General features: G+C 49.6%; 2 protein-coding genes across 2 annotated transcripts in view; one reads left to right on the plus strand and one right to left on the minus strand.

The window, feature by feature from the left end:
• Positions 1-16,075: 16,075 nt before the first annotated feature.
• On the plus strand, positions 16,076-28,303 carry prkaa2 (protein kinase, AMP-activated, alpha 2 catalytic subunit; the record flags this gene model as incomplete). Its single annotated transcript, XM_084443967.1, has 10 exons — positions 16,076-16,172; positions 17,539-17,680; positions 19,171-19,264; positions 20,526-20,670; positions 23,452-23,539; positions 23,734-23,958; positions 24,129-24,291; positions 24,965-25,303; positions 25,450-25,576; positions 28,053-28,303. 10 exons carry the CDS (start codon positions 16,076-16,078, stop codon positions 28,301-28,303), a joined length of 1,671 nt encoding a protein of 556 aa, XP_084300093.1.
• A 21,856-nt stretch (positions 28,304-50,159) lies between these two features.
• The window catches only part of dab1a (DAB adaptor protein 1a), a gene marked incomplete at both ends in the record, with an annotated part of 52,770 nt that continues 50,947 nt past the window's right edge, over positions 50,160-51,982 (minus strand). Inside the window, 2 exons of the mRNA XM_084444476.1 lie at positions 50,160-50,237; positions 51,300-51,433. Of these exons, the coding sequence (XP_084300602.1) occupies positions 50,160-50,237; positions 51,300-51,433 (212 nt within the window). The remainder of the gene's footprint in view (positions 50,238-51,299; positions 51,434-51,982) is intronic.

Here is a 51,982-nt window from a genome sequence, read left to right on the forward strand (position 1 = left end):
CACACACACACACACAGTGTATCTCAAGCATGGGTAAAGTGAGGACCTTACATAACAGACAATCTTTTTCAGGCAACTCCCATTTCCCACAGCTCAGCTAAAAGCAACCTGACCCCTAACCCTAACCCTTCACCCCCTCTTGCCCCGCTCCTCTGGGACACACTCAGGTGACAGAGCTGTGTGTGTGTGTGTCAGTTATACAGGTCCATCTGAGTCCAGGGGAGTAGGGGGCTGCTGGTTTGCTCTGATAAGCTGTGTGTGTGTGTGTGTGTGTGTGTGTGTGTGTGTGTGTGTGTGTGTGTGTGTGTGATAAGCTGGGTCTTGGAGAATGGGTGGCCGGGCGCCAGGTCCCACTTGTCTGAGGACATTGCTCTTCCCTGCCAGCGGGGATGAGAGTGTGAGTGTGTGTGTGTGTGTGTGCGCGCGGTAGGTGGATGGGTGGGCGGGGAACAGGCTTTTGGGCAAGTGGACGATAATTAGTGGTGGTTTCCACGGTGCTGTACTCTACTGTAACAGAGGCGGCATGCTGCCAAGATGGCCGACGCATTTCAGTACAGAGAACTCGCGTGTGAACTCGTGTGTGACAACACTGCTTCAGGAAGACATAGAATGGGACAAGCTCTAGCCTGAAGCTGTGGTCAGAAATCTCTGAATTTCTGAAGAAACACCTCCAGATGTCAAACGCATTCCGAATTTTCCACACAGTGTATTCTCAACCTCTGGGGTTGGGGGAGTTAAAGTGGGAAATACCACTGCATTACATCCATTCCCTGCCAGTCACAGAACACACACACACACACACCCGTGCGGGTCATTCTACAAGAATGTGAGGTGAACACCGGGCACGGCTGTGACTATGTGCACTTGCTCTCTAGTATGTGATTGAAGTGTATTGGCTGCCTGGGATGTCAGAGAAACATTTAAAACTGGCCAGGCATTTCCTCACTCACACACCACACACACACACCACACACAAACACACACACACACACGCTGTACGGTTTAGTAGGGTTGTCTTGGCTATGTGTGGACCTTTAGGAAATTTGTGGGAGTGTGGGTTGGTTTGTGTAAGAGGGTGAGTCAGCGAGTGTGAGTGAGTGTGTGTGTGTGTGTGTGTGTTATGAGGTTATTCTGGCTACTCTTGAGCAGCACATCCCAAACATTTTGAATTGCGAACCACAGAAAGACCAGGAAATGTTCTTGCAACCCATATAAACATGATCCCTCCCTAACCGCGACCCAGGACTTACCCTTGACCCTGAGAGAGACTGACCGTGGCAGGCTGTCATGGGAACACACACTCACACACACACACACACACACACACATACCCGCTCTGCCGTGGACATCCCCTGCCCACGCTTCAGACCGCTTTGTCTGTTCAAGCTGCTGATGTCACGCATACACACACACACACACACACTGTACACGGGTACACACACGCACACACAAAACACCTACAAACACACACACGCACACCAAAACACAAACACACACACACACATACACATACACACAAATCACATACACACACGGAAGCTGCTGATGTCAGCAGTGCGCTGTACAGAGTGAATCCCTCTCCTTTCTCCCCCCCTGAATGCCCTAGTGGCCGGGGGCCACGGGCCAAAGCATGTGCTTACTCAGAGAGATTTTATTCACAGGAATAAACACCGCAGGCCTCTAACGCACGGGCACCTGCAGGGACAGACTCAGGGGCGCTTTTACAGACGGGCACCCGCTGGGGAAGCCTCCGAGGGGGCTTCCTGCAGTAGCCCCACACAGGCTGGCAGGCTCTGGTTCTTTGGTGCTGGCAGATAGAGAGGAGCCCATCGTGGAGGGGGCAGGCGGGGCGGGGGCGGGGGGGGTGGGGTACTGCTGCCTGCGTTGGAGGGAAACCTGAGAAGGCCGACAGACTGGTTGACTGGCTGGCTGGTTGACTGACTGGCAGGTTGACTGGGCGTTCCTCTATTGTTGCCATAATGGCACTGTTACCCCCCGGGGGTCAACGCCGGGGTCTGGAGAGGGGTGGTTAGGTGTCCCTTTGAAACCCGACCTCTTCTTCTCCTCTCCTCCTCTCGTCTGTCACTGCATTCCTCCCCTCCTCCACCACTCCCGCTCATTCACTGTGTGTCTGCATGTCTGTGTGTGTTGTGTGTGTGTGTGTGTGTGTGTGTTGTGTGTGTATGCGCTTGCAATGTTTGTTTATGCATGTGTCCAAATCAAGACAATGGGCGTTAAATCACAGCTTGGGTGTAAATGTTCTCAGCATTGTCTACTGCCTCTCCTCCACAGGCCTCTCTCTCTCTCTCTATCCCCCCCTCCCGTCCCTCTCTCTCTCTCTCTCTGTGTGTAAACAGGATAGGCCTCGGAGGCCGGGACACAGATAAGGCCCACGGCCAATCGAGATCTGCCGGGCTGATTCCTAAACAGTCCTGGGGGAGATGAGCCGGGCCAACAATGTATGTATGTCCGTATCCTTTTCCTACCCCCCACCCTACCCAAACCCCTGCCTCTATCTGGGCCCAGGCACATTTATGCACACACAGACATACACCAATGTTTTGCCATGTCTCTCCTATGATGTTATTAGCCTCTCTTACTCTGAAAATGTAATTTAATGTTATTTATTGCTCTATAAATGTTCTTAGCCGGTAGACAAACATACTCCAGGAGCTTGCTCGATCGCCTCGTTGAGAGGGGTCAGGGAAGAATTTTTACAGCTCACTTATCTGGCCCTCGGGTGATTACTGTTTTTTTGCTTCCCTCTGGAATATGTAGGGGTGGGATGTCTGCCCACCTCCCTTGTTCTCTGTAAAGCGCATTGTGTTGCCTCTGGGTATGAAATGCGCTATATAAATAAAGCTTTGATTGATTGATTGATTGATGTAACGACGCGGCCGCTAACCATCACAGGCCCTACACGCCATGACAGAGTCCCGCTATCAACGACCATCACGGGCCCTAAACGCCCCGACAATAGGGCTGCTATCAGCGACCATCACAGGCCCTAAATGCCATGACAAGAGCCCCACTATCAGCGACCATCACAGGCCCTAAACGCCATGACAAGAGCCCCACTATCAGCGACCATCACAGGCCCTAAACGCCATGACAAGAGCCCCACTATCAGCGACCATCACGGGCCAGCTGCTTCATCTCACCTTACTACCCGTGCCTTGCCGCCCCTCCCCCCGTGACAGCATTCAACCATTACCCCCCCCCCCCCCTCCTCCCCCCACACCCCTTTCTCTCTTTTGCTGCCTCCCCCGCTTTCTTCCACCGCTCCTCCTCCCTCGCTCTGCTATTGGCCCGTTAGCGCTCGTTAACGAGACAAAGCTGAGACGCATCAAAAGGCAGCATTGTTCCCCTGAACAGCGAGAACCCCCCCCCCCCACACACACACAAACACACACACACACTCCACACACACACACTCCACACACACACACACACACTCCACACACACACACACACACACACACAGAGTGTGTGGGACGGAGAGGCCGGCGTCGGGGACAGTAGTGACAGTGTGAGGTGAGTGCTCTCCAGGGCAGCACCAGCTGGCTGTTATGAACTGCGTCTGAGCATCTGCCGCCGGCGCTGCTGGTCCGAGGGGGCGGAGCCACATTGGCATGCTGCGGCCGAGATGGAGCAAGTTTATGTTTGTTTATGTTTACGTTTATTTTGGATCCCCATTAGTTGTCGCAGAACAACAGCGAATCTCCCTGTGAGATAAAAAATGAAGTCAGTGTCACTAAGGACACGATCAAATCAAACTTTATTTGTATAGCGCATTTCGTACACAGAAGCAACACAATGTGCTTTACAGAGAGCAATGGGTGGGGGGGGGGGGCGTAGGTCCCATCCCTACATATTCCAGAGGGAAGCAAAAAAACAGTTCACCTGGGGGCCAGAAAAGTGAGCTGTAAAAATTCTCGTACACTGGACTAGATCTGTAGTATCCGCCAGAGGGGGAAGGAGGTTGGGAGGAAGACTATGACCAAAACAAAATCTAAATTTGCTGTCAAAACTAAAGCTGAACTAAAGAGGAACAGGGAGAAGGGGATAGAGGGAGAGGAGGAGGAGGGAGAGAGAGAGAGAGAGGTAGATAGGGGTGAGGGAGACATGCAGGAAAAGGGACTGATTGTTACTTTATCTTTTCCTCGGGTGTAATGGCTGTTTATGTGTGATGCCCGTGCCCACACACATGCTGTAATTCCACAAAACACTCATTAGGGGCGCATTGCAAAACAGGGGATAACAATCAAGACTGTTTCGCTTGCGGAGCCTCCCACATGGCATCCCCGCTGCCATTCATCCCAAACACACACGCACACACACACGCATACGCACACACACACACTAACCTAACAATAGTTTATGGTCATAGTTTGATACAGCCCTGTAGACAGAGGTCCTCACCAATTTAGTGGAGTCTAAATAAGCAGATTGTGTTGGTGTTGACCTGACAGAAAAACAGAGGGAGGTAATCAGAGTGGACAGGAAGAGGGGGGTGGGTGGGGGGGGGGGGGCTGGAACAGTAAACTAACTGTCCCCAACCCATTGTCCTTGCTTCGGGATGAAGAACGAGAGACCGTGAGATAAATGAGAGAGAGAGAGAGAGAGAGAGAGAGAGAGAGAGAGAGAACTAAGAGATTGATGATGTCTAGTCTATACTGGCACTATATAAGTAAGTAGACACACAAACACACACACGCACTCACACACACGATCCCTCAACCTGCTGGCTGCAGCATGCCCTAGGGGACCACATATGGCACCCACCAACAGACAGAGACACAGAGAGATGCAGCCGCAGACGGCTCGCACATGTTACCCACACACACACACACACACACACACACACACACACACACACACACACACACACACAACATAGTCCAGTCTGTCACCCCACCTAATGACAGCCTGGAGCACTCCTTCATTGCCCATAAACCCCATTGGACACACACACACAGACACACACACACACCTCTAATGACAGCCCTACACACGCCTCTCTCCCTCAGAAACCCCAGGGGCATGTCATTTAGCCGTCCTGCCAGCAGACCCAGAAACCAGCCGACGCAGTGTGTGTGTGTGTGTGTGTGTGACAGGGCCGGGCCGCGAGAGGGACACACACACACACACCAGCCCGTGCACCATGCCACTACACACTCACAGCTTAGCAGCACAGAACACACACACACACGCACACACACACACACACACACACAGAGTACAGTAGAGTACACAGTGGGTTTAAAAGGCCCAGATACACATTCTTGGAAGTGTGCATGGCCTCTGTGAGGGAGAGCTGCTGTCATCGTCACCACCTGGTCCTCATCTCATTATGTCATCCAGCAGAGCTAATACGGTTACACCTCAGGGAGCTTCGGCCTCCTGGAGAAAAACACCACAGGCCTGCGTCAGCCACACACACACACACAACCACACACACACACACACACACACACACAACCACACACACACACACACACACACACAACCACACACACACACAACCACACACACACACACACACAACCACACACACACACACAACCACACACACACACACACACACACAACCATACACACACACACAGACTCCTCTATAGGTCACCGTCTGCCTGCCGTGTGGTCAGATGTGTACAAGGGGTGTGTGTGTTTGTGTGTGTGTGTGTGTATGTGTACACACTGTAAATGCCAGTGGGACAGTGTTCTATATTCTCCCCAACCGCCTTGGTCCTGAGAGCTGAGGAGCACATTCATGTGAGTGACAGTAGGACAGGGTGAAGACTAGAGCGGTCTGGAGCTTATCTCCTTCTCTGAGACAGGAAGAGACTAGAGCAGTCTGGAGCAGACCTCCACTTCTGTGACAGGAGGAGACTAGAGGGATCTGGAGCTTACCTCCTTCTCTGTGACAGGAGGAGACTACAGCAGTCTGGAGCAGACCTCCACTTCTGTGACAGGAGGAGACTAGAGCAGTCTGGAGCAGACCTCCACTTCTGTGACAGGAGGAGACTAGAGGGATCTGGAGCAGACCTCCACTTCTGTGACAGGAGGAGACTAGAGCAGTCTGGAGCAGACCTCCACTTCTGTGACAGGAGGAGACTAGAGCAGTCTGGAGCTTACCTCCACTTCTGTGACAGGAGGAGACTAGAGGGATCTAGAGCAGACCTCCACTTCTGTGACAGGAGGAGACTAGAGGGATCTGGAGCAGACCTCCACTTCTGTGACAGGAGGAGACTAGAGCAGTCTGGAGCTTACCTCCACTTCTGTGACAGGAGGAGACTAGAGGGATCTAGAGCAGACCTCCACTTCCGTCGAAACCCTGCTCTAAACACTATCCTCTCCACCCACGGACTCACGGACAGTTTGAAGTCTGTATCTGGCTGGAGAGATTACAAAACTGTGAATTTCCGGACCAAAATACTGTTTTGTGTACGAACATTATGCGGTTGTCAACCGCTGTGTGTGTGTGTGTGTTGGTGTGTGTATGCGTGTGCCCTACCATCACTGACAGCTTCAGGGGGCAGTAAACAGCGTTTTGGACTCGACAATTAAGCCCATCCAGGCGGCGTGTTTGGGTCCACCCACACAGGGCTCGCTAGATTACAGTCATCCACCTGGCGCCTGGCGAGCGCTGTCTGTGTGTAGGGCAGGTGGGCATGATTACCAGTACTGGGCTGACACACACATACACACACGCACACACAGTTCTTTTATAACAGGGTTCATTACTACTATTTTACCATGACTATTTTAAGAATCCTATCAGACGTGCTATTCCCTAGTAGCACTAGAGCCCTATGGCCTACCATCCTACTTACAGGCCCCCCCCCTCTCTCTCTCTCTTCCTCCCTCCCTCTCTCTCTCTCTCTCTGTGTAAACCCATGGAACCTGTACATTCCATCTCTAGAGGGTGCCTCCATCCCTCCGCTAATTGAGAGGGGGAGGGAGGAGGGCAGAGTGGAAATGGGCTGGAGGAGGGAAGAAAACGTACAGGATTACATTTCAAACCACACCTATGTCCGACCGGCACTACCTTTCCGCTTCCCACCCTTTCCTTAGCTCTCCTACACACACACACACGCACGCACACACACACTCTCAGATAATTACACCAGATGTCACATCCAAGAGCATTTCCCTCCCTGCGCCGCGCTGGCAGATGAAGAATTTGAGAAATTCTGGAAAAGAAATGTTTATAGAGCGGACCTGACTGGGGAGGCAGGGGTTAAAGCTGGCCGCTCTGAGTCCAGGCCTGGATGTACAGAATCAGGGACAGACTACTACATTACCCAGCAGCATACAGCCTGACAGGGAGCCAGGCTAGAGGCTAATGTTATATAGGGTTAACACTACAGGGGTTGTTATGTTATAAAGGATTAACTCTATATGAGCTGTAATGTTATATAGGGTTAACACTACAGGGGCTGTTATGTTATAAAGGATTAACTCTATATGAGCTGTAATGTTATATAGGGTTAACACTACAGGGGCTGTATTGTTATATAGGGTTAACTCTACAGGGGCTTTTATGTTATATAGGGTTAACTCTATACCCAGATAGCAAGCGGATCTGGGCCATATATGGGCCGGAACTAAACCACAAGCGCCAGATCTGGCCTGTATATGGCCCAGATCCGCTTGCTATCTGGGTAGGGGCTCTTATGTTATATAGGCTTAACTCTATATGAGCTGTATTGTTATATAGGTTTAACTCTATAGGGGCTGTAATGTTATATAGGTTTAACTCTATAGGGGCTGTAATGTTATATAGGGTTAACCCTATATAACAATACAGCCCCTATAGAGTTAACCCTATATAACAATACAGCCCCTATAGAGTTAACCCTATATAACATTACAGCCCCTATAGAGTTAACTCTATATAACAATACAGCCCCTATAGAGTTAACCCTATATAACAATACAACCCCTATAGAGTTAACCCTATATAACAATACAACCCCTATAGAGTTAACCCTATATAACGATACATCTCCTACAGAGTTAACTGAGCTATCTTATGATTCAAAGTAATTTTGTTCTATTTATTTATTCGTTTTTGTTTTCTAATTTTATTCTTCAATTAAGAGAGTAAATGATGACGGAGCTGCTGTATGTATGAGCGTATTGTGAGTATGAATGGTATGGAAGTGTATTTGTCCTGCATGTATGAATGGGCCTACTCAGAAAACACTGTTGACAAATGTGATATGAGGACCCCAGGAAGAGTAGCTACTGCCAATTGCAGTACCTAATGGTGGATCCAGATAAATAAACATAAACCCTTTAAAACATTACAGCCCCTGTAGAGTTAACCCTATATAACTTTACAGCCCCTATAGAGTTAACCCTATATAACAATACAGCCCCTATAGAGTTAACCCTATATAACAATACAACCCCTATAGAGTTAACTCTATAGGAGCTGTATTGTTATATAGGGTTAACTCTATAGGGGCTGTATTGTTATATAGGGTTAACTCTATAGGGGCTGTAATGTTGTATAGGGTTAACTCTATAGGGGTTGTATTGTTATATAGGGTTAACTCTATAGGGGTTGTATTGTTATATAGGGTTAACTCTATAGGGGTTGTATTGTTATATAGGGTTAACTCTATAGGGGTTGTATTGTTATATAGGGTTAACTCTATAGGGGTTGTATTGTTATATAGGGTTAACTCTATAGGGGCTGTATTGTTATATAGGGTTAACTCTATAGGGGTTGTATTGTTATATAGGGTTAACTCTATAGGGGTTGTATTGTTATATAGGGTTAACTCTATAGGGGCTGTATTGTTATATAGGGTTAAAGGAAAATGCTCGTTTTTGACAACCTGGACCTTATTTACGACATATTATAAGAAGTTTGACTCACCCAGATCACTTTTGTGTTGTTCGGAGGCCTGTAGAAGAAATTTAAAATCCAGCGCGAGCCAGTATATCCATGTAATGGCGGCGCACGGGGCAAAGGGAATGCAGTTTCTCAAAATCCATTTTCGGCCGCTAAACGGTTGTTTTCATCAATCAGATTGCATGAATCGACAGTTGATATTCCTCTACGCGAGCCATTCTTTCGGTTTTCAAATACGTGGTCTGTAGCCTCTGTAATATGATCTTTACACTGGCTATGCTCCCTCACATTCTCTGCGCTACGATCGGATTGTTGCTGACGAATGACGACGACAATATTCTCGGCACCAACTACGATCGTAGCGCAGAGAATGTGAGCCGGAGAATAGCAGGCTGCGCGCTGGCCTGTGCGCATGCGTGCTGGAGCAAGTGGGGGAGAGGCTTGTAAAGATCATATTACAGAGGCTACAGACCACGTATTTGAAAACCGAAAGAATGGCTCGCGTAGAGGAATATCAACTGTCGATTCATGCAATGTGATTGATGAAAACAACCGTTTAGCGGCCGAAAATGGATTTTGAGAAACTGCATTCCCTATGCCCCGTGCGCCGCCATTACATGGATATACTGGCTCGCGCTGGATTTTAAATTTCTTCTACAGGCCTCCGAACAACACAAAAGTGATCTGGGTGAGTCAAACTTCTTATAATATGTCGTAAATAAGGTCCAGGTTGTCAAAAACGAGCATTTTCCTTTAACTCTATAGGGGCTGTATTGTTATATAGGGTTAACTCTATAGGGGCTGTATTGTTATATAGGGTTAACTCTATAGGGGTTGTATTGTTATAAAGGGTTTTAACTCTATAAGGGTTGTATTGTTATATAGGGTTAACTCTATAGGGGCTGTATTGTTATATAGGGTTAACTCTATAGGGGCTGTATTGTTATATAGGGTTAACTCTATAGGGGTTGTATTGTTATATAGGGTTAACTCTATAGGGGTTGTATTGTTATATAGGGTTAACTCTATAGGGGTTGTATTGTTATATAGGGTTAACTCTATAGGGGTTGTATTGTTATATATTAACTCTATAGGGCCTCTCACATTGGGCTGACCAGCAGGTAGGGAGACAGGTGAAATGTGTCCGGGTCCTGGGTGAGAGGCCAGCGGAGCAGCGCTGACCAGGGAGGAGAGGCTGGGGAACGTCACGTTTTAGACACAGCTCAACTGTGATAGGCTAACGACATGCAGCTTAACTGCGATAGGCTAACGACATGCAGCAGAAAGAGATTAGTAACTGTAGAAACTGGATTAAAAGCCAAGTCAAAGTGGAATTAGTATGTGTGTGTGTGTGCGCAAGGGAGATTGAGTTTATATTCAGGGACAGAACCCCTCGGCTCTAACCTTGAATGGCTTCCCAGCTCCAGCTCCTATTCTTAACACAAACACACGCACCTACCCACCCACAAATACACACACACACACATTGGTCCCATTGTCCATTTGAAGGTGAGGGCTACTTCAAAAGCGCTGTTTCTAGCAGTGACTTGTTCCATAGCATAATAGCATACCATAGCAAACACCCTTTAATACAGGACTGTGTGTATGTGTGTGTGTGCTGTATGTGTGTCCATGGTGTGTGCCGTGTGTACTGTGTGTGTCAGTGGTGTGTGCTGTATGTCTGTGCTGTGTGTGTGCACATGCTGTGTGTGTGTTAATGATGTCTGTGCATGCTCATGCTCTTTCCAACATTACTCAATCATCTGCGCTGCTCGGGGGACCGCGGTCGGAGCCAAACCCTGGCGAGCAGACGTCTCACAAAGCCGCTCTCTCTCTACCGCCAGCTCTGGAGCAGAGCGGCTGAAACTCACCATGAGGAGACACTCCTCTGGAGGAGGGGGTGGGGGGGGCGGCGCCCGAGGAGGCAGGGGGAGGGGGTCTAGGCTAAGCGGGGACTGGGTGGACCTGCAGATGCCCAGGTCCGGAGTGTGAGCCAGCTAAGTATGTCACCGTGTGCGCTTTGGGAGAACTGGGATGTGGCGATTCTAAATGCTTTGATTCGGGTCAGGGTAATTCCATCATGACCTGGGATGCGTGTGTGTGTATGTTTAATTAAAGATGGCCTCAGATGGTCCCTGTGTCATTAGCTAGGCCCGAGGGCCTGATGACAGTGTCTGGAAGGCAAACGGACAAGCTGTTGAGCACTTCAATAACCGTGTGAGTGTGTGTGTGTGTGTGTGTGTGTGTGGCAGCATCACACTAGCCAGCTGGCAGATGGCCGTGTTCCGCCCCAACAGTCTGTATGGACCTGCTGTAAATTCAAGTCAGTGAACATAGTGAGGGAGCACTGTCATACCACAACACTAATAACCAATCAGCGTCTTGCTTTCTCTCATTCACACACACACACACACACACACACGGAACAAAACCCATTCACAATCACGCATTCTTCAAGTCCTCTGCAAACCCGCATTCCTTTCCCCCCTTCAGTACCCCCTGATAGCGCTCTCTCTCTCTCTCTCCATTAGTCCCCCTCTCCCTCACTTGATCCCCCCCTCCCACAAAACCCCAGTAAAGCAGGCCAGCCAATCAGCTGCGAGCTGCCAAGCTGTGTTTAGCATCACAAAGAGAGTGTTTGTGTGAGTAGACCTATTTGTTTGTGAGAGTGCGCCTGTGTCAGTGCATGACAGTGTGTGTGTGTGTGTGCGCACACGCATGTGTGTGTTCTTCTTTTGACAGGCAAGTGCACCCCAGCCTGCAGCTTTATAACAGTGGAGGAAGTCGCCTTGTGCAGGAAATGTACTCCACATGGATTTAAAGTCCTTCTGCGTTTATATAGGCGCAGATGAAACGGCGGATCTGTGTCTGAGGTTCTTTAATAACCTAACCAATATAAATGCACTGGAACATGGCGTCTGCCGGTCGAATCTGTTTCTACTAGCCGGGGCGCGGAGCTCAGTGCTGAGGCTGATACTGTGAAGCTGCCTGACACCTGTTCCTCCCCTCTCTCTTTCCCTGTCTCCCTCTCTCTCTTTCCCTGTCTCCCTCTCTCTCTTTCCTACTTTCACTCGCTCCCTTCACTGGGCTTACAGTGGAGAGGCATTCCCCCTGTCTCACAACACATGCTTAAGCAATTATTCCAGGGTAGGGGAAAGACGAGCTGATGTGATGTGATGGGGGGCAGCTGGAGAGGGATTTGCAGAGGGGTTCTGGGAGAGAATGTGTAAAGTTGGGCCTGACTCCCCTAATCCTCTTCTCTGGAGAGAGAGAGAGGGGGGGGACAGAGAGAGAGAGAGCGGGGCTCGCTGGCACAGGACTGGGTTACAGTGACAACTGCAAAATACAAAAGCAAACCAGCCATAACCTTACAAGCACACACACACACGCACGCACACACACACACACACACACACACACACACACACACACACACACACACACACACAGGGGTAGAAGGGCACATGAACAGTGCTTGTGGGTCTTGATTAAACAGTGAATAACAAAGCCTGACAAACACACACAATTTGACATAAACAAACTCTCAATAAACGTAAGGACCCCTGTCCAACACATTTCTGTAGGGAGTAGGACTAGCCTCTGTAGCCTATACGAAAAAGATGTACCACGAAGATAGATGTCATTTGTTTTAAAATTCTAATTATTCCCACTCTACAGCTCTAGATAGAAAGGCACCAACAGGGCATACGGTTGTAAGGCCAAGAGAGAGTCACGGGCTATTTAAAGGGCAGAATAACGGGCAGGTTACAGCATTTCAAAACATTTGTTCCACAGGCACGTTGGCGCGCATCGCCATGCGTCGGCCACTCACATGGGACGAGGGGACCTTTGCTATTCGCTGATATCTGATATTCAATTGGCACGAAACGCTTTAAAATAGTTAGAATACTTTGTGTCAGTTAAATGCACGTCTCATATTAGCGCTGCTGTGGCAATTTAAATCATGTGGAGTTTAAAGAGCACATTGTCCGACCAGTAGGCTACCACTTCACAGAATGTCAACATTGTCTAGTGTCTCGTGGTCAATAGCATATTTTCCTCAAAAAAGATACGGCCTGTTTCACAGTATGATCAAATTGTCTATAAGTGTGTTAGAGACATAGCGCCGGTCCTCATGTAAACTATTCCACAACATTCACTCAGTCATGCGCACATACTTTGTGGACAAGGCGCCACAGTTGCCCATTGCGATAAGGCGCTAAGTGTTCTGTTTTCACTGATAATTGTTATCTGGTTTGCCAATGTCTAGAAAGCGCAGTTTTGTTCAATTATTTTCATAATCAAAAAGTGTCAAGTAGCCTTATGTCCTCATACTTTAGTCCTCTTGTCAAATATAGCCTATGCGCTGCATGAGTGAGGTAGTGAATGGTCAATATCCTACATTTAATTTGTAGGTCTACTGTACAAACATATTGTGAACTCACCTAAAAGAAGACAGAAGAGATCTAGCCCTATCAAGAGTTTCCTCTTGCTGTTGTCGATCCCATTATTGTTATTTAATGTAGAGGTTCCTCCGTTCCTTGACTCTTGTGCCATCGCTTTCTTATACATACACTTTTGCATTTGAGAATGCCCTCTCCTTTAGATTAAAATCCCACACACCGCGGTAGGTAGAGAAACACAATCGATTTATCGTTCCGTAGAGATTTCAGCCAAGCCAGCACTAGAAATGTCATTCGGTTCTATGGGAACCTAACTTCTCAACCTAAAAAAGGTCTTGCGAAGTTGTAAATCTGCGGTGCAACGATGCGGTGTCCTGTCTCTCCGCGGTTCACTTGAAGAAACTGAATATATTCAGCTGAAGTCGCCACGCAATAAACTATACGTTCAACCCACAAGAAATTAAAAGTTGTTGCGCTCGAAATGAATGGAAAACCCGCTCCCTTTCAGTCTCGGTTCAAAGGCTTCTAGTGAGAATAGCGTTCTGAGCGCAGAGAGAGCGAATCTTGTTATATCAATTCAACCACTCCTCCTCCCCTTCTCTCTTCAAGTTCCCTCGGCCTCGGCCCTCCTTCCTCTCTCAGCGAAGGGTGATCTCCATCCCTGCCTGGAAAACTTTCTCCAAATCTAAAGTGGACCGGGAGGCACGGACCAATACTGCCCCTAGTGACTCTACCGGGTTACAGCAAGCGCAACACAACCGGAGTTTGAGCGTTTGTTGATGTTCTGCTCTATTTTCATGCCAAAATAGTCGTCATATTTCGACGTTTATTGGCAGTACTCCACAGACACGTTTACTAAACGCCTTTAACTGTAAGGTCCACGGCCTTACTTGCCCTATAGGCTAATTCACAAGCTACATTTTCTAAATGTGCCATTCTAAAATGAAAATATTGATATTCCGTTTGTATTTAGGCTAATCAAAGTAGGGGAAAACAGAAGCAGAGACTGCATCCTGGGCGGATAGGCTGTCCCACACCTAGGCTGCATTATGTAGGCTATATGCTTATGGTAAAAGGCTATTGTCTTCGGGCTTTAATAAGTAGAATGTATTTGTACTCTCGCTCTGTTGACACTATTAATTATAGGCTACGCCACATTATAAAAACGGGACAGAGCAGTGCAGAATTGGCCAGCAAATTACATTGATCTCTGCCTGCCATCTAGTGGTAGTGAGGGTACACAACATCCAGGGCAGGCTAGCCTAATATGTATGCAACTGCCCAAAGTTATCAGTCTGTCAGAGACCTGTACACCGTAGAGAATATTCATGTAACTACGTTGTGTGCAAACTAAGTTATACAACTGCTTACAATCAAGATGTGCGTGTAAGTGTAAAGACAGATTGGTCCTCAGAGGAAAACTCAGGGTCAGCGGGGGATTGGGGGAGGGTCAACAAGGTTAGGGGACTGGTCGTGGAGGGGGGGGGGGGGGGGGGTCAGAGGGGTGGTGGTGGGAGATAATGGGTCGTTGGGGAGGGGGGGGATCTGACCAGGGGTCTTCAGGGTCAGTCTGCTACAGCTGTTGAGCTTGTGGACCCTTGTCAGGAAAGAAGCTGTTGTGGAACCTCTCCTTTGTGGTCCTGATGCTCAGCCATCTTCCGTCTCTCCGACGAGATGGTGCAAACAGGTGGTAGCTGGGGTGGTCGGTGTCTTTTGTGATGGCCTTCCTGCGGCAGCATTGGTTGTAGGGATCTTCGATGGCTCGGAGCTCCACACCGATGTACAACAACTCAACAGAACACCTTCAGGCTGAGTGTCTCTAGCTAATAGGAAAATGGCAAATTGACATATAGCCCAGCGCTTTTATTCAAAGTGCTTCCCAATGGCCTCTCATTCACCCAGTCACACTCACATTCACACACCAATGGCGGCCAGCTGCCATGCAAGGCCTGCTCATTGGGAGCAATTTGGGGTTCAGTGTCTTAGGACACTTTGATGTGTTCAGTCGGAGGGCTTGTTCCGATTTGTCTTGACAAAGTTCAAACTGTCGGAGGACTAAGATGCTCAGACGTGGTGAGTGAAACAGGTGTAGGTGTGTTCCTCCCTTGTGACGCTCTACTCTGCCTAGTCAGAGAGGCATTTTTTCCCCCCTAGCAAGTGTGTTGTCTCTGTATAAATATTTAAAAACTAAACTGGGCCTAGCTAAAAGTGATTATGTAGCCTTATTCTGTTTGTTGATTCCATTAGGACACATTCAGTTTGCAGTGCAAGGTCCAGCCAGGGCAGAGATGGAACCACACACTCTTGTGAGGAGGACTGCTTGAGACTGATTACCAGGGTCCTCCTGTCTTCTTACTTGGGCCCCAGGCCACCCAAACAGGCTATATCTGCAGTAGGGTCTGATCCTGGGGATCAAATGGGTTGATGTCTCTTGTAGAGCAGGCAATATATTTGGCTCATGAGAAAATAAGACAGACAAGCCTCATCGTGTAGGCTTCTACGGTCAAGGCTGAGTAGGTCGTTACACAGGCCGGTCTAAAAGGTTATTGGAACGTTTATCACTGCATAGCCTACATAGACTCTTACTAGCCTAAATGTATGCTGCTGGCTGCACAATGTAATGTATTTGTATGTTTAAATACCCTATCAAATGACGTCGTTGTCGAAGGAACGTTTATGTCTCACAAACCTCCCGAAATCAGGAGTTGTTCGTGATCTGTGGCTGAGGGCTCGGGCCCCGCCTCCCCGTGCCACAGGCAGGCAACACAGCGGAGCTCGAGCCGAGCGTGTCGTAGCGGTGAAGATGGCAGAGCGGCAACAGAAGCACGAAGGCAGGGTGAAGATAGGACATTATATCCTCGGCGACACGCTCGGAGTCGGAACCTTTGGAAAAGTGAAGAGTTAAGTCGCATTCTCTTCTCATGTAGTGTGGGCTCTGAACGTTTCAAAATCGTGAGGAAATTGCTTTAGCCATACCTTTCTGGTACTGTCGAACTTACCGGTGGGTTAACATAGGCTACGCATGATGCGTATTGGGTGATGCAGATCCATTATACTACACTGGCGTTGACACGTAAATACATTCGAGAATTTGTTTAGCTAGCTGAAAGACAAATTCTTTCTGCAAGCCTCTGTCCTATAGCACTTTTGGTTTCATTATTACCTGAGAGTCAGAACCATTTTGTCGTGTGACCTTCTGTCTAACGTTGACTTTGCCTATCGTGGAGATCTTTTAACTGTCAAACTGTAGTGTCTGTAGCCTAACATTAGGGGCATGCTGACAAACAAAAATCTCTCTCTAGGATAATTATGTAATCTGATACAACGGAATTAGGATACAAAAAGCCTATGATGATTAGCCTCGGCTTTGGGTATCATTCTAATGTAATCCTTGAATGCGACCGTTAAATTCTCTCCTTTGAAACCTTCTCGGTCTGTCTGCATGACCTTGTGGAATTTGACAGTCGGAAGCTAGACTACTCGGCACTGCTGCGCAGCACGTGATGTATAGGGCCTATAGGCCCACCTCCACGGTGTGGCCATTGGACAATAAAAACAATGTTGTTGCATGGTCGCAGAAGCAGGTAGCAGATCTGCCTCAGAAGCTCCATCCATGCACATTGTGTTGCGTGATAGGCTGGTCCCTGCAAGCATATTCTTACCAGTAGCCAATGTTATTCTTTACCTAGTTGAGAAGGGGCATTTTTGCATAAAAGGCCGGACACTCAACTGAGTAGCCTTGGGTTATCCCCCTCCTCCCCTCTGCCTTGCACTCAGCAGGAGCTGAACTGACCTTGGATCAGCCAATACAAGGAAGACTAAACAGTATAACTTAGTAGCAGCAACGACAATAACTCTACTCTTGATTCTCAAGACTGCAGGATTTTAACATTGACAGGCGTATCCCCCTTCTTTTATTTTTCCTGCCACATATGATCTATATACCATGAATAAACTCCTGAGGATATTATAAGGAACACTGTACTTCTAGTACAATATGTTAATGCACCACACACACACACACACACACACACACACACACACAGACACACACACACACACACACACACACACACACACACACACACACACACACACACACCCCTCTAACAGTGTTGAATTCCAGTAGGCCCAAGAAAGTAGACTACCAGGTGTCATTATGGCTAATTTGTGTTTATATTCCCTTTGTGTGTGTGCATGCATAGTGTGCATGTGTGTGTGTGTGTGTGAAGCAGGTGGCTCATTCCTGTCCTGTCCTGTTTGCAGTTGGGGAGCACCAGTTGACGGGCCATAAGGTAGCCGTGAAGATCCTCAACAGGCAAAAGATCCGGAGTCTAGATGTGGTGGGCAAGATCAAGAGAGAGATCCAGAACCTCAAACTGTTCAGACATCCACACATCATCAAACTGTGAGCAGATAAGAAACCAATCCACACACATACACACACAGTGTGGGAAACGCTAGATCCGTTAATCTCCTAATCCATTCATCTGTTCATAATTATCTTAGCAAATGGTATACATTGTCCCATGCAATTCAAAATATTCCATAAACAGTTTTTTGTTCTTTTTTCCCCAGCAGTCTTTTTTTTCAAATGATGGATATAGCCGTTTGGAATGAAACACTTAGTTTATAAATGCTGCTGTGTGTGATGTTTGTACCGTGGTGAACATGCTCTGTCAGTGTGGTTTATTTACTGCTGCCTGCTTGGCTAAACTGAGCATGTCGGGCTCCCAGAGGGCAGATTACAGAGACACACACAGGGATTCCAGCTAGCTGGAAGGGTGGGAATTGGTAGTGATCTCACAATTCGATTCGATTTAGATTCTTGGCGCCATGATTTGATTTCAAAACTATTTTTGGTTATTGATGATCATCGATGTGATAGATGATCATTTTCAATGACTTTTCCACCATTTGACTATAGCAACTCATTAAATACACCAGACGCACACAATTATTACACCTCTGCTGGATCAATGGCAAACATACTACATTTTGACAACACAATGTCCAAAAATACATACATGTATGAAAGGAGGAAAAAAAGATTTGGGAATCGATCGATAATCGTAGAGAATAGAATCACGATTCGTACATGAATTAATTTTCCCCACCTGCTCTTATTAGCCATAGCTTCTGTTATCTGTAGCTTCTGCTAGCCTTTGCTTGTTTAACAGAAATCTGCAGTTAAGGAGATCAACAGTCACGTAATTTGTATTTGGCTAAATCCCCTCTTATTCCCAGGTGCCTCCCTCCTTCCCCCTCTCTCTCTCACCCTCTCCACTCTCTCCCTCCTTCCCCCTCTCTCTCTCACCCTCTCTACTCTCTCCCTGCTCTCCCTGCCTCTCCCTCACCCTCTCTGGGAGTTATTTTTAGGCCAGGGTTATAGGGCCACTCTGACAGTGTGAGCTATGGCAGAAATGTGTTTGAGTGTCCACTATCAGAGCAGCGCTGAGAGAGAGAGAGAGAGATTTGAAACCATGGCTAGTATAAACATCTTATACACACACACACACACACACACACAGACACACACATACGCAACTCACTCATACAGTATACTCACACTCACATGTCAGACCTCACATATCAGCGGGCAGCCACCATCTTTACCGTGGCTCTCAGCAGAAGCAGAGCAGACGGTCTCTGACCTCTGACCCCGAGTGGACCTGGTCTGGGTCAGGGGGAGAGGGGTAATGAGAGAGTGAATGGCCTGCCGTTCTCGCAAGTGTTTTGAGCATCTATCTCCTTTGATGAGAAAGGCTTTTTGGTTGTGCGTGTGTGTGTGCGCGCGTGCATGCATGTGTGTGTTTAAGGAGTCAGTGTACAAATTGGCTTTGTCCACCCCTGAAATGACGATTGTGGTGTGTGTGTGTGTGTGTGTGTGTGTCTTAGGTACCAGGTGATCAGTACACCTACAGATTTCTTCATGGTGATGGAATATGTGTCTGGGGGAGAGCTGTTCGACTACATCTGTAAACACGGACGAGTAAGTGACCTCACTGAAAGACTCATGAAGAAGATTGGGGCGGCCATCTTCTGTATCTGTAATATGTTTTTGCTGTATAGGATTGATAGAGGCCTGTGTGCCTAAGAAACTGCTCAAATAAGAGTTGCAGATTGTAGCCGGAGCTACAAACCAGGGGGCCGTAGAATTCTATATTATATCTCTATACTATATATTCATATCTCTATACTATATATTCATATAGTAATTATATTCAATAAAGGCTAAATAAAAAAATAAATCATATCTCTATATACTATATATTCAAGATAACTAAACTAAACTAAATCTAAGGGGATGGCAACCCGGCTGCCCTTCTATAGCCTTCACAATTAGCGTGGGCATTAATAACTAAAGGGACTGGGAAACAATAATAATCAACTTTAATTAACCAAAATAAAAAACACAACAAACAAACAAACAAACAATCATATAACTAAATCCTAATCTAAATCCTATCTAAATTCCTATGCTAAATGTCCTATAACTAAACCTAACTAATTCCTATTCTGCCAGGTGGTCGACTTTGTTGTGGGGGTGATGACAGATTGACTGATTAATGGATGGTCTTGCGAGTGGTCTAGACTTATGCTAAATTTAAAATAGAAGAATAGAATAGAAAGTTTATTTGCCACGTGTAACAAGTACAGGTTCATTGGAATCGCTTCTCATCGCTTTTCCTTCCAGTATGTTATCAGTACTACTCAGTTCCTCATTCTAGTCCTAGTACTCAGCTAGACAACGTTCCCAAACTGGACATTTACTCTCCATGGTCACTATTACTCTAGCGGTCTATTAGTATCATCCTAATCTATTTAATTTAATGTCTCTAAGTCTACCAATTATACTAACTTCTGAGCCTTCATAAACTTTGCTCATGTAAAAAATGTTAATGCAGAGTAACGCAGGTGCACAGATAAGCCCGAATAATGAGGCAACAATGGCAGTACACACCCGGGAATATGTGTGATAAGAGTTGTTTCCAGTATAAAGGGATGCTGTTCTAGATGTTCTTTGTATTTTATTACTCCAGTTCTCTGGGGATTAAGCGCTTGCATAATAATCACTCAAAAGTGTTGGTCTCTGGAAATTTTGATGTTGTATCATTGGGTATATTAGGTATATATATATACCTGTGTGAGTGAGTGAGTGAGTGTGTGTGTGCGTGCGTGCGTGCGTGCGTGCGTGTGTGCGTGTGTGTGTGCGTGTGTGTGTGTGTGTAATAACAGTCTATTCCCTACAGGTGGAGGACACAGAGGCGCGTCGTCTGTTCCAGCAGATCATCTCGGCGGTGGACTACTGCCACAGACACATGGTGGTGCACAGAGACCTCAAACCTGAGAATGTACTCCTGGACGCCAGCAAGAACGCCAAGATCGCAGACTTCGGTACGCTGGGAGGGTCTCTGGAGGAGAGAGAGAGAGAGGGGGAGGGGGGGGCGAGGGACGAAGACTGGGGGAAGGAGGAAGTTGTGGTGGGAATAGAACGCCATTGGCCAGTGGCTGTGTCAGTGCAGACGAGCAACAATCGATACGAAGGCTACAATCTGAACCCGCTGGCTTGGAAATAAAGCCCTGAATATTGCACAGAGGGAGGGGGAGGGGGTCGTCTTAGCAACAGGCAGGTCTGATGTCATCTCTGGCATGAAGCCTTGGACGCCTAGTGTTATATCAGAGGAAGAAGAAAAGAGAAAGAGAAAAAAGAGAGAGAGAGAAAGAGAGTGTTTCCAGAGAGCAAGTAAGATAGCCAGAGAGAGAGAGGTAGAGTTCTTTGTTCTATGAGATATGTGGAGGTCATAAGGAGTGACTGGAAGTCATCCCTTTGGCTGTAGTCAGAGAGAAGCTCATCCAATTAGTGGGTGTGTGTCTTCAGCTTATAGACTTAGTGTGACAGGATGACGTCCTAGCCCTAACCGTCAGAGCTGGTATTCACAAAACATTTTATCTTGTAACTAGGAGCTCCTGAAACGCACTAAAAGTTCCCTCTTAAAATCTATTCACAAAGCTGCTAAGACCAACTAAAGAATTTGGAGAATTCTTAAGCTAAGAGTAAGGGGGTTGACGTTGTTGCTCAGAATGCCGACAGTGATTGGCTGATAGGAAATGAGCCCCTGTCTGGGATTTCAACATGGAAATACAGTATAGATTCCAAAATAAAAATATAGTCTAGGTGTCTCTGATTTAAAAATGAAATCAAGAATAATATACTCACTAGTCAATTATGCTTAGCTGATTGTCTGCCTCTTACATGTGCATCTCCCAAAATTAGGATAGCAGCTTTTCAACGGACTATACGTATTTTCATTTCAAACCTTTATTTATGCGAGCGAACAAAACATAAACAACAACAGCAACAACAACAAAAGGACAGACACACAGGCAGGTATATAAAAACAGTAACTAAAAGGATAAACTCAATATAAAAATAGTAAAAAAAAAAAAAAAGATATACTAAAACAATTACAGACATATGTACAATGGTGCATAATCATGGACTTGAACTTTAAAAATGATGGCATTGAGTCCAGTTTTAATAAGCGTTGGAGGGCATTCCAGGAGTGAGGGGCATTAAAAGAAAAGGCAGATTTTCCAATGTCAGTGTAAGTCCGGGGAACCTTGAGTAAAAGCAGTTCACTTGATCGTGTGGAATAGGTCCCATAGTTCCATGATAAAATCTGTGAGAGGTAAAAAGGGTGTTTTCCAGTGAGGGTTTTAAAAATAAATAAATACCAGTGATAGTTTGATCTCTCTGTGAGAGAAGGCCATCCTACCATGTCATAAAGTGCACAGTGATGAGTGTCATATTTAGCTCCTGTAATAAATCTAATAGCAGAATGGCTGAATCCAGAGGCTTTAAGGTTGAGGCTGCCGCATTCCTATACACAACATCACCCTAATCTAAGACTGATAGGAACACTGCCTCCAGAACCCTTTTCCTACAGCTTAAGGGGAAGCTGGACCTGCTTCTGTACAAGAAACCAATTGTCTGGTGCAGCTTGGAGGTTCTCATCGAGCCACACACCCAGGTACTTGTATTCAATTTAGGAGTTGCTCCTAAATTAGCAGGTTAGGACCAACTTTTAGCCTTAAAATGTTTTGTGAATACCAGCCCAGGTCACCACTGAGAAGACAAGCTGGACCCTCACTGTCTGTATCTATGATGCTATAACAGAGCTCCCCTCGGCCGGCCTGACCGCTGTCCCTCCCTCTGTCCAGACTTTCCTGGGACACCGTCGGCCTGACAGCGTTCATATTTGTCGTATATTAGTCCAGGTCTATGATACTATGCCAGAGTACTACAACGATCCACCCTCTTAAGTACTTATTGTATTATTGCACTTTGCCTTCAGCACTAGATTATGCTCTTAGTCACTTGTTTTAGAAAGGAGATGCACTTTTGAGTTCTGGCAAGTAGTAGTACGTTGGCTTTTCCTACGTTAACTGCAATTATTGTAAGTCGCTTTGGATAAAAGCGTCTGCTAAATGACTAATGTAATGTAATTGGTATCTGTGGCAGGGGTCCCAGACAGACAGTGACAGGGCCAGATTTTAAATTAATTTACATTTTGGCTAATTTCAACATAAAATACTGATCCGAGCCGCCAGCCAATAGAAATACTGCCCTGAATACAACCCCGCCCACAGTGTTCCAGCTGCCTTCATAGGATTATCTTGCCTGCTCATCAGCTGCAAGGAGCTGCAGCTTTTCCCAAAATTAGTGCGTCTGCCCTGATACAAACACTGAACTATTACCTCACACCAGCCTAGAATTATTTTTCCATTGCTCAGTTTTGCCGAACGTTTACGTTCTATTGTCCATCCAATAGTAGTAGCTACAGTAGATAGCTTGCAAACAGTAGCCAAACCAAGCATTCATCATTCAGACGGGACTTGCCAAACACAACATGTCCGCTATGTTCTGGGGGGAGACGGGCATATAATGGACTAAATGGCCAATTACTGATTGCTCCAACGGGTATTAAGACTAGCAGATAAGTTGATTGCATGGCTAAGATGGAGTGATAGCTGGAGTGATAGCAGATCTACAGTATTTAGTTGGTGTCCAGAGTGTATGCGCTCCAACAGGTATCAGAGCTAGTCCTGTCTGAAGGCGGAAGTGGACTAAAGACTCAGAGCTTTACATTTCCTTGCATGTGATTGTCCAACCAGGGTTGTCAAACATGATGTCAGATGGGGAGTTCCTGAGGACGAGCTGTGGATCGCCCAACTACGCTGCTCCCGAGGTCATCTCAGGAAGGTGTGTGTGTGTGTGTTTATATACTGCGTAGGATGTGTATGTATGTGTGTGTGTATGTCTGTGTGTGTGTGTGTATGTGCGTGCGAGTGTATGTCTCTTGTCTGTGTCTCCTGTGCACGTACGTACATGCACGCGTGTGTGTGAGTGTGTGCGTTTCTACGTTTAAGCCCCGCCCCCTCTGTGCTGCACTCCAGGCTGTACGCGGGTCCGGAGGTGGATATCTGGAGCTGTGGCGTGATCCTCTACGCCTTGCTCTGCGGGACGCTGCCGTTCGATGACGAGCACGTGCCCACGCTGTTCAAGAAGATCCGGGGCGGCGTGTTCTACATCCCAGAATACCTGACGCGTTCCGTGGCCTCGCTGCTGATGCTGATGATGCAGGTCGACCCTCTGAAGAGAGCCACCATCAAAGACATCAGGTACCCCTGCCCAGGCTGACGCTGCCCTTTAAAGTCCTGTCATTCACACCAGATCCACTGGATGGGTTACATGGCTACGTGTGTGTGTGTGTGTGTCGTGCGTGTGTGTGTGTGTGTCGTGTGTGTGTGTGTGTGTGTGTGTGTCGTGTGTGTGCGTGTGTGCGCGCCAGAGAGCACGAGTGGTTCAAGCAGGACCTGCCAGGTTACCTGTTCCCCGAGGACCCGTCGTACGACGCCACGGTCCTGGACGAAGAGGCGGTCAGGGAGGTGTGCGAGAAGTTTGAGAGCACCGAGTCCGAGGTCATGTCCAGCCTGTACAGCGGAGACCCCCAGGTACGGAGGACGCCGCCCAGCACGTCTTAGACATCGCGCGCTCCTCATGGGAACGCATACCCACACCCAAGGGCAGTAGTGAGTGGTTTTTGCCTAACTTCTCCTCCGCCTGCTCTCTGTCTCTCTCCCTCCCTCCCACTCCTCCCCTTGCTCTGTCTCTCCCTCCCTCACGCCTTCTCCTTCTCTCCCTCCCTCCCTCTCTCCCCCCTCTCCCTCCGCCCCCCCTTCCTCTCTCTCTCCCTCCCTCTCTCTCTCTCCCTCTGCCCCCCCTTCCTCTCTCTCTCTCTCTCCCTCCCTCCCTCTCTCTCCCACCTCTCCCTCCGCCGCCCCCTTCCTCTCTCTCTCTCCCTCCCTCTCTTTCCCCCCTCTCCCTCCGCCCCCCCTTCCTCTCTCTCTCCCTCCCTCCCTCTCTCTCCCACCTCTCCCTCCGCCCCCCCCTTCCTCTCTCTCTCTCCCTCCCTCCCTCTCTTTCCCCCCTCTCCCTCCGCCCCCCCTTCCTCTCTCCCTCCCTCCCTCCCTCTCTCTCCCACCTCTCCCTCCGCCCCCCCCTTCCTCTCTCTCTCTCCCTCCCTCCCTCTCTTTCCCCCCTCTCCCTCTGCCCCCCCCCTTGCCTTCTCTCCCTCCTTCCCTCACTCCTCCCTCCCTCCCTCCCTCCCTCCCTCCCTCCCTCCAGGACCAGCTAGCAGTGGCCTACCACCTGATCATAGACAACCGGCGCATCATGACCCAGGCCAGCGAGTTCTACCTGGCCTCCAGCCCCCCGCAGGGCTCCTTCATGGAGGAGGGCATGGCCCTGCCCCCCGGGGTCAAGCCCCACCCGGAGAGGATGCCCCCGCTGCTGGCCGACAGCCCCAAGTCCCGCTGCCCGCTGGACGCCCTGAACACCACCAGGCCCAAGCCCCTGGCCGTGAAGAAGGCCAAGTGGCACCTGGGCATCCGGAGCCAGAGCAGACCCTACGACATCATGGCCGAAGTGTACAGGGCTATGAGGCAGCTCAGCTACGACTGGAAGGTACACACACACACACACCAAGGAACCATCCACACAGCTGCTAACTCCCAGAACTGACGGCATGCCGCTAAGGGCTCCGTGTTCCACAGGTGTGTTGATGTGACGCTGAGTATGTCCGTGGGTTCTGCGTGTTCTGTGTTCTGTAGGTGGTGAACCCGTACCACCTGCGCGTGCGGAGGAAGAACCCCGTCACGGGGAACCTGGTGAAGATGAGCCTGCAGCTCTACCAGGTGGACAACAGGTCGTACCTGCTGGACTTCAAGAGCATCGACGGTAAGACACCTGCAACTTCACACATACAGTATACACACTAGTATAGACATATGTTTTTAATGCATCACATACAGTATACACACTACAGTATAGACATATGTTTTTAATGCATCACATACAGTATACACACTACAGTATAGACATATGTTTTTAATGCATCACATACAGTATACACACTACAGTATAGACATATGTTTTTAATGCATCACATATACACACTACAGTATAGACCAGGGGTCTGCAACTTGCAGCACCAGAGCCCCATGCGTCTCTTTAGACCTTCTCAGTGGCTCCCTGGCTTTGACTAAAATACATATATATATATATATATATATATATATATATAATATATATATGGAAATGAGAGGTGATTTTTCATTTTTATCATTGTCCAGCAGAAATTGGTGCATAGATATTCCCCAGAGTGCAGGAAATGCAGTGTTTGATGCTCAAAATGTCCTAGGGGAAGACCTCTACCTCTAATGTGTCCCCTTGGGTGGGTACCAGGCCTGAAAAAAAAATCAAGGGTAAACACTGCCTTCATTATAAGACTAAAATATGTTGTGGCTCCAGAGTTTTTATTTATTTTTGCCCCAAAATGTCTCTTTAGATATTAAAGGAGTAGTAAAGGGAAAATGCATGTTTAGCGCTGTTTTAAGGTTACTTATGATCATATACAATGATTCAGATCAAAATGTTAAGAAACTAGCACTTTTGAGAAAGTCTGATAATTGCTCTACCACCATTTTGGTCATACAATGGATGTGGGTGGGCACCGTGAAAAATCATTCAAAAAACATGTTAAACTCTCAATTTCAAAGACAAGAAACTCACCGAGGTGTTAGTTGGCGTTCTGACATACTGTATAATTCACCATAAAGTAAGATTCTAGTTAATCTGGAAAGGCTTTTTTAAAATATTTAGCATAGAACTATTTAGTCGCAGCACATATGTGTGTAAACTTCCGCAAACTAGGTAGCCTAGCAACATAAACAATAACAATAGCTACCGTAAGTAGTTCCGCTTCCTGAATCCACTCTGTGGATTGATCTACACATCTACAACGGTCGCGTCAATACAAGTTAATGGATTTCATAAAATGATCAATAAAACCCTACAGGATTCATACTTTGCGGCGAATTTGATGTCAGAACACTGACGGACACCAATTACCCCCTCGGTGAGCTTCTTGTCTTTGAAATCGAGAGTTTAACATGTTTTTGAAAGATTTTTCAAGGTGCCCACCCATATCCATTGTATGACCAAAACGGTGGTAGAGCAATTATCAGACTTTCTCAAAAGTACTAGTTTTGTCAACGTTTTGATCTGAACCATTGTATATGATCATAAGTAACCTTAAAACAGGGCTAAACATGCATTTTCCCTTTACTACTCCTTTAAAGGTTGCTGACCCCTGGTATAGACTATCTTTCTAATGCATCACATATACACACTACAGTATAGACTATATTTATAATGGATATACACACTACAGTATAGACTATCTTTCTAATGGACACCATATGAGTTTGTGCTGGCAGACACAAAGTCCTCTTCAGTGTTTCCCAAAGACCTGGTCATGACCCACGACGTGTCGGTCACAGGAGGTTTTATTTGGGTCACCAAATAAATGCACAGATTGTCTCTCATAGTCGCGTGAGGGAGCTTGTTGTTTTTTTCTGCGGCCGGCTCGCGCACTGCAGTGATAGTTCCGGTCTCTGGTCTATTTTCTCTCCTAGCCGCGGGTAAATGTGTGTGAATAAAGTGCAGAGCAGAATCGTTTGCTGACCGCAGCGGAGAAATCCACTGTGAACAGCCAGCCTCCGGCTCATGAGAGGATTGATCGCTTTGCGGCGCTTCCTCCTCCATTGGCAGATGGCAGGGAAAACTTTCAGCAAGAAGCATGTTTTTGATAGTACTGAATGTTCCTTTTGTTGTTATTATAATTGTACACTTAACGTTGAAGCATGAAAGGCTAGCGTAGCGTACGGTACATTCTGTTTTATTGATGAGAGGAAATAAAAACAATGAGAAAGCATGTTAACTCTGCCTGAATGCATTCATTTGGTCTCATTTATAAAGTATTTAACATGTGTAGGCCTACATGTGTAAAACTGTATATTTTTTCAATAACACAAAGGCATAAAACAAGTGATTTATCAAACGTCGGCCTATATCTCTTCGAAATGGCTGGTTTATACATTCAAGATAATATAAGGTGGAGGGGAAATGACAGTAAAAATGGTCAGGAACGTTCATATAGGCACACATTCGCTCTTCTCACTATCGCCTATCATGTCCCGATGGTTTGTCATTTTTAAAAAGTGGGTCCCCAGAAGAAAGAAAAGTTAGGAAAACACTGCTCTTGATCACCTAGGAGCAATGTAGCCCGCTTGACCTGATGAACGACCCCACTCCGAGATACTGACCCCGCCCCCCCATGCCCCCCCCCCCCTTATCCCCCGTCTCTCTCCAGATGACATCATGGAGGCGGCGGCGTTCAAGTCGGGCTCGTCCACGCCCCAGCGCTCCGGCTCCACGGCGGGCCTCCACAGGCCCCGGCTGAGCATGGACTCCTCCTGCCCCGCCGCCGACCTGCCCCAGCTCAGCTCTTCCCTCCCCAGGTCGCTGTCCGGCAGCGCCCCCCTGCTGGCGCCACGCCAGGGCTCTCACACCATGGACTTCTTCGAGATGTGCGCCAGTCTGATCACCACCCTGGCGCGCTGAGGAGGTCGGCTCTATGCTGGCCCCGCCCCCCACGAGGGGGTTCACCTTATAGGTCAAGTTCACTGTAGCTCCTCCCCATATGCTCTCCAATCTCCAATCAGCCGCTGAGATGTCATCATCCACCATAGCAACACATTGTGGGAGCGGTTTGTCCTGCAGTTAGCCCTAGGCACTGATCTGGGGCCAGTTTCTGGCCGGGATGCACCGTAATGTAGGCTCACTTTAGGATCTGGAAGGGGAAGCTGCTACTGGATATGTCTCTTTTAGCGCAACTCATATTAAGAACACATGAACGGTTTTATTTCTGGTTTTATATGGTTTTTGTAACAGATTTTGTTATCCATGTATGATATATTTATATTCCTATCACTTTGAGTAGTTGAACAGCTTTGATTGAAATGGCATACCAAAAACAGAGTTTCTATAAAGAGAGAATTATTATTATTTAGGTAGCAGGTTCTTATTTATCTTTTAGCAGTTGTGTTTTCTAGGCACTGGAGTTACTTTATTTAAGCACTGCATTGACATAGAAGTGTTCTTTATCCCTCAAGTTTGAATTGAGAAGACTGTTGATAATTGGAGGTCTTGGAGAGACAGCAGGATAGTGGATAGCTGGTACTCTGTTATTCTCATTGAGTGGGGGTGCTTGTAGCATTGAGGCTAATGCCACAGAAACACACTGATACACACTAACTCTGTTGCTCTCCAGAGCTCCTAGCTGGCCGACGGTATGTTAGTGAGGGCTTATGGTCAGGGTTGACTGACACTGTAAAGAGAGAGAGAGAGGGGTGGGGAGTCAAACACCACACCGGATGAGGAGGTGCTGGTGGCCGTCAATGAGGAGGTGCTGGTGGAGAGGACGAGGAGGTGTGTATCGGTCACGCTGTGTGATAAATCTGTTGCAGGCCCTAGGCCAGGCTTAGCTACGGAAACCCATTCTCCAGTTGCCTTACGAATGCAAACGTGTGTGTGTGCGTGCTAGTGTGTGTGTTTAGAGGAGTGCAGAGGAAGTGTAGCTGGGTCTACCAACCCTGCGTCTGAAGTCTGTCGTTCAGTGTCACAGCCACCACAGCCCGCCACACACAGACTGGGAAGCAGGGATTGGATAGGAGACAGACATGTTAGAATTGTTGTGCCAGTGAGATCGTTAGTGTGCAGAGAGAGACAGAGAGAGAGAGAGACAGAGAGAGAGAGAGAGACAGAGAGAGAGAGAGAGGGGGGGGGGGGGATGGTGGAGGGAGGATGGTGGTGGTGATGGAGGTCATCATCTCTGTTCCATTGAATTCTATCCCATGGTGTTGGTCTGTTCTGTTCCATGGTGTTGGTCTGTTCTGTTCCATGGTGTTGGTCTGTTCTGTTCCACGGTGTTGGTCTGTTCTGTTCCATGGTGTTGGTCTGTTCTGTTCCATGGTGTTGGTCTGTTCTGTTCCATGGTGTTGGTCTGTTCTGTTCCATGGTGTTGGTCTGTTGTGTTCCATGGTGTTGGTCTGTTCTGTTCCATGGTGTTGGTCTGTTCTGTTCCATGGTGTTGGTCTGTTCTGTTCCATGGTGTTGGTCTGTTCTGTTCCATGGTGTTGGTCTGTTCTGTTCCATGGTGTTGGTCTGTTCTGTTCCATGGTGTTGGTCTGTTCTCTTGCTATGGTCCCGTATTGAAGCAGATGTTTTACTGAATCCTTCATAACTGAATGTAAAACAGACAGAACTAGCCTGGCTGAAGTTGAGTCTCTCTTGAAGCAGACGTTTTACTGGATCCTTCATAACAATATAAAACAGACAGAACTAGCCTGGTTGAAGTTGAGTCTCTCTCTCTCTCATCATTGCCTTCTACTGGTGAAACATGGAGGTGGGAGGAGAAGTGGGGACCTGACAGAGTTTGGCCAACGTCAGGTTTCTGGTTTCAACTGTAGAGGCCTCTGTGCTCTGAGAACTCTGTGGCTCCGCATGAAACCCCTTCCCGAGCCGCTCGTCTGCCCCCTGTCCTGCGTGTGTAGTAGGAGTGCTGGGAAAACACACAGGCTCCACCCACCGTATGCAAAACTCGACCGAGGGGGTTCAGAGAAACTGAGAAACTCTGCCCTCTGCTGCTACACTCATGCAATTACACTCAGCAACACCACTGAACAGTCAGCCTCAACCACTGTAGCGGCTTTTAGAAGTCGTGTCTCAGATGTCACCCTAGTCCTCTGCACAGAGCACTACTACTTCAGACCAAGCTAATTGTAGCTACCTAGCTCTGGTTGGAAGTTGTTCATTATCTGGGGATTATTATGGGGTGAGGTGAGATAATCCCATGTAGAAACAGCAGTGTTGTAATCCAAGTCCTCTGTCACAGCTGTAGTGGATGTGCCTAGCAGCGGCATGCTAGTTAATCACCTATGCTGGCGGCTCCCTATTCCAAGGCAGTAAAAGCATGGGCCTGTGATTAAAGCTGTGTTTTACATGGAAACTTAGTGATTGTGGATCTACTGTGGGTTCCTTGTGTGTCACGCTGCCCCTGATGTGTGTGTGTGTGTGTCTATCTCTCTCTCCATGTCTCTGTATCTGATTGGGGCTTGGATTTCTCATGTTATGCACTGCATGGTGTTACTGTTCTGATTTGCACTTTACTGAATATTTATTGTCAACCTGAAGAAATAAACACATATACAATGGATATCGATGCTTTGGAATTGTAGTTGTGCGTGCAGTCTCTCTGCAAGTCTGGACCACCAGCTTATTCACTCTTTCTCACTCCCTCTCTCTCACTCACACACACGCACGCACACACACACACACACACACACACACACACACACACACACACACAGGAAATTAAACTCTGTATGAGATGTTTAATAACAACCTGTCACACACACAGAAGGCCATGCAGGCATAAGGCTGTTACATGAACATCAGCAAAATACAACTGCATTCAGCTTCCTCTCTAATACTTCATCAGACTTTTTTCACAGGAAATGATACATCTTAACAGCAACAGTCAAACTGGTTCTTGCCAAGCCATAGCCCTTTAAAACATGAACACCACTTAAGATGAGTTATAACCTCAACCAACACACTGTATCCTTGTTCTATTCATATACATGGTTCATGTGAGTGGTTAGAATAAGCCACACCAGTCTGTATTCCATCATCCAACATGGACATATTAAAACAAGGAAAACACAAACCATTTCATAACGGTAACAGGCACAGACTAACAGGACAAAAACTTAGCATTAGAGAGATGTACAGTAGTCAATATGAGTCAGGGGTTGTTTTGAGTGTCGGTCTCTCTAGAATTCAAAGTTCAGTTTCTCTGTCTTCTCTACAGACCTCGAGTCAGCCCGGTGGGAAGTGTGGAGGACGGTCCTGGCTGGCACTTCACTGCCACAGGGTGTGTGTGTGTGTGTGTGTGTGTGTGTGTGTGTGTGTGTGTGTGAGAAGAGGGGGGGTTGGGAACACACTCTCCTCCATGACAGCGAACACAGTGTGGAAGACGAGGTGATCATCATGGACGTATGAGATGATGGGTCACAGTGTTCGGGGTCGAGTGGCGTCCTACCGCAGCGCTGCCGCGGCCGCCGCTAACCTGCTGACATCAGAGACGGAGCACATCCCCGCCAAGTCAGAACACGGCCGTTAACCTGCAGCCACATATCCTCTGACCAGCCGTCCCTGCATGGAGACAGCGCCCTCTGCTGACCAGGTTCTGCACTACAGGTGGATTGAGGGTCGATGGGTGTTTGGGGGGGGGGTGGCGGTGGGTGTGGGGGTGGAATGGGGCTCATGTGATCTAAAGAATGTGATGTCACCCTCACCTGCCTCTGATTGGTCATTCTGCCATCATGATGTCAGCGTAGAGGTCAGGTGGTGGTAGGATGATCATGTCTGTAAGGTCGACGTCTACTTCGTCTGGGGTGCTGCAGGGAAATATTGCAGGGCTATCAGTCTTTAGTTCTCTCTCTCTCTCTCTCTCTCTCTCTCTCTCTCTCTCCCCCACACACACACACACACATATGTACGTGCTTAAAAAGGCATAAACACACAGGTGCGTGTAGAACCAAGCTTACACACTGAATGACACGCAGTTCTTACGTAAAAATGCACAATTCGAGGCCAGGAAACCAGTCTTACCAAAGGTGATGAAAGACAGGCATGCCAGCCTTTGTGCGTGTGTGTGTGTGTGTGTGTGTGTGTGTGTGTGTGTTCTACTTACGAGCATACTGGCTCAGCCTCTTCAAAAACAGGAACTATAAAGGAAACAAGGAAAAGATTTTTTGTCACAATGTTCCATTTGTCTTATTTTTTTATCTCTCCATTCAGGAGTCACATTCCAGTCACTGACTCAACTAAACCGACTGCATCAACTGGACCCTAGTAAGACTGTACTGCTGTATACGTGGAACATAATACAATGTCACAGTGTCATATACTGAATGCACTGGAATGTTGAAGTGCTGTAATCATTCTCTGATGATTGTTACTTACAAATCTCCTCTTCAGGGCTGCTCACAGAAAGTGACATGATGTTGATGAAGGGAAGATGAAAGAAAGACAAGAGTTATTGCAGAAATTGTGAGAAAAATGGTGTGTGTGTGTGTGTGTGTTTGTGTACCTGGCAGCGGATTCCTCTACCACAGCTTGACTGCTGTCTTGGGGAGGGTACAGGAACGTGGACAGCTTCTGAAGTGCTTCATGTCTCGCTCTGAGGCACAGAGACAAAACACAGCGTAAACAAAATCAATTATAGCAGTGCTTTGTGTGTGTGTGTGTGTGAGAGTGTGTATGTGTGTGTGTGTATGTGTGCATGTGTGTGTGTGTGTGTGTGTGTGTATGTGTGTGTGTGTGTGTGTGTGTGCGTGTGTGTGTGTGTGCGTGTGCGTGTGTGTGTGAGCCTTACTGAATGTTCATGTCTGTGATGGGTTCACTGATCGCATGCTGGTGGTGTATACTTGGCTCTCTGCTTCCTAGAAGAACAACACAACACAACACACACACTCGTCAACTATAACACACACACAAATGCAGTCACACTAACATACACACTTCACTGTTGATCTCACAGACACTTAAGGGATGAAGAAGTCTGTCAACAATCCTCTCCCTGCTGTCAGACACTGATCAACCGACTGACTGGCATGATTCATGTCTCCCACACAGACACACTATTGTGTTGTTATCTCTACACACCATCAAGATGAAAGTGTGTGTGTGTGTGTGTGTTTGTACTGGATGTGTAGGTGACTGGGGACATTCAGGGCCGCGGCGTGACGCGTGACGCGTGACACTCACCCATCTCCGGCATGGACAGGGTCCTGCTGTGCCCCCTGCAGCGGAAGAGGACAACCACGATGAAGATTGATGATGATAATGATGATGACGATGTTTCATATTGACATAATATTAGATTTAACCCCCCCGAGCACCCTTCAGTTGACTGTGCCCCCCACCCCCCCTTCCCCAGGCAGGCCACCAGACATGCCCCCCCTGCACCCCCCCCCTCCCCTAGGCAGAGCAGACATGGCCCCCCTGCACCCCCCCCCCCCTCCCCTAGGCAGAGCAGACATGGCCCCCCTGCCCCCCCCCCCCCTCCCCTAGGCAGAACAGACATGGACCCCCTGCCCTCCCCCCCCCCTAGGCAGAGCAGACATGCCCCCCTGCCCCCCCCCCCCCCCCTCCCCTAGGCAGAGCAGACATGGCCGCCCCCCCCCCCACAGACATAGCCGCTGTGACCTACTTCTCAATAGACTCCGTGGGAGAGAGAACGTCGTCGTCATCGCACATCCACTCCTCACTGTCGTCCGAAACTAGGGGAGGGGAACACACACACACACACGCACGCACGCACGCACGCACACACACACAATCACTGTCATGCACAGTGATGGATGCTGTTTGGGGCACTCTGTATACACTAGCTAATGAATGTGAAATGAGACGTATCGATACTTACAGCTGCCCGTAGATACAGGATAGTGATTTGAATTCCTGGAGGGAAGAAACATGCTGATTGTTGATCAAAATAGTCTGTCGATTGTTGATGAGTATGATCGACTGATGATTGTGTAAAGCCAGTCTGCGCATGGGTCTGTGTGGGGTGAGTGTGTGTGTGTGAGTGTGTGTGTGTGTCTGTGTGTGTGTGTGTGTCTGTGTGTGTGTGGGGCGTGTGTGTGTGTGTGTGTGTGTGTGTGTCTGTGTCTGTGTGGGGTGTGTGTGTGTGTGTGTGTGTACCTGCTCTCCATGCTGAGGGCTTCTGACTCGATGGTGCTGTTTCTCTGGCTGACTGCCTGAGAGGCCTTCTTCCCCAGCTCCAACATCTCCTTAATATCCAGCTCCACATGGCTCACTGAGATATAGCCATCTGCCAAACACACACGCACACACACACACACACACACACACACACACACACACACACACACACACACACGCGTAAGAATGTGCTGCAAGCATGGACGCAAGAACTAGCGAGTTACAGTAGGGTTTTCCACACACACACAAGTGCACGCATACACACACACACACACACACACACACACACACACACACACTGTTGCTGGGGGTCGGGTCAGGGCTAGAGGGTTGGAGCTCACAGGTGTTGCTGCTGTCTTTAGCCAGCCATTTTCCTTTGGGGCAGTTGGTGGTCCTGATGATGCTGATGACGTCACCGCTGTTCACCGCCAGGTCGTTCTTGCGGCCCTTACAGTCCACCATCACCGTGGCCGCGTACATGGCCTCCTCCTGGCCCGTGATCTGACACAGAGAGACACAGTGGTTACACACACACACACACACACACGCACACACACACATGCACACACACACACGCACTACCCATAACACGCACGCACGCGCACACACACACACACACACACACACACACACACACACACACACACACACACTACCCATGACACACATGCACGCACACATACACACACACACACACATACATGCACACACATACACTGGCAAAGCAGCTAGCACATATTGTATTTGCAATAGCAAAGTGTGAATAAGCGATACAGTAAATCTTCTAATCCTGCAGGGGCTCTACATTTAATAAGCTCACACCAGCAGTGAGGATATCAGTGCCAGTGGTAATATGCGTTAGTGCGTGTTTTAATCTGTGTTCATAAGAGGGTGCATCTGTCTACGGTGTGAGTACAGATGCGTTACATTCTCTCTCTCTCTCTCTCTCTCTCTCTCTCTCTCTCTCTCTCTCTCCCTCTCTCTCTCTCTCTCTCTCTCCCTCTCTCTCTCTCTCTCTCTCTCTCTCTCTCTCTCACTCTCTCTCTCTCTCTCTCTCTCTCTCTCGCTCTCTCTCTCAGATAGATGAAGGTATTTGCACAGAGGTGGCATGTTGTTCATCTTCCCAATCTTCTCTTGGCTGGAGGAATGAATCCAGACAGGTTTTTATTTTCTATGCCAAGATACTGTGAGATAGTGTGTACCCCACCCTCCTCTCCTTCTCTCTCTCTCTCTCTCTCTCCTTCTCCCACCCTCCTCTCCTTCTCCCAGCCTCTCTCTCTCTCTCTCTCTCTCACCTAGAATCACTTGTTCACCTTAAATGTTTTCTTCATCTCATTCCTCTTCTTCTCTTGCTCTTTCTGCTCCTTCTTCTCTCTTTCTCTCTGCTCCTTCTGTTCCTTCTTCTCCTTCTCTAGACGCTGTTTCTCTTTCTTTTTCAGCTCTTTCTCATCAGGCCCTTCTGGGGTGGACTTCTTCTCATTCCTGAGAGAGAGAGAGAGAGAGAGAGGGGGGGGGGGGGGGGGGGGGTGAGAGAGAGAAAAAGAGATAAAGAAGGAAAGAAAAAAAGAGTGTGAGAGAGAGGGAGAGAGAGAGAGACTTCTGTAAGTCTTGAGGCTTTCATTGTGTTGTGAGGCAGACAGCCTGTGCAGAGAGTGGGTCTGGGGGTCAGAGGTCAGGCCTTACTTGGAGAACCAGCTGTTCTTCGGCGTCACCTCCGTCTGTAAACAGGTGAGATGAGGCCTGATAAGCTCTACTAGCACAATAGATTTCAACTGCAGCTCTGAATAGATAAACAAATAACCCGGGTGCTCAGAATATTCATACACACATGCACACACACACACACACACACACACACACACACACACACACACACACATACACACACAAAAGCACGCAAATAAACCGTTCTAATGCTCAGAATGGGCTTACCGCTGGCTGTGTTTCAACGTACGGGTCTGTGGGAGGAGAAACAGGAGAGGATGAGACCATTTCAGACCATCTAAGGAGACGGCACACAAGACTGAGTCCAGAGTAAACAGTCTACCGGTTTATCTTATCGACCGCAGATGTCAGAGATAGAACGAGGAGCCGGGAGCGGCCGGCAGTCAAGCGCCATGCCTGAGCAGAGCACGCTGCCTGTTAGGCTGTGTGTAGCCCATGCTCACTCTGCGTGTGTCAGTAAGGTCAGTACCTACAGTCTGTCAGTACAGTGGGGGACAGCGCTTACTCTTGGGTGGTCCTTTACGTTTCTTGGGGATTACAGCCCTGGGTCCCTTCAGTTTGCCGGTGGAGGTGGCATCACCGTTTTCTGCCTCCGGCCTGTTTGGGGTGGGGGGGGTGGGGGTTAGTCAGGTAGAACAACAGGAAACACAGGACCATTTTTTAAGTAACCCGTAGCCCGCTGCCTTACCCTGGGATTGGCTGAGCATCCTGACTGACTGGCGAAGAGGGGGCGGGGTCGGGGGCCTGGAGGGCGGAGTCTGGCGGTGACGGCGGCACTAGTTCCGGAATCTCTTGGAATTCCACTCCTCCGAACCCCGGGACTTGCGGGTCCTCTGGTTCCTCCTCCACCTCCTCCTCCTCCTCCTCCTCCTGCTGCTGGACCTCCTGCGCCGCGCCGTCCAGCAGGTCATCGGCGCCGAGCAGCTCCGGGCCTCTGGGCTCCGAGTCTGTCCGCTCAGACTCCAGCAGCTCCAGAGCCTGGAGCTCCACACACTCAGACTCAAGGGCCTCGGACCCCACGTCTTCCGTCTCGGGGGCGTCCGGCGCGGGATCTGGCTCCAAGAACTCCGGGGGAGGAGGGATCTCCACCACAGCTGAGAGAAGCCAGACAGCAGATACGTGAGCTGGGGGCTGTCAGAGACTTGCTGCCATACTATACACCTAGATACACATACACACTTACACGCAGAAGGGTCAAGGGGGACAAGAGTAAGTTTGGGGCGGGACGTACCACTCTGGTCCACGGGGGTGGTCAGGTGGGAGGTCAGGTCCACGGTAGGGGGACGGGGGGGTTTCTCTGGAGGAGGACCCAGAGACTGGACTTCTGGGAGAGGCTTCCGAGGGGGAGGGGGAGGCACCACCAACAGCTCCGGTACAATGTCACCTCCCTCCTCCGCGATGCCCTCCAATACAGGGGAGGCCTGCTCTGGAGAGAGAGAGAGAGAGAGAGAGGAAGAGAGAGAGGAAACCAAACCAGTCAAACCCACTGTGTGAGTTGTGGAGGCGCAAGTCAGTAGAAGCCAAGATAAAGATGAATTATGAACTAGGTGAACAAGTTTGAACAAGTAAATGAGTCAGTGGTTTCAGGGGGACAAACATGCAAGAATTACAAGAAACGCACAACTGAACAGACATCGATGAGAGAATAGGACTAATGATTTCAGTCGGACACTACAGGAAACATGTTCAAATCACTTAGGCCAAGCCTGTTGTAAAGTGTGCTCGGAAAGAGCTCAGTCAGCGCTCAGTTCACAGCACTTCGGTTCCCTGCAGAAGCTTCTCTGAGGTAAAAATACGCCGGACTAAAAGGTGAACAAAGACGCCAGGACTCATCCAGAGACAGGTCTCCCTCGCCACGTTAACCACAACAGACACACACACACACACACACACGCACACACACACACAAGAAGGTCCTTTCTGCCTTGGAGTAGACATGGCAGCCATAGCTAACATACCAGCCCCGCTCCGCCCGCCCAGGCTGAGGCCTCACTGTTGCTTCTGGCACGACCCAGGTATTCCAGCGCTGTTGTTGTTGTTTTGTGTCTGCGCCTTTCGTATAAACCCAGGCGCTGTCCTCCCTAGCGAAGGAACACGGTAATGGCGTCTACCAGATCTGCCGCATACCATGGCTGACGTTTCCAGTGACGGCGCGGTGCGGCCTCTTACCTGGCCTGAGGCGGCGTCGCCTGAACCTCGCGTTCAGAAGAGGAGGTTGAGAGGGCAGACGCGGAGAACAGAGAGATGGTGAGAGGAAGAGAAAGAGAAAAAGAATGAGAGAGAGAGAGAGAAAGAGAGAGACAGTGCTCTGCTCGGACTCACTTGGGTCGGCGCCGTAGTCGACTGGCGGGAGCTCCGGCAGGGGGAAGGCGGGGCTGATCGGACGGGGATTGTCTTCAGGTGTGGGGGTGACCGGGGTGGAGGTGGTGGGTGTGGTCAGTGGGCTGCGGGAGGCGAGAAATTCGAGTTAATGGCAGCACGCTCACTTAGCAGACGCTTTCCGAACGAAAGCCCAAAACTTTTGGGTGTCAAGCGACGCAAGCTCCTCACCACCCACCCTCGTCCGCCCTCCTTCGCGGGAGGCGGGCGCGGCCGGCACACGTACCTGCCGAACTTCCTGCGGGCCTTCTCCAGGGCGTTGAAGATCCTCTGGTCAGGGGAGAGGGTCTTCTTCCCCGGGGACATCTCCTCCGCCCTCTCCAATGCCGTCAGGGGCGAGACAGGCTGCTCGGCCTGGGGGGAGGCCGGGGGCGTGGAGGGGGGTTCGGCAGCCGGAGGGAGGGGAGAGGCAGGGGGACCAGCTTCCTCCGCCGCGCCCGCGTCCACCACTGCCTCGGCCCCGGCCTCCGGCTCTGGGACAGGTGAGGGAGGTGGGGACAGGGCAGGAGAGGCGGGCGGGGGCGGGGTGGGGGTAGGGGCGGGGATGGGGACGGCCAGAAGGGCGGGGGGGGGCACTGGTGTTGGCATGGGGCTAGGCGGGAGGGGGGGGCTGTGGGAGACGGTGGCAGGGGCGGGCGGGTCAGGCGGGGTTTCGGCCGGGGTTTCTATCTCCAGGGCGGGGCCAGACGGTGGAGGGGTCTCATCGGGGACGGCGGCTGAAGCCGAAACTACCACGGCGAGTGCGGGGTCCGGGGTGGGGTCTTGGGCGGGGTCTGGAGCGGGGTCCGGGGGGATGATGGCTACCCCAGCGGAGTCAGGCAAGGCGGGGGTCGGCGTCGGTGGGAGGAGGGCTCTTAGTTTCGGCGTAGCGGGGTGCTCCGGGGCCGCCTCGTCCGGGGTGAGGGCGGGAGTGATGGGGATCAGGGGGGCGGAGATATCTGGGCTGGGGGTGTCCAGGATGGACTCGGCCGGGGCCTCCTTTTTCAGCGACTTCCTGAAGAGCAGGAAGCCCTTCTTCTTGGGTGCCGTCTTAGGTGGGGGTTTGGCGGGCACCAGCTCGCTGGCGCCCCCTTCAGCCTTAGACAGCGCCTCCGTCTCGGGCTTCTCCTTCCCCAGCTTCATCCCTCCGTTCTTATCCTTTCCCCACTTGCTCTTCCCTTCACTCTTCTCCTTCTTGGAGCCGAGGAGGGGACGTTTGCCCTCCTTTTTGTCGTCTTTGAAGAGCACCCGCGGCGAGCCGGTGGTCTTCCCCTCCACTGCCTGGTTGATGGAGGTGAGCAGGGAGGGGCGGGCGCCGGCCGGCAGGGTGAAGCTGTGTATGGGGCTGGTGGGGCTGAGTGGGAGGGGTGTCAGCCTGGGCTTTTCCGGGAGGGTGGGCTTCATCCTGGGTTGCTTGAGGAGCACTTCCTCTTCCTGGAACTTCGCCCTTAGGGCCTTGAAGTCCAGAGCGGAGTGATCCTGGCGATGCGGGGACAAAAGGAGAAAGCCGTGAGAACTCTGATGAGTTACGCTAGATTCGTCGTGCTGTGTAATACCCGGGGCATGAGCCCGCATCCTTCAAGAAAGCCCGGATGAAGACAGTTTACTGCCGAAACATGGACAAATAAAAACCAGGCCAGGTTAAGCCTGGCTTATGTGCGTGGCTGGCTTGTTTCTGTTCAGGACTGGTAGAACGGAAGCTAGTCATGCCACTGAAATAGCTGTGAATTGAAATGACATGAAATAATGTCTGATAAATAAAGATAGGGCTTGTCGCCTGGACACATCAGTTCCAATGCTTCCAATGCTAATCCTGCACAATAAGAGCGAGATAGCCAGTTAGCTCATGAGCTCACAACAACTAGCAGCAGCTTCCATAACATTAATGGTAGCGGTCAGTGGCTAAAGCAGTTACACTGATGATTCCTCTAACGTTGGCTATTTTGCTGCAATTGGTTCAACTTCTGTTTCTGGACAAAGGTAAGGGATAAACCCAGAAAACACAAGGCTAGTGGACCTACAGCGGGTCCCTGATGGACGACCTGGCGGACCTCCGGCAGAATATAACACAAGTCTAGTGGATCTACAGCGGGTCCCCGATGGACGAGCTAGCGGACCTCCGGCCGAATCCGCTGGCGGGTTCCTGCCCATTTGCACATCGAATGGCAAGCGGATCTCTGTCGGATTATTAGCGTCAGGGACAGCAGTCCGCTAGTAATCTGAAATGCCCCCGGTATTGCTCCACCACCATTCCACCGGTAGTTTATTGTCTATATGCCATTGGCCCTAGACTTATGGATTTCTATTGCTAAATTAACTTACTCTGAACATTTTTTTTGGTAACCCTTCCTTTCATAGTCCCCCAATTACTAAAAATGTACCTGGTAAATAAATGCAAAGTATAGCCTAAAATATAATGAATAATTACTGAGACACCTATACTGTAGGTATAATTTAAAAACAGGAGTGTTTCAAAAGTTCAATTACTGCACATAAATTCAATAACTGACATAGCACCACTACGTAACCACATTTTTACATAACATCTATAACATCCAGTGATAAACACAAATGACAAATCACAATGCTCATCCATCCGTCGTCATCCAGTTATCCGGGGTCGGGTCGCGGAGGCAGCAGTTCCAGCAGGGGGCCCCAGATATCCCTTTCCCTGGCAGCATCAACCAGCTCTGCCTGGGGAATCTTTAGCCGCTCACAGGCCAGTGTGGAGATGTAGTCCCGCCACCTAGTCCTGGGTCTGCCCTGCGGCCTCCTCCCAGCTGGACACGCCTGGAACACCTCCCAAGGGAGGCGTCCAGGAGGCAGCCTCACTAGATGCCCTAACCACCTCAACTGGCTCCTTTCGACACAAAGGAGCAGCGGCTCTACTCCGAGTCTCTCCCGGATGACTGAACTTCTCACCCGATCTCTCAGGGAGACCCCAGCCACCCTCCAGAGAAAACTCATTTCGGCCGCTTGTATCCGTGATCTCGTTCTTAGGGTCATGACCCATCCTTCATGACCATAGGTGAGGGTGGGGCGAAGATAGACTGGTAGATCGAGAGCTTTGCCTTTTGGCTCAGCTCTCTTTTCGTCACAACAGCGCAGTAAAGCGACTGCAGAACCGCACCAGCTGAGAAACGTAATAGTAAGCACACATCTAGTATATCAAGTTAGGAATCAAACAGGATTGTCATCAACTGGGGATCGAACCCTGATCTCCCGCATGGGAGTCAGACACTTAATCCACTACACTACCGAGGAACTTGAGCGTACAGGATGTCATAGTGTTTTTGTTCCTATGGAACCTCTCCCATACTTCAGAAAAAAGGGGAAAGGAGAGTGAAAGGAGGGAGGGAGAGGGATGGAAAGGCCGAAAGTAAATATAGGAATAAACCCACAGGTTAACAGAGGGTGTGGGTATGGTTTCCCAAAATCGTCCCCACCGGGGCCTTGAACCCCAATCTCCGGGATAGGAGTTCAATGCTTTCACCACTACTCTACTTGTGTAGTGGAGACCGGAGGGTTGATTTTGGTGTCCTTTATTTTGGTGTGCTGGGACTACTGCCTCTTGTGGTGCCAACAGAGAAATGCAGGTCAACATTCAACGGAGTAAGGGAGGGAAGGAGGGAGGGAGGGAATGACAACCCGAAAATGCTATCTACGGTGCGCTGGCTTACAGCCACGCACAAAAATCACTGCATGACTGGAGGATCGGAGGGGTCAACCCTGTCTCTCAATTTCAGATCATTCTATGCCCTTGGGTCAGCACCTCACCAAATAAGGTGTGCGTTTTCTAATTCCCACATTATTCACTGCCATATTTGACTATTATCGACTATGGGCGCAATTATACAGTAGATGTTGTTGACTATGTTTTTATAGATAGAGATCTCGGTGATGTCAACTGTTAACATTTCAGTACAATTTTCAAAGAAAGTGGACAGACCTGCTTTGGTATCCTGTCAACTAAATCATTCTGTACCGTGATAAGCTCATCAGAGCAATCCGTCATTTAGAAGTATTTGCCATCAATCACTCCTTCTTCCTCCACACCCCCACACATTTGAAATGACGGTAAGGTTATAGTATAATATATTGCCTAACGAGTCAAAATAGAGAGTTTTCAGACATTAGCCTACATATGCGACAACTGAATGGCACAGGGCTGGAAGCCCTAAAAATACAATAGTCTTTCTTGTCTGGGTGTGTGTATGAGATGATCACGGGCTAGACTGCACGTCCAATAACGATGTATCATCCTAATCCTTACCGGATCCATCGTGCAGATGCGCGCAGATCCACAGGTCAACAGGTTGCAATCCCTCCAGTAGGCCTAAAGTCAACAGGTTGCGATCCCTCCAGTAGGCCTAAAGTCAACTCTTGTCGCCGTCTTTCAGCCTTTCATTCTGGGCAGGCTTATTTCCCTCGATATCAAAGTAGACTATACCTACAGTCTACAGCAGTAGTTCACTGATAAGCACTACTCTTGCTCGTTCTGGCGCGCTCCCCCCCCGTGCGCTATTTGGATGGTTTCGGTCTCGGAATGAAGTCGGGTCGGGGATAGGCTGTTCACGCGCACATCACCAAATCTGTCCTTCCCGTCGAACGGGTCCAGCCGCGCCTGAATGAGAGCAGTTAGAGACACTGGGACAGCTCGCTGCTTGGTTTCATCCCCCAAGAATGCTGCTCGACAGGCACAGTTATGTGTGCGCGTGTGACATCCTGACACGCACCTGTAACCTACCTTGAGGAAGCATTTCTCACTCTGTAACTCTGGTGTATGGCGAGTTTTTGTCAAAAAGAACGTGTCAGAGGCTTTGATATAGCCTACAGTAGTCAATAATAGTGATGTCGGCCCGTGCCCAGGGCTAATAGTGATAAACAGACAGAAAAGGGAAGCCAGTGAGCCACTGAGTGAGCATTCCAACCAGTCAGTCCCAAATGAGACAGGTATTTCAACGGGCATTCATGACATGACACATCATCCTGAGGAATCACAGGCAGGGCTTTCCCTTTTACATAGGCTACCTAAACTACCGTGGTTGTTATCTATACTGTAGTTGTTATCTGTAGGCTACTTCTGTGTGAACTCGTCAACACTGTAGTAAATGAGGGAAACCTCAGTGCTTTAGGCTACGAGTAGCCTATAAATAAAGGTTTGAAATTAAATTAAATGAAACTTCTAAACTTCTGTCACTGCTGCTCCAGATGCTAGTTTGGCCGTAGCTAATGTGCTCTAAAACAGAACACAACTCATAATAGCCTACGTTTGTGCTGAATAATATCCTTTGAATAGTGCATCGATCCACTGCATGGGTTAACACTGGCGTTAAGCGCTCCCTCCCGCAACTATGCGCTTATGCCTCAAATACTCCTTTTTTCCCCTCACGGAGGTAGAGAGAGGGCGGGAATGGAGCAGAGTGAAAGCTTTGGGTCCTGATAAGCAAATGGCAGCTTGCACTAGAGACCGACTGAGCAACAGAACGTGACAGCCCATTAGAGCCGAGTAGAATTAGGCTATTAAGAACTGCTTTCAGCTTCCCTGACTGTTAGTGCTGACACACTGAGGCCACCTCTAATGGCACACATCATTAGTTTCTCTCACTCACTCACTCACTCACACACACGCACGCACAAACACACGCACGCACGTGCGCACGCACATGCATGCACGCGCGCGCACACACACACACACACACACACACACATACACTACACACCGACAGCAGTCATTTGGGATGTGTTTATTGGTAACAGTAATACATGGTGGGTTACGTAAATCAAGAGAAAACAGAAATCTTCTAAAAATCCACTGTAGAATGTTGTATTCAGAAAGATAAAAATAATGTGTCAATTTACATTAAGAAACCGTTAGCTGAGGTAAAGTTAAAATAGGTCTAGAAATGTTATGTACTCAAACAGCAAAGTTTCCCTTTTTACTCCACTTCTCACTCTTCTTCAATTTGTCAAATTTAGTTATTCAAGATATTTGTCCAAAACAGTTGAAATGGGGACTCTGGCCATAAAATAGGGAGTCATTGGCATCACAGTTGATGTAATACTAGCAGAGACTGCAGCCTGGACAGACAGACGGACAGCAGAATGCTGGCACCTGGCAGGCAGACAGACAGACAGGCAGACAGACAAACAGGCAGACAGACAAACAGGCAGACAGACAGATAAACAGACAGACAGGCAGGCAGACAGACAGACAGACAGACAGACAGACAGACAGACAGACAGACAGACAGACAGACAGACAGACAGACAGACATACAGACTGACAGACAGACAGACACGCTGTCACGTTCACTGACCCGGCAACTGAAGAATGATGAGAGGCAGGGAGGTGACAGTAGGGAGAATAGCAAAGGTGTGTGTGTGTGAGGGCCTGAGGGATGGGGGCACCGTGGGATGATGGTTATCTTAATGTCCTGGTGTGTGTGTGTGTGTGTGTGTGTGTGGGGGGGGGGGGTATCGGGGCTTTGGGGGTGGGGATTGGGTCTGGAGATGTGCTTCAGGACCTGGGGAGAAGGCATAGGACTAGGGGCGTGGCATTAGGCTAGGACTGTGTGTGTGTGTGTGTGTGTGTGTGTAGGGGGGCTTTTGTCTGGAACTCGGGCTGTTGGGGGGGTTAGGTTGGGCTGGGACTAGGCCTGGGACTAGGGGATGGGGCTAGAGCTGGGTAAGGGGATGGGGCTAGAGCATGTGGATGGGGTGAGGATAGGACATGTGGTTGCTGTGGGTAGCAGAGGGGGAGGAGGACGTGGGGGCCAGGAGGTTCCTATCATGCCCAGAACAGCATCAGGGGTGCAGGGAGAAACACAATGAGAATATCAGAGAACAGAAGAACACATGTTAGGTATTGCTCGGGTATCGTCCAGAGTTTGCATAACTGAAGCCTTCCTATTTTATGGCGCAGGAGTCAGGTGAACAAAATGGCATTGTTGTTATTATCATTATTTACAAAATGAGTTTTGGCAAACCAACGATTAGATGCCTTAAAGCCATGTTGACTCTATAACTCCTATAGAGCTGACCCCAGAGGCTTGATTGACTTATAAAATAAAAATTCCATTTTCAATTTGTCTTTTTTTGATCAGTATTGTACAAAAGCTATAGAGAATGAACAGTTCAATCACAGAATCCGTCAGATTTGCAACATCCACGCCCTCTCACAGTCCATCCTGTCCGATGTCCATCCTGTCTGATGTCCATCCTGTCTGATGCCTATCCTCTTCTCTCTCAGTCCATCTGGGAGGAGACATTTGGCAAAACACTCATAATGTGTGATCACTCCGTTTGTGTGTGTGTATGTGCGTGTGATCTGCGTGTTTGGGAGAGTGTGTGTGTGTGTGTGAGTGAGCAGCTCCCAGAGTCTATTTCTGCATAGTGATCCAGCAGACAGTCACATGAAGGGGACACACCCATCCAAGCAATCAGAGCGCAGTGGTACACCAGTCCTGCTAGGTTTGTTAAGAGTCACACTCACAGGTTCCCCTTGCTACAGATGCTGATTCTGTCCATTAACACTAGAAATGATCACTCGTACGTGTGTGTGTGTGTGTGTGTGTGTGTGTGTGTGTGAGAGAGATAGAGTATAGGTGTGTGTGTGTGTGTATGGGTGTGGATGTGTGTGTGAGTGCGTGTGTGTGTGTGTGTATGTGTGTGGATGTGTGTGTGAGTGCAGGTGTGTGTGTGTGTGTGTGTGTGTGTGTGTGTGTGGGAAAGGGAGGCACCGCTTGGTCCAGTCCCTGCATGGCAGCATCGTCTCTAGCCAGAGTCAGGGACAGAGACAGAGGGAGAGAGAGAGCGCGAGAGAGAGAGAGAGAAGGAGAGAGAGAGAGAGAGAGAGAGAGAGAGAGAGAGAGAGAGAGAGAAAGCAAGAGAGAGAGCGAGAGAGAGAGAGAGAGAAAGCGAGAGAGAGAGAGAGCGAGAGAGAGGGAGAGAGAGAGAGAGAGCGAGAGAGAGAGCGAGAGAGAGAGAGAGAGAGAGGTGTACAGCAGGAAGGAGAGACAGTGGAGCAGGCTTGTAAGGCTGGGCGCGGGGTTCCACAGGGGGAGAGAGCCAAGGAGGACGCCGGAGGGAGAGAGGAAGGTCTGCGGCGGACATCAACCACACCTCCCTGCCGTGGGGGAGAGGAGCGGAGGAGGAGAGGAGGGAGGGAGGAAGGTCTGTGGCGGACATCAACCACACCTCCCTGCCGTGGGGGAGAGGAGCGGAGGAGGAGAAGAGAGAGGGAGGGCCTGGTCATCTCTGGGGAGGTTATTATCCAGGTGATATGAAAGAGGGTTCAGCCAGTCAGGCCGGAGGACAGTACCAGGGTGGACGGGGAGACACCTGTACCTCACACACACACACACACACACACACACACACACACACACACACACACACACACACACACACACACACACACACACACACACACACACACACACACACACACACTCACACTCACACTCACACACAGCTGGGGTGTTAAGATGGGGTGTTAAGATTCTCTCTTCTCCTGATCTCCGCAGTGTGCGAGTGCGCGCCTCCGCGCGTGCGCTGGGTGTGTTTGTTCGCCTCTACAAAGCCCCCCCCCACACACACACACACACAGATCCGCGACGCTCTGACTCAGAAGCCGCCCAGCGAACCAGCGACCCAGCCGTGAGTTACGTCTGTGTTCCTTCCTCCCGCCGAGAGCGACGAGTGGCAGAGGGAGAGGAGACCCCTGCAGGCCGAACACACAGCCCCCTCGCACACTAACACCAGACCTGCTATTATCATCATCATCATACACAGAAGTACATCCAGCCACCGAGCCTGGGGAACCGAGACCGGTCCTCTCACACTCACCGGCTCTGCTGGCGGTCCCCGCCTCCAGCTTCAGCGTCTGGGCTGTGGGGGTTGGGGGTGGGGTGGGGTGTTTAAGGTGAACGGCTGTGACACCGGAGCTCAACTCTTGAGACTTGGCTCAGCTCTGTCAGGGGACTTGGGAACCGCGCCGGCGTCCTGCCCAGAGTTTGTGTCGGGCTGAGTCGGAAGAAAGAGCGGGAAAGAGGCCCCCGGGGGATGGGGGGCGGGGGCCCCATGGCCAGGGGGTGGGGGCCGGGGCTACAACCTTGTGGCCGAGGTTAACGCTGGGGGCCAGGGGGCTGGGAGCGGGGGGTCGGACGTACGGCCGGCAGGAGAGGATAAACCAAGGGGGGGGGGGGGGGGAGTGGGTGGAGACGCCGGGCGGGAATCGTCCACCGGGAGCCCCGGAGGGTCGAGCAGCGACAGGACTGCGCACAGCGCCCCCGACCCAGCTGGGGGAGGGTGAGGCTGGGGAGAGAGAGGGGGAGGGGGGGGGGGCGCAGGGGTGGGGGGGTGGTATGGGGGGCTGGAGTGGGAGTGTGAAGGATGTCGTTGGTAGTAAGCCAGGCTGGCCAGGAAAAGCGTAGGCGCACGTCTGTGTGTGTGTACGTGTGTGTGTGTGTGTGTGTGTGTACGTGTGTGTGTGTGTGTGTGTATGTGTGTGTGTGTGTGTGTGTGTGTGTGTGTGTGTGTGTGTGTGTGTGTGTGTGTGCGAGAGTGAATGCAGGGCCGGTGGAGTAGCGTGACATTGCTCGGTGAACCGCGGAAACAGACCATTTCACGGTTGAGACCGGGTGGCAGCGACGGCCATGTTCAGATCCCCGGCGCAGAAACGCTTCTGCTTCTACCAGGCCAGACACATGTCTGCATCATCCTCCAATCCATCTGCCAACAACACACACACGCTCACACACACACACACACTTTGGCTTTGATTAGTGCACAGGTGGCCGCAGTGGCTGGCACAGGTGTGTTTGACTGGGGAAGGACTCGGTCTAATGTGTGTGTGTGTGTGTTTGTTGGTGGGGAGGAGAAGTTCAACTGCTTGTGATGGAGCAGGTAAACACCATATGGGAGCAGCTCTACCGGACCAGAACCAGAGGTCCGCAGGGCCGGGCGTCCTGCTGCGGAGAACTCTCCACGCGTCAGAAACACAAACCCCCATCTTAATCTAGCACCTCTTCCAGACCTGCATCCAAGCCCCACCAGGCAGATCCAGGCCCCAGACCCTCTTCCCATACGGCCCCCCAGCAGGCTGCTCCTCAGCCCCCCGCCCCCCAATCCCCCCCCAGCTCCAGACCCCCACGTCCAGACCTCCACGTCCAGTCCCCCACGTCCAGACCCCCAGCTCCAGACCCCCACGTCCAGACCCCCACGTCCACCATGAAGCTCTTCTGTCTCCGTTGGGACGGACTGACTGGCGGATGTGACCGGGAGAGAGATAGAGACCACTAAGCCTGTCACCTTCCTCCTCCTCCTCAAGAGCTGGAAGACTTCCTAGGTTTTAATTAATACCAATTATGTCCCAAGCCCCCATTAATCCAGGCAGCCTGGTATTAACTGATGAAAACACAGTCATTAAATATTTCCCTGCGCGGGACTGACTGCCAGCAGCTATCATTAAAGAGCCAGTCACACAGTATGCGGGTGAGACGTTGCTAGGGGGCGGCCGAAAATGGCAGTGTGTGTGTGTGTGTGTGTGTGTCTCTAAAAGAAAATATTTTTTTTTGCACAGAATCTGCCATCTGGTGCTCATGTCGGTAAACAACTTGAAATCCGACGCTTGTCCTTGTGTGACAGTTCAAATCCATCGGTCGACTCTGACTCGTCCGTATTGCATCACTATAGGCTCCGCCCCTGTCTCCGCCCCCGCTAGAAGACGGCGTGTCCCACCAGCGTTCCAAGGCTCCTCAAAAGAACGTCATATGACACGTTCCGCCCTGGCTTCCTGCATTGTGCATCCCATGACGCCGGACGCCGTTTCACACGGAACATCAAAACATCCCGGGAATGTCTGAGACGACCACCTGGCAGAGCGCTGTCCCCCAGGGTGCACCTCTTCGCCGCAGAGTCACAGCGGGGTCTTGCCATTGGAAGCTGCGGTGTGGAGAGGTGCACTATGGGAAGACACAGTGGGCAGTGTCCGAGGTCATCGCAGACGGGGCGCGACGAGAGCTGAGAGCGCGGTCCGTGTGTGTGTATGTGTGTGTGTACACGTCGATCACTCAGCATGCCCTTTAAAGATGTTGACGATGTTTTACAAACACACACACACACATACACACACACACACACACACACACACACACACACACACACACACACACATCATCTAACATGTCTGAGATACTCACCCGCCTCAGGATGCTAGCGGGAGAGAGACAAAAAACACACACACACAAACACACACACACACACACACACACACACACGAGTGTACAGGCAGTGGAAACACTGAAGACAGAGCACATAAAGCAGCAGGCTGAGACAAGATGAGAGAGAGAGAGAAAGAGAGAGAGAGAGAGAGAGAGAGAGAGAGAGAGAGAGATGCACACCAGGCCACACACATTTAGGGTGACCGGCAGGAGCAGGCCAGCGTGCGGCGGGCGGACAGAAGGAAGGAGTGATGAGGAGGAGAGGAGGAGAGGAGGAGGAGGAGGAAGCAGAGCGACCTACCCTGCCCTGCTGCTATCTAGCTCCCAGCCTGTGGACTGCGGGCGGGGCTGGGCTCTGCTGTCTCACTGGGACAGGGTGAGCCGGAGCCACACGCCTGGAGAGGGAGGGAGGGAGGGAGGGAGGGAGGGAAGGAGGGGAGAGGAAGCAAGGAAGGAAGGCAGAAGGGAAAGGAAGCAGAAAGAAAGGGAGCAGTTCAAAGATGGCAGAGAAAGAGCTGTGAAAAAAGGGAGGATAAAGGCAGAGGAGGAACAGGCAAACTATCTATAGAGAGATCCATCCGTTTATCCATCCATCTATACCTCCATCTAAACATCCATCTATCCATCCATCTATACCTCCATCTAAACATCCATCTATCCATCCATCTATACCTCCCTCTAAACATCCATCTAAACATCCATCTATCCATCCATCTAAACATCCATCCATGCACCAAATCAACCTCCATGTGTTTCTTTTTGCCCTGGAACACACACACACACACACACAAATACGCACATGCACGTACGCGCACACACACACACACACACACACACACACACACACACACACAAACCCCAGTTATAAAGCCTTTCAGAGATTGCTATAAAGCCATTCGCTCTATTGATCTGCTGTTTTCCCCTGAAACACCTCAACTGGAGAGAGTGTGTGTGTGTTGGGGGAGGGGGGGGGCGGTTATTTCACACGCGCACACACACACACACACACACACACACACACACACACACACACACACACACACACACACACACACACACACACACACACACTCTCTCTCTCTCTCTCTCTCTCTCTCTCTTTACATCTCTCAACTATTTATCTACTCTACTGACAGTCATGTCTCTCCTATGTAGTATGTAGTTTATTGCTCTGTAAATGCTCTTAGCCAACATCTCATCTCATCATCTGGATCGTCTCGTAGAGAGGGGTCAGGGAAGAATTTTTACAGCTCACTTTTCTGGCCCCGGGGTGAACTGTTTTTTTTGCTTCCTTCCGGAATATGTAGGGGTGGGACCTATGCCCACCCCCCGATTGCTCTCTGTAAAGCGCATTGTGTTGCTTCTGTGTATGAACTACAGTATACAAATAAAGTTTGATTTGATTTGATCTTTCTTTCACCCTGCTTTCAACAAACTTTCTCCTCTTCTTCACTGACCCAGCGGTATGTCTGCTGGCCGGCCCGAGAGCGCGCCCTGCGTTCTGTTACACAGCGCCTCGTGTTCAGAAGCACCGCTGTGCCTGCCCTCCCCTGGGACGCCACGCCGACTAACAGGGCGTCAGCCAGACGGACTGACAGGTCAGAGGTCAGACTCCAGGGGGGCCGGACAGACTGACAGGTCCGAGGTCGCTGACTCCAAGGTCTTTGGCTCTAAAGAGGGAGTCTCTGTTCCTATCTGTTTCTCTCCCTTCCGCTCTGCCCTATCTATATCCACCAGAGGAGCTCTAGGTGCCCCCGCTGAAATGAATATGAACTGGCCTGGATAAAGAATGAGGGCACTCCTCCCTCTCTGCATGCTGGAGTGTGTCTGTGCAGAACATGTGATGATATATGGAAGCTACCTGCCTGTTATTAATAACAGCTTAATGATGTCCCTGACAACTCCTCCAGCTCATTTAACACTTTATTGGCCACACACACACACACACACACACACACACACACACAACACACACCACATACGTATGCATACACACGCACACACACACACACACACACACACACACACACACACAACTCCAGCCCCCCAATCACAGAGAGCGATTACCTGGCCCACTAACCTGTGTAGGCTATTCATCAGCAGATCTCAATACACACACAAACACACACACACACACACT

This window comes from Borostomias antarcticus, assembly GCF_949987555.1.
Source record: "Borostomias antarcticus genome assembly, chromosome: 10".
NCBI classification, from domain to species: domain Eukaryota; kingdom Metazoa; phylum Chordata; class Actinopteri; order Stomiiformes; family Stomiidae; genus Borostomias; species Borostomias antarcticus.